This window comes from Triticum aestivum, chromosome 6A, assembly GCF_018294505.1.
Source record: "Triticum aestivum cultivar Chinese Spring chromosome 6A, IWGSC CS RefSeq v2.1, whole genome shotgun sequence".
Classification (NCBI taxonomy): Eukaryota; Viridiplantae; Streptophyta; class Magnoliopsida; order Poales; family Poaceae; genus Triticum; species Triticum aestivum.
Genome location: NC_057809.1, coordinates 505,910,372 through 505,982,460, shown reverse-complemented (window position 1 = coordinate 505,982,460; position 72,089 = coordinate 505,910,372).

Below are 72,089 nucleotides of genomic sequence, written 5' to 3'. Positions count from 1 at the left end.
TATGGTTAATGAAGGTATTGTCTTGGGGCATAAAGTTTCTGAAAGAGGTATTGAAGTTGATAAAGCCAAGGTTGATGCTATTGAAAAGATGCCATGTCCCAAGGACATCAAAGGTATAAGAAGTTTCCTTGGTCACGTTGGATTTTACAGGAGGTTCATTAAGGACTTCTCAAAAATTTCTCGGCCTCTGACTAATTTATTGCAAAAAGATATACCATTTGTCTTTGATGATGATTGTGTAGAAGCATTTGAAATACTTAAGGAAGCATTAGTCTCTGCACCAGTTGTTCAGCCACCTGATTGGAATTTACCCTTTGAAATTATGTGTGATGCTAGTGATTATGTTGTAGGTGTTGTTCTAGGGCAAAGAGTTGATAAGAAACTAAATGTTATTTATTATGCTAGTAAGACTCTAGACAATGCTCAAAGAAATTATGCTACTACTGAAAAAGAGCTTTTAGCAGTTGTATTTGCTTGTGATAAGTTCAGACCTTATATTGTTGATTCTAAAGTAACTATTCACACTGATCATGCTGCTATTAAATACCTTATGGAAAAGAAAGATGTTAAACCTAGACTTATTAGATGGGTTCTCTTGCTACAAGAATTTGATTTGCATATTGTTGATAGAAAGGGAGCTGAGAACCCCGTTGCAGACAACTTGTGTAGGTTAGAGAATGTTCTTGATGACCCACTACCTATTAATGATAGCTTTCCTGATGAACAATTAAATGTTATAAGTACTTCTCGTAGTACTCCATGGTATGATGATTATGCTAATTATATTGTTGCTAAGTTTATACCACCTAGCTTCATATACCAGCAAAAGAAAAAGTTTTTCTATGACTTGAGACATTACTTTTGGGATGACCCACATCTTTATAAAGAAGGAGTAGATGGTGTTATTAGATGTTGTGTACCTGAGCATGAACAGGAACAGATCCTACGCAAGTGTCATTCCGAGGCTTATGAAGGACACCACGCTGGAGATAGAACTGCACATAAGGTATTGCAATCTGGTTTTTATAGGCCTACTCTCTTCAAGGATGCCCGTAAGTTTGTCTTGTCTTGTGATGAATGTCAAAGAATTGGTAATATTAGTAGACGTCAAGAAATGCCTATGAATTATTCTCTTGTTATTGAACCGTTTGATGTTTGGGGCTTTGATTATATGGGACCTTTTCCTGCCTCTAATGGATACACACATATTTTAGTGGCTGTTGATTACGTTACTAAGTGGGTAGAAGCTATTCCAACTAGTAGTGCTGATCATAACACTTCTATTAAAATGCTTAAGGAAGTTATTTTTCCAAGGTTTGGAGTCCCTAGATATTTAATGACTGATGGTGGTTCACACTTTATTCATGGTGCTTTCCATAAAATGCTTGCTAAATATGATGTTAATCATAGAATTGCATCTCCTTATCACCCTCAGTCTAGTGGTCAAGTAGAGTTGAGCAATAGAGAGCTCAAATTAATTTTGCAAAAGACTGTTAATAGGTCTAGAAAGAATTGGTCCAAGAAACTTGATGATGCATTATGGGCTTATAGAACTGCATACAAAAATCCTATGGGTATGTCTCCGTATAAAATGGTTTATGGAAAAGCATGTCACTTACCTCTCGAACTAGAACATAAGGCATATTGGGCTATTAAAGAGCTCAACTATGATTTTAAACTTGCTGGTGAGAAGAGGTTATTTGATATTAGCTCACTTGATGAATGGAGAACCCAAGCTTATGAAAATGCCAAGTTGTTTAAAGAAAAAGTTAAAAGATGGCATGACAAAAGGATACAAAAGCGTGAGTTTAATGTAGGTGATTATGTATTTGTGACGCCCTTGATTCAATCATACACTAATCATACACGCAAATGTGTACGATCAAGATCAAGGACTCACGGGAAGATATCACAACACAACTCTAGACACAAATTAAAATAATACAAGCTTTATATTACAAGCCAGGGGCCTCGAGGGATCGAATACATAAGCTCGAAAAACACAAGAGTCAGTGGAAGCAACAATATCTGAGTATAGACATGAGTTAAACAAGTTTGCCTTAAGAAGGCTAGCACAAAAGCAACATCGATCAAAAAGGCAAGGCCTCCTGCCTGGGAGCCTCCTAACTACTTCAAGTCGTCAGCGGCCGTCACGTAGTAGTAGTCACCCTCGGGGTAGCAGTAGTCATAAGTGGCGTCGTATGGCTCCTGGGATCCGTCATCTGGTCGCAACAATCGGGTATGAGGAAAAATAGGTAGCAAAGCAACCGTGAGTACTCATCCAAAGTACTCGCAAGACTTACATCAGATCTAAACTAAGTATGCATCTGTATCAAAGGAAGAGGGTTGTATCTATGGACTAAACTGCAGAATGCCAGAAACAAGGGGAAAGGCTAGCCTATCGAAGACTAGGATCTTCAAGCATCTTCAAGCATCTTACAGCATATAGAAGAGTACACACCCAACACAATGTGGTGTAGTAGAGCTATCAACCTCGGCCAGAGATCCTTTCTCGACTCCCTGCGAGAAAGCAATCCCAGAGCCATACTATCCATTCAACATAAACATGTCTCATAACCATTTCTCATCTCAAGTTTCCAGTTCTAGTTGTATCGATCGGGATACAACTCCAAGTGTCCGTTACCGTAGGACAGGCTATCGATAGATGTTTTCTTCCCTGCAGGGGTGCACCAACTTACCCACCATGCTCGATTAACTCCGGTCGGACACAATTTCCTGGGTCATGCCCGGCCTCGACCAAACAATACGCCGCAACCCGACCTAGGCTTAATAGAGAGGCCAGCACGCCGGACTAAACCTATGCCCCTAGGGGTCATGGGCCATCTCCCCGGGAACTCCTGCACGTTGCGTGGGCGGCCGGTGAGCAGACCTAGCTACCTCCTTCAACAAGGCAGGAGCTTACGCAGTCCAACCAGGCGCGCGCCGCTCAGTCGCTGACGTCTATTAAGCTTCGGCTGATGTATACGACGCAGAACGCCCATACTATGCCCACGTGATGGTTAGTGCTATCAGGCCAGAGGCCCCTCGGATCAAATATCCAAATCGTAGTGGATTAGGAATGCACGGTAACGAGCAGAGACTCACGATCGATGTGAACCCGTCGCCCCGTCTCGAGTACTTGCGGCAAGGGCTAAGAATGCCCGGCCACGCCTCGTAAGTATCTCGCGGGCACCTTCTAGGTCAACCAGACCTACATCACTCGCAATTAAGCTCGCGCAGGTACCCCTCAGGGCCGACCCGTCTTTAGTAACATGGATCAGTGCAAAGTCATAGTAACCATAGTAACTGTGTGTCTAACACCAAGGGGAAAACCCAAGGAATCACCCTCGGTGAATTCCACTCGATGTCATGGTCAAGGTGAACGTAAGAGGATCCACCCTCGAGGTTCACACTTGAGGGGTTGCACGATAGAGCCGTATCGGAAGTAGTTAAGGAGGGAATCACCCTCGATGACCACGACCGGATAGCTACACTGCAGAGATCTCATCAGGAGTGATGTAAGAGGTTCCACCCTCGGCACTCGATGGTAACTCTGCAGAGTCGTACAACTAGGGGGGGTGACGTGCGGTGTCGGGGCCTGGACGTCGATCACGTTGATCGAGTCGTCAAACATAAAGCGAGGCAACTGGGACAAGGTGGGGGTCACTGATGGATCACTATCCAACCTATACTAAGCAGTTTAGGATAAGCAGGTAAGGTATGAAAGCAGGTAACAACAATAGGCTATGCATCAGAGTAGGGTCATACAGAAAGCAGTAGCAGTTCTAATGCAAGCATGAGAGGGAAAGAAATAGGCGATATCGGAATGCTCAAGGGGGGTTTGCTTGCCTGGTTGCTCTGGCAAGGAGGGGTCGTCGAGGATGTAGTCATACTCATTCGCATCAACGTCATTCGCAGGGTCTACTGGAGAAGAAGAGGGGGGAGAAACAGTAAATATGGGGCAAACAAAGCATCACAAAATATAACAAGGCAAAACGCGGTGCCAGGGTGACCTAACGCAGTACTACACGTAGAAGACGGAGAGGAAAAACATCCGGAGGGGTTTTCCTGGTGTTAGGCATTTTTCGGACAGATGAAAGAGAGGGGAAAGTTCCATGTTCAGCATGCTAGGGGCATGTGACAGATGAATGGACTGCGCATTCGGATTCGTTGGATTTTTCTGAGCAACTTTCATATATAAAGTTTTTTGATCCGAGCTACGGTTTATTTTCTATTAATTTTCAAAGTTTTGAACAATTTCTGAAATTAATAATAATTCGAGTTGACCAGGTCAGTTGGACTTGTCAAATGGAGAAGGTGTGGCCCACATGGCATAGGCTATACCTAAACTTATAATTAAAAACTACCCTAATCAAAAGAGGCCGACATATCATCTGCACATTAGGCAATTTAGTGGACTAGTCTAATCCCAGAACTATCCTCTCTCTAAGAAAATAAGCCGGCCAGAGACACAGCCGGATGTGCATGCTGTGCACACATGCATGGCCATGGCAAAGCAGCTTGGCGGCAGCAGCAAAAACGCAGCAGGAGGAAGTAGGGAAGAGCGGCATCAGCAAGCTGTAAAGCGGCAGCCGCGGCAAGGCAGATGTAGCATAGCAGCGATACTTAGGAGCAGCAGTAGCAAGCGAGCAGTAGTAGTAGGCAGCGGCGAGCGCATCAACAGGCAGTGGTGCTAGATGCAGCGGCAGCAGGCAGAGCAAGCAGTAGCAAGCAAGGCAGCGGCGGGCAGAGCAAGCAGTAGCAAGCAAGGCAGCAGCATTAGCAAGAAATAGCAGCAGGAAGCAGTCAAACACAGCAGAGCTTCAACGGCAGCAGCGACAAGAGTTTGACGAAGGCGAGGCTACGGCTCGAGTACGAGCACCGCGGAAGGGCGTCTGCCTAGCGGGGGGCCTAGTGAAGCTACCGATGGCGCACGGGAGCTAATGGTCACCGGGTTGTATGGCATCATCAAGTCCGCACCCATGGTGGCCGGCCGCTCGGGATCGAGCGGTGGGGAGGCTCTAGAGTACGAAACCGCATCGGGTAATAAGGGGGAAAGAGCAGAGGCTCACAGCGAATCGGAGGCGTGCTCGGGGAGGTCGGGGATTGCCGGAGCAGTGCGGATCGACACCGGGAAGCGGTGGTCGTCGTCGGGGAAGAAGGCCGCGGCCGACGTCTTGGCGGCTCCCTGATCCAAATCAACAGGCATAGACGATGTGGTGGCGGCCTCCCAGCTCTGATCTGGAGTTGTATTCGATGAGGTCGACCCCCGCAGAGCTTCTGGACATGGAGAGGCAGGGAGGGGTGTGCGGTGGCTGCGCATACGACGACGGCGCGGCCATGAGCGCCTCGGGCATGAAGAAAACAAAGGGGGCAAGCGTGGAAGGAGGAATGGGTGACCTAGGGTTTGGTCGAGGGGGCTCTAGGGATGCTCTTATCCACTCGGGGACTCGTGGGATGGCGAACACGGCGGCATCGGCGGGGTGGATGGCCGCCATGCCATGCCCTTCCGTACAGAGATTGAAGGAAGGGAGAGATGGGCTGGGCTGGTACTATTCATGATGGGCCAAAGTGCACGGGAGACATTCTTCTTTCTTTGTCTGTCAAACCTTTTGTGTCAGTTTTCCATTTACCTTAGGCACCTAAATGACATTAGATCTACAAGATACTGCACCTATAATTCAGATACAATATTTTGGGGGCTACACACAAGGTTCTATTTTAATTGGGAAAGTTTATACATTTGTTTACTTTGAAAAGGCCATTTTATTTACTTTTAGACCACTTATTAATTTCCTAGGAATTTATTTGTGAGTCCAATGAAGTTGGTTACCACATGAAGATGATCAAGGGAATTTATAGAATTATTCGAACATTTTAGTTTTACTGATCGGAGAAATAGTAATTTCACTTGCAATTTAAATTTGGATTTGACTTTGATTTTTGGACAAGTGGCAATTTGCATAGTAATCCTCTGACATGGCCACCATTAGGGGGAGATTATTGTAGCATGACATTGGTGGTGTTACAAATCTCCTCCACTACAAGAAATCTCGTCCCGAGATTTAAGAGGTGGAGTAAGGGGGAAAGACTCAGGAAGGACGGAGCTCAACACAAGATAGTTACCTGGGGGTTATCCCAGTGAACATGGCATAGAGGCATCCCTTGAGTTGAATTTCAAGAAAGTCATCGAGAGCAAGGTAAGAAGGTGTAGTAAGAAGCTTCAACCGGGTAGGCAATCGTTCGTTGCCTGAAACAGAGGGTGAAAGGGGTTCAGAGCAATGGGAATAGGTATTGCGTCTGATACCATAATAGATCGCTAGGAATGTGGCTCGTGATTTACATACGAAGCCAAGTGCGAGGAATAATTTTTGAAAACAGGGATTTACAGGAGAGTCAGGTTTCGATCATGTGGAACTATGGGTTATGGGCCCACCATGTGGGTTACAAAGTAGGAAGGGTGCTGACATCTTGCACGGTCATGATAGAAAGGCATGTTAGAGGATAGCATGTCAGTTATGTTGGAAACAACGTTGGTACCAAGGGCGAGGGACGAAGAGAACCATTTTCCTGCTCGTTGAAACGAGGCGGACCAAAAGGCAAAGTTCTCGTCCTTCGATGGTTACCGGAATGTTATCAACAATAGTAACAGGGTCTTACTGACAGAGTTGGGCACCGAGGTGCTTACTTAAGCAGGGATTTATTACTTCTTAGATCATAAAATTTATAAGAGAGGTTAATCAAACCAACGGAAAGGATAATGTGTCTATCAAACTTAACAGACCAATGGAAAGGAAAATGTGTTTCACACGAGAATTGAGAGTATATCCTTCCCAAAGAAAAGCGGAGCATGATATACATGATAGGACATTAAGTGCAAAAGCATTTAAATAAGGGGAGAGCGAAGAATTAGGATATTACCCATACAACGGCGTTTGGATAATAGATCAAGAAGCATTTAGCATTTCGCTTCAAATGTTTGTGTTGATATTCTGAATACCACAGTCATGCTTCGAGATAGCACTAATATGGTGTTTCAATTAAGGATTGGGTATGTAGTTCATAAGAGATTCAAAGGAACATTTCCAAGATTATCTCGGAACGTAAGGTATAACCAAACAAAATCAGGTCTGTGTTGGCAGGAAGTCAAGGACGTTGTCAATGAGAACACAATCATCGAGGGGGGAGGATGGTATTTCTCATCATGAATTCGATTGATAGCTTAAAACAAGTCAGTAGATGGGGATCACGACAGATTTTGTTGAGGTATTATGAAGAGGCCATTGAATAGCGACGACATCAAGCAAAAGGAATGATGAAGCGAAAGGTTATTGGAACCACGGTGCGACACAAGCTCAAAAACAAGCTTGTTGTTTGAGGTGAAATGATAAGATGAGGAAGATCGACATAAGCTTAGCTCGTCGTCAGAAGTTGCTCCAGGAAGAAGGATCGGTTAGCATAGTTAAAATTAACTCGATAATGATATAGCCGATCAGGCTAGGAATGAGGTGATGGAGTATCATTCCAATGAGAATTCACAAGAGGTAGTGCAATGACACAATATCCTCGAGATAACAAGGGGCAATACTCGAGGTAGATCAAAAATAGAGGTTGGACAGATGAAATGATCTGCAGAAGACAAGTATTTTAACTTGTCCGGGAAATGGAATCAAGGAGAAAATATGGTCGGAACCACGATTGCAAAGGATCAATTTACAGATGCAAGATGAGCTTATACCAAGGGAACATTTGGTTATAAGAGAAGCTTCCATGATAAGATCTACACCGTGTCTATGGGCATGGACACAAAGTTCAAGGTTGACTCCCACTTCAATGCATAACGTCTCATTTACTTCTCTCTTTTGACGAAGTTGTGGAGTTGAAAATTTATCCATGGAACACGAGTAGATATATTCCGCATAACTTTCGATTCACACAGATTATGGAAGGCGTATGTTCAACCCATCGGGGCATCTTAGGAACATATACCTCAAATTGCAGGAGTAATGAACTCAAGCTCGGAAGCAGAGCAAGGTTGACAAAGCAGAGGATACCATTTACCAAAGGTGTTATGTATCCGAGAAAAGGACTCGCAAGGTTATTGAATATGAAAGACTCTGTCGGATAATAATCCAACAAAAGATCAGTTGGTTGGCAAAGGATCTGATGTGAGTATCGGCACTCAAATAGAAGAGGAAGAATGCAAAGGCGTCGGATTGTAGAAGCAACTGAATAATTCAGTGTACAATTATAAGGGGTTTATGATTTCCAGAGCAAGGGATTAGAAGGAGACGCTCGGATCAAAAGATGGGCAAGTAGAATAGAACTAGATGGACAATCATTTGCAACTTGATTGCCCGAGAATTAACCCGCTCAGGTCCAAAATGATGTCTGAGCAGGAAGAACAAATTTTAGGGTTCGACTGATGATTGTGAGAATGCAACACAATGAACCAAGAGGCTCAAAATGATAGAGGCAAAGGAGGTAAATGAATGTTGCTAGACATATGGAATTAACAATGCAGGCAGACAAGACTTTCCAAAGCAATAGATTGCAGAGGGTTCTCGAAAGAACGGATAGCATTATGAAGTATTTTGAGAAACACATTAACAACTGGGGATGGACGCATCCCCGGTAAATGTGGGGAATTATCCGCAGTTCGAAAAGAAGCTGCAAATCAGAAGGCGCAAAGGATCCCCGGAACAACGGAGAGTACTAGGGGTATCTTGTAATAACAAGAGCAGCTGGGGATGAAGGCACAAGCGACAAGGATGTCATTCACGGGGATTATCGATGGTCAGGAACTGCAAGGCAGTTGGCACAGTGTCTTGAGAAACATCAAGGAGTATCTGCAGAATCTTTTGGCGAAGCAACCGATCCTCGATAATGTTGGGGCTCTCCGAGAGGAAGTGGGTACGAGAGCCTAATGTCAGAGTTAGTAAAATGTTTAACCCGAATAGACAAGAGATTAGAATCCCGGAGTAAGGAAGAGGAATAAAAGATCCTAATACCACCCAACGGCGACGTGGGCCCGTAAGCCACACAGCCAAGTTAGTAAAACAGTTTTGGACGACTAGACTCAACTTCGGCCAAGCAGTTGGAAAGGGGGCTACCTACAGGCAGTCGGCTCTGATACCAACTTGTGACGCCCTCGATTCAATCGTACACTAATCATACACGCAAATGTGTACGATCAAGATCAAGGACTCATGGGAAGATATCACAACACAACTCTAGACACAAATTAAAATAATACAAGCTTTATATTACAAGCCAGGGCCTCGAGGGCTCGAATACATAAGCTCGAAAAACACAAGAGTCAGCGGAAGCAACAATATCTGAGTATAGACATGAGTTAAACAAGTTTGCCTTAAGAAGGCTAGCACAAAAGCAACATCGATCAAAAAGGCAACGTCTCCTGCCTGGGAGCCTCCTAACACTTCAAGTCGTCAGCGGCCGTCACGTAGTAGTAGTCACCCTCGGGGTAGCAGTAGTCATCAATGGCGTCGTCTGGCTCCTGGGATCCGTCATCTGGTCGCAACAATCGGGTATGGGGAAAAAGAGGTACCAAAGCAACTGTGAGTACTCATCCAAAGTACTCGTAAGACTTACATCAGATCTAAACTAAGTATGCATTTGTATCAAAGGAAGAGGGCTGTATCTGTGGACTAAACTGCATAATGCCAGAAAGAAGGGGAAAGGCTAGCCTATCGAAGACTAGGATCTTCAAGCATCTTCAAGCATCTTGCAGCATATAGAAGAGTACAGACCCAACACAATGTAGAGTAGTAGAGCTATCAACCTCGGCCAGAGATCCTTTCTCGACTCCCTGCGAGAAAGCAATCCCAGAGCCATACTATCCATTCATCATAAACATGTCTCATAACCATTTCTCATCTCAAGTTTCCAGTTCTAGTTGTATCGATCGGGATACAACTCCAAGTGTCCGTTACCATAGGACAGGCTATCGATAGATGTTTTCTTCCCTGCAGGGGTGCACCAACTTACCCACCACGCTCGATTAACTCCGGTCGGACACACTTTCCTGGGTCATGCCCGGCCTCGGCCAAACAATACGCCGCAACCCGACCTAGGCTTAATAGAGAGGCCAGCACGCCGGACTAAACCTATGCCCCCAGGGGTCATGGGCCATCTCCCCGGGAACTCCTGCATGTTGCGTGGGTGGCCGGTGAGCAGACCTAGCTACCTCCTTCAACAAGGCAGGAGCTTACGCAGTCCAACCCGGCGCGCGCCGCTCAGTCGCTGACGTCTATTAAGCTTCGGCTGATGTATACGATGCAGAACGCCCATACTATGCCCACGTGATGGTTAGTGCTATCAGGCCAGAGGCCCCTCGGATCAAATATCCAAATCATAGTGGATTAGGAACACGCGGTAACGAGTAGAGACTCACAATCGATGTGATCACGTCGCCCCGTCTCGAGTACTTGCGGCAAGGGCTAAGAATGCCCGTCCACGCCTCGTAAGTATCTCGTGGGCACCTTCCAGGTCAACCCGACCTACATCACTCGCAATTAAGCTCGCGCGGGTACCCCTTAGGGCCGACCCGTCTTTAGTAACATGGTTCAGTGCAAAGTCATAGTAACCATAGTAACTGTGTGTCTAACACCAAGGGGAAAACCCAAGGAATCACCCCTAGTGAATTCCACTCAATGTTATCATCAAGGTGAATGTAAGAGGATCCACCCTCGAGGTTCACACTTGAGGGGTTGCACGACAGAGCCGTATCATAAGTAGTTAAGGAGGGAATCACCTTCGATGACCAGGACCGGATAGCTACACTGCAGGGATCTCATCAGGAGTGATGTAAGAGGTTCCACCCTCGGCACTCGACGGTAACTCTGCAGAGTCGTACAACTAGGGGGTGATGTGCGGTGTCGGGGCCTGGACGTCGATCACGTTGATCGAGTCATCAAACATAGAGCGAGGCAATTGGGACAAGGTGGGGGTCACTGATGGATCACTATCCAACCTATACTAAGCAGTTTAGGATAAGCAGGTAAGGTATGAAAGCAGGTAACAACAACAGGCTATGCATCAGAGTAGGATCATACAGAAAGCAGTAGCAGTTCTAATGCAAGCATGAGAGGGAAAGAAATAGGCGATATCGGAATGCTCAAGGGGGGTTTGCTTGCCTGGTTGCTCTGGCAAGGAGGGGTCGTCGAGGATGTAGTCATACTCATTCGCATCAACGCCATTCTCGGGGTCTACCGGAGAAGAAGAGGGGGGAAAAACAGTAAATATGGGGCAAACAAAGCATCACAAAATATAACAAGGCAAAACGCGGTGCCAGGGTGACCTAACGCAGTACTACACGTAGAAGACGGAGAGGAAAAACATCCGGAGGGGTTTTCCTGCTGTTAGGCATTTTTCGGACAGATGAAAGAGAGGGGAAAATTCCATATTCAGCATGCTAGGGGCATGTGACAGATGAATGGACCGCGCATTCAGATTCGTTGGATTTTTCTGAGCAACTTTCATATATAAAGTTTTTCGATCCGAGCTACAGTTTATTTTCTATTAATTTTCAAAGTTTTGAACAATTTCTGAAATTAATAATAATTCGAGTTGACCAGGTCAGTTGGACTTGTCAAATGGAGAAGTTGTGGCCCACATGGCATAGGATATACCTAAACTTATAATTAAAAACTATCCTAATCAAAAGAGGCCGACATATCATCTGCACATTAGGCAATTTAGTGGACTAGTCTAATCCTAGAACTATCCTCTCTCTAATAAAATAAGCCGGCCAGAGACACAGCCGGATGTGCATGCTGTGCACACATGCACGGCCATGGCAAAGCAGCAGCAAAAACGCGGCAGGAGGAAGTAGGGAAGAGCGGCATCAGCAAGCAGTAAAGCGGCAGCCGCGGCAAGGCAGATGTAGCACAACAGCGATACTTAGGAGCAACAGTAGCAAGCGAGCAGTAGTAGTAGGCAGCGGCGAGCGCATCAGTAGGCAGTGGCGCTAGATGCAGCGGCAGCGGGCAAAGCAAGCAGTAGCAAGCAAGGCAGCAGCAATAGTAGAAAGAAATAGCAGTAGGAAGCAGTCAAACGCAGCAGAGCTTCAACGGCAGCAGCGGCAAGAGTTTGACGAAGGCGAGGCTGCGGCTCGAGTACGAGCACCGCGGAAGGACGTCTGCCTAGCGGGGGGCCTAGTGAAGCTACCGGCGGCGCACGGGAGCTAATGGTCACCGGGTTGTATGGCATCATCAAGTCCGCACCCATGGTGGCCGGCCGCTCGGGATCGAGCGGTGGGGAGGCTCTAGAGGACGGAACCGCATTGGGTAATAAGGGGGAAAAGAGCAGAGGCTCACAGCGAATCGGAGGCGTGCTCGGGGAGGTCGGGGATTGCCGGAGCAGTGCGGATCGACGCTGGGAAGCGGTGGTCGTCGTCGGGGAAGAAGGCCGCGGCCGACGTCTTGGCGGCTCCCCGATCCAAATCAACAGGTGTAGACGACGTGGTGGCGGCTTCCCAGCTCTGATCCGGAGTTGTATTTGATGAGGTCGACCCCTGTAGAGCTTCTGGACATGGAGAGGCAGGGAGGGGTGTGCGGTGGCTGCGCGTACGACGACGGCGCGGCCATGAGCGCCTCGGGCATGAAGAAAACGAAGGGGGCAAGCGAGGGAGGAGGAATGGGTGACCTAGGGTTTGGTCGAGGGGGCTCTAGGGATGCTCTTATCCACTCGGGGACTCGTGGGATGGCGAACACGGCGGCATCGGCGGGGTGGATGGCCGCCACGCCATGCCCTTCTGTACAGAGATTGAAGGAAGGGAGAGATGGGCTGGGCTGGTACTATTCACGATGGGCCAAAGTGCACGGGAGACATTCTTCTTTCTTTTTCTGTCAAACCTTTTGTCTTAGTTTTCCATTTACTTTAGGCACCTAAATGACATTAGATCTACAAGATACTGCACCTATAATTCAAATATAATATTTTGGGGGCTACACACAAGGTTCTATTTTAATTGGGAAAGTTTATACATTTGTTTACTTTGAAAATGGCATTTTATTTATTGTTAGACCACTTATTAATTTCCTAGGAATTTATTTGTGAGTCCAATGAGGTTGGTTTCCACATGAAGATGAGCAGGGGAATTTATAGAATTATTCGAACATTTTAGTTTTACTGACCGGAGAAATAGTAATTTCACTTGCAATTTAAATTTGGATTTGACTTTGATTTTTGGACAAGTGGCAATTTGCATAGTAATCCTCTGACATGGCCACCATTAGGGGGAGATTATTGTAGCATGACATTGGGGGTGTTACAGTATTACTATACAACTCTCGTTTAAGATTTTTTTGCAGGAAAACTTCTCTCTAAATGGGAAGGCCCCTACGTTATCTAGGAGGTCTATCGTTCTGGTGCCATAAAAATCAACAACTTTGAAGGCACAAATCCGAAGGTGGTAAACGGTCAAAGAATCAAACATTATATCTCAGGTAATCCCATAAATATTGAAACCAATATTATTGAAACCGTAACCCCGGAGGAATACATAAGGGACACCTTCCAGACCATTTCAGACTCCGAAAAGGAATAGGTATTTGGTACGGTAAGTAAACCGACTCCAAAACAATTTTTAAGGCAATATTTCTCCATTTGGGAATATTTAGAAAAATAGAAAAATAAGTAGCAGTCCGGGAAGGACACGAGGGCCCCACGAGGGTGGTGGGCGCGCCCTACCCCTCTGGGCGCGCCCCTACCTCGTGAGCACCTCGTGTGCCTTCCGGACTCTGTTTTCTTGCACGATACGTATTTTGGTCGGTAAAAATTCATTATATAACCTCCTGAAGGTTTTGACTCCCGTATCACGCAAACCTCCTCTGTTCTTGTTTCGAGCTGTTTTTCTGACAGATCTAGGTTATCATGACGGCCCCAAGCGCCTCCAAGGACAAGTTCTTCGAGAAGGTCATCAACCCTTACCTCGCGGAGGTGCTGCGACACCCTCAAACCATTGAGTTGCGTGATGGGTTGCTGCACATCCGCGATGAAGAGGGACCAAAGGGGACCGGAAGCATGGAGACGAGGCTCGAAGAGTGGAGCAACAAGTTTTCAAGTGCCAAGGGATGGTGGAACGTGGACTCAACTCTAACCACATGATGATCGCGGAGTTCACTAGCAACCACAAGTTGGATGCTGACAACATCGGGGAGACTATCTTCAAGCTTCATGAGAAGATCGAGCACCTCCAAGCCCAAATCTATGACCTGCAAAACCAAAACTGTGAGTATGAATATATATTCAAAAGGATGAGTTTGGCTGCAGATTTGAGGATCCCGGAGACTCGATCATCTTTCTATGATGGAGAACCTATGCCTTGGAGGATGGACGCAAGGCCCGCATCATCTACAACACATCCACCTTCTTCACCGATAAAGGAGATATAATCACATGGGTATGGGCACTCCCCTTGGCAACTGCCAAGCTTGGGGGAGGTGCCCCGGTATCATATCACAATCACAACCCCTACCTTTACCGTTTTTCTTAGTTCGATCCTATTAGTAGTATCTTGATCTAGTAGAATAAAGTTTATGGCATGATCTAGTTTTGAGTTTGCTTTATGATCTCTCTTTGTAATCGAGTCCGTGAGCTATATATAATAAAGATTAGTGTTGAGTCAAGGGCTTGAATATTTTGCCATGATCTTGGGTGAATAAAAGAAAAGAGAAAAAGAATAAAAAGAAACAAAAAGTTCATATTGATCTTATTGAGAGTAATGACTTCACATAGAAAGAGTATGATGATTAAAAGTTGTTGGGAGTTGGCAGACATAGCTTTGGTCATTGTTGCAATTAATAGGAAGTAATAAGGAAAGAGAGGTTTTCACATATAGATATATTATCATTGACATCTTTTATGATTGGGAGCACTCATTAAAATATGACATGCTAAAGAGTTGATGTTGGACAAGGAAGACAACGTAATGAGTTATGTCTTTCTTATATCTGAGATAAAGTATGTTGTCATGGATCCTCTAACTTGTTGAGCTTGCCTTTCCCCCTCATGCTAGCAAAATTCTCAGCACCAAGTAGAAATACTACTTGTGCTTCCAAATACCCTTAAACCAGTTTTGCCATGAGAGTCCACCATATCTACCTATGGATTGAGTAAGATCCTTCAAGTAAGTTGTCATCGGTGCAAAGCAATAAAAATTGCTCTAAATATGTATGATTGATTGGTGTGGGAGAAATAAGCTTTATACGATCTTGTGATGTGGAAGTAATAAAAGCAACAAACTGCATAATAAAGGTTCATATCACAAGGGGCAATATAAAGTGACGTTCTTTCGCATTGAGATTTTGTGCATCCAACCATAAAAGCGCATGGCAACCTCTGCTTCCCTCTATGAAGGGCCTATCTTTTATTATTATCTTCTACCTTATGCAAGAGTCATGGTGATCTTCACCTTTTCTTTTTCATTTTATCCTTTGGCAAGCTCAGCATGTTGGAAAGAACATGATATATATATATATATATATATATATATATATATATATAATTGGATGTAGGGGAGCATGAACCATTATTGTTTACATTACCCTTGAGGTAAAAGGTTGTTGGGCAAAATTATAAGCCCCTATCTTTCTCTGTGTCCGATTAAAACTTCATAACCACAAGTATTGCGTGAGTGTTAGCAATTATGAAGGACTAAATGATAGTTGAGTATGTGGACTTGCTTTTTAGCTCTGACATAGACTCTTTCCGATGTTATGATAAATTGCAATTGCTTCAATGACTGAGATTATAGTTTGTCGGAGCCCAATAAGGTTTATGATTTATACTTTTGCATTGTGAATAGATCATCACTTGAACATAAGTAATCATATGACAAAATCTATATATGTTGCTGTTATGAGAATAATCATGATGCCTTCATGTCCGTATTTTATTTTTATCGATGCCTCTACCTCTAAACATGAGGACATATTTATTGTTATCGGCTTTTCGCTTGAGGACAAGCGAGGTCTAAGCTTGGGGGAGTTGATACGTCCATTTTGCATCATGCTTTTATATCGATATTTATTGCATTATGGGTTGTTATTTCACTTTATGTCACAATACTTATGGCTATTCTCTCTTATTTTACAAGGTTTACATGAAGAGGGAGAATGCCGGCAGCTGGAATTCTGGGCTGGAAAAGGAGCAAATATTAGAGACCTATTCTGTGCAACTCCAAAAATCCTGAAACTCCACGGAACATCTTAAAATAAATAAAGAAAAATCCTCGCCAAAGATGAAGGCCAGGGGGCCCACACCCTGCTCACAAGGGTGGGGGGCGCCCCCCCGCCTCCTAGGGCGCGCCCCCTACCTTGTGGGCCCCCTGGTGGGTCTCCGACGTCCATCTTCTCCTATATGAAGTCTTTCGATGAGAAAAAATAAGAAGGAACCTTTCGGGACGAAACTCCGCCGCCATGAGGCGGAACCTTGGCGGAACCAATCTAGAGCTCCGGCAGAGCTGTTCTGCCGGGGATACTTCCCTCCGAGAGGGGGAAATCATCACCATCGTCATCACCAGCGCTCCTCTCATTGGGAGAGGGCAATATCCATCAACATCTTCACCAGCACCATCTCATCTCCAAACCCTAGTTTATCTCTTGTATCCAATTCTTGTCTCAAAGTTCGGGATTGGTGCTAGTAGGTTGCTAGTAGTGTTGATTACTCCTTGTAGTTGATGCTAGTTGGTTTATTTGGTGGAAGATCATATGTTCAGATCCTATATGCATATTATTACCCCTCTGATTATGAACATGAATATGCTTTGTGAGTAATTACGTTTGTTCCTGAGGACAAGGGAGAAGTCCTGCTACTAGTAGTCATGTGAATTTGGTATTCGTTTGATATTTTGATAAGATGTATTTTGTCTAGCCTCTAGTGGTGTTATGTGAACGTCAACTACATAACACTTCACCATTATTTGGGCCTAGAGGAAGGCATTGGGAAGTAATAAGTAGATGATGGGTTGCTAGAGTGACAGAAGCTTAAACCCTAGTTTATGCGTTGCTTCGTAAGGGGCTGATTTGGATCCATATGTTTCATGCTATGGTTAGGTTTACCTTAATACTTTTGTTGTAGTTGCGGATGCTTGCAATAGAGGTTAATCATAAGTGGGATGCTTGTTCAAGTAAGAACAACACCCAAGCACCGGTCTACCCACATATCAAATTATCAAAGTACCGAACGTGAATCATATCAACGTGATGAAAACTAGCTTGACGATATTCCCATGTGTCCTCGGGAGCACTTTTCCTATTATAAAAGTTTGTTCCGGCTTGTCCTTTGCTACAAAAGGATTGGGCCATCTTGCTGCACTTTACTTTTGTTACTTGTTGCTCGTTACCATTTATCTTGTCACAAAACTATCTGTTACCACTTATTTCAGTACTTGCAGAGAATACCTTGCTGAAAACCGCTTATCATTTCCTTCTGCTCCTTGTTGGGTTCGACACTCTTACTTATCGAAAGGACTACGGTAGATCCCCTATACTTGTGGGTCATCAGGCGGCGCCCCAGGTCGGAGCCCGCCAATAATGCCAACTTGTTCTTATTCTGCTTTCCTGGTGACTCTGAGTTTTTCGCCTTCTTTACTTCCCTTGGAGAGACGTATGCTGGAGGGAGTGGCGGAACAGCCATTAGAGATGGATTATTCTGCGCCATGTTGTTTGTTTCCTCCCCCTGAGCCGCGCCAACCACATGATCAGATGGGTTTCCGGACAGGGCCAAATTCAAATTTCTACGCGCCGTTGGTGCTACTGATCCGTGGTCTTCCTCCATTGTAGCTACTGGCTTTAATGGGCTCGTAGCATCATCCCCAACTTCTACATCCTCATCCAGTCCTGCATCTTGCGATGACCGTTTTCTCAGTGATCCTGTCCGAGCCGTGGGAGCCCCCCTGCCTGTCCGTCCTCTACCTCTGCCACCTGAGCGGCCACCACGCGAGCCATGGCCAACATCTTGCTGCTCCGGTGGTATCTCCCTTCTCTTTGAGAGCATCCATCCACCCCATTGCTTATCTTTGGCCTCCCAGACTCCATCACCATACTCCTCATGGTTATGACCCATGAAACCACAAACCTGGCAGAAATAAGGAATCTTCTCATACTTCACCGGGAGGAACTTCCGCCCTTCCCCCGTCACATTCAGCGATGTCACCCTAGTTAGAGGCTTGTTCACCAGAACCCTTGTACGCACTCTGACATAATCTCCCTCATAAAAGAGCCTCAGAGAGAGCTGGGTTTCCTTGACCTGACCAATGCGTTGTGCTAATTGATCCACTACCTCAATCTTCCTGTAAAGCTCTGGTATGTTGTGAATCTGAGCCCAAACGTAAAGGCCATCAAACACATAGGAATCTGGTTCCTGTTTGCCATCGTAGTCTTAAATAAGCATCCCCATCCCTCTAAACAACCAAGGCCCTCCATGAACAACCTTCTTCCAATCCCCTAAGCAAAACATCTGGAAGATATAAAGGTTCTCGCCAGCCTCTCTGTACTTGGGTACATGCGCTAGCCCCCATACCGACTTCATAGTTTCGAACATCGACGATGAGCTAAATTGCATGGTCGTGTTTACCTTTCCAATTGCTAGCCACCTTGCATCTGCCTCATACTTCCTCAGATCCTCCTCCCCTACAACCACGTCATCCAACTCATCATCCTGAAGATCCAGATGTTGCAGCATCTCTTCCAAATCCTTCCCCTTCCATCCCGCAGAAGAGGAACTCGCGTCCGCCGCCATCTAGGGTTTAACTCCCGGAGTCGACGCGGCAACAACTGATAAAACACCGACCAATCCTCTCCCTCGAGTCCCTACCGCATGCCAGGGCGAGCAGATTAGGCGAGAGCGGACCAGCGGCCGGCAAGAGTCTATAGGCGGAGATAGATCGCCGCCAGAGCCGTAAACCCTAAACACGAGGGTGATTACTCGATTTTTACAGATAGTAGTACTACTCTAGCCCAAAGGGAAAGTAGTAGGCTTACGCGTAAATGGGCTATTGGCAACGCGACTTTCCAGCCCAAAATCCCAAATCAAAGAAAGCTTAGCTTAATCGCTAGTTGTACGTACGCATTAGGATCATGTGCAGCCGTTAGATCAAGTAGGAAAATTTCTTATCCTCCTCGTATTTATGTTCATGGCTTCTAGGTCTGGTGGCTCCGAATTTCCCGCACAGTCGCACCATCGCCTCTCGCTGCTGCCGGACGTCGTGGGGACGAGGAGCAGAGGGCATTTCAGTACTCCACTCCAGCCGTAATTAAATCCACGAGAGAGATTATATCCACTTCACCGGCGTCATACATCAACATGTTAACCTCAAGGAATCTAGGTACGACACTGTTAAATCTGAGTAAATTGCACAAGACCACCACTTTGAGGGCTAGGGTTTCAGAAAACACTAGGTTACAGTTTCTTGACAAATTGCACCATGTCTTGTGTAATCTTTTTGCAAAAACCACCGATTGGTGGATCTGACTCGGTTAAGTGCGTTTATGACAGATGGGGCCCCTATTTCGCTGATGTGGCATAGCGTTTTACCAAAGACAGCATTAGATGGGTAAAAAAAGCAAAAACACCCCCAACACTTTTGTCAAAAGGCGAAAACACCCTCCCCGATTCAGATCGGGATCTGTCTCTCAAGCACACCATCGTCGTCCTCCTTCCAGCTCCTTGATGCGTGCCGCTGCTCGCGCCCATGCACGGCTGGCGTGGCTTCTGCAGCTCGTGGGCAGTGCTGCTGCTCGCCACCATGAGTGGCCCGCGCGACTGCTGCTACTCGCCGCCGGTGCGGCTGCTCGTGCCCACGCGCGGCCTACGCGGCTGCTGCTGCTTGCATCCGGCGCCGCCGCCGCTACTCTCGTCCGACGTCGCTAGGGTTGCTCGCTCCGGCACCGCCGCTGTTGCTCGCGTCCGATGCGACAGCTGCTACTCTTGTCCGGCGTCACTACGGTTGCTTGCGTCCGGCACCGCCGCGACCACTGCTCACGTCCGGCGTCGTTGCTATGCACTCCTGTCACCGCCGCTGCATATGGTGCGTGGGTAGGAAGGCGCACGACAGATCTTCGTCGCCGCCCGGTGTCGTGCCCCACATGGCCAACCCGCCACGCGACCGCCGCTCTGCTCCGCTGATGCCATCGCCGCTTTGCTCGCTCGGCGCCGCCGTGCTCTGCGGAGGGAGGAGAGAGGAGGCTGCGGCATCTCAGGCGGGGGAGTGGCTACCCGACCTCCTATGCATCGGCGCCGAGCGGAGGATCTGGCGGTGAAGGAAGAGATGGGGATCGAAGGGAGAGAAGGGATCGAAGGGAGTGGGGGCTTTTTTTCTTTTTGATTCAGGGGTGTCTGTGTACATTGTAAGGACTAGTTTGTAAATTAAAATTAAAATTGATTTGGCACAAAATGTTACGCCACGTAGGCAAAAAAGGGCCCCATCTGTCATAAGCGTGCTCAATCGAGGCTTATCCACTGATCAGTGGTTTTTGCAAAGTGTTTACGAGAGATATGTTGCAATTTGTTTTTCTGAAACCCTAACCCTCAAAGTGGTGGTTTTGTGCAATTTACTCGTTAAATCTTTGTGCACTTCGTTTGAGCAATGTTTACTAATTAGACGAAGTAAGATTGTGATTTAGAAATCTAATTTGACTCATTGTTTAATGTCTCAATAATTGACGGATGAGGAGGAAGAATAAAAAAATAGATTCATTTTTTCAAGCGGCTCAAATATTACTGAACACACAATTCAACTTTAGGAGCAACCTACTGCATATGATATTTCTGACCCAAACCAATTACTATGCCAAACAGATGATCAGCATATTGTGGCATCACTAGAAATTTCAGGACAAACTAGAATTGGAAGCACAAAATATAAGACAAATCACAGTACTGTTTCGAAACTATATTTTGTATTGTGCCTCTAGAACGATAATTATCTTGCTCACCCCCTCATGCCCAATTTCTGGCTCCGCCCCTGACGGGGAGCACCCGCAAAATACTGAGAATCGCTGATTCACATACAAGGAGTTGGAGAAGTTTACAAATAAGTTTGAAAGGTTCATTCAACAAGGAGGTTTTGGGCTTGTATACTGATACATCTCCAACGTATCTATAATTTTTTTATTGTTCCATGCTATTATATTATCTGTTTTGGATGTTTATGAGCTTTATTATGCACTTTTATATTATTTTTGGACTAACCTATTAACCGAAATCCCAGTGCAAATTGCTGTTTTTTTGCCTATTTCAGTGTTTCGCAGAAAAGGAATATCAAACGGAATGAAACCTTCGCGAGGAACTTTTTTTTGGAACAAACGCAATCCAGGAGATTTGGAGTAGACGTCAAGGAAGCAGCAAGGCGTCCACGAGGTAGGGCGGCTAGGCGCGCCCCCACCCTCATGGGCCCCTCGAGCTCCACCGACCTATGATAACCCACAAGTATAGGGGATCGCAACAGTTTTCGAGGGTAGAGTATTCAACCCAAATTTATTGCTTCAACACAAGGGGAGCCAAAGAATATTCTCAAGTATTAGCAGCTGAGTTGTCAATTCAACCACACCTGGAAACTTAATATCTGCAGCAAAGTATTTAGTAGCAAAGTAATATGATAGTAGTGGTAACGGTGGCAAAAGTAATGGTGGCAAAAGTAATGCTTTTGGTATTTGTAGTGATGATAACAATAGCAACGGAAAAGTAAATAAGCGAAGAACAATATATGGAAAGCTCGTAGGCAATGGATCGATGATGGAGAATTATGCCGGATGCGGTTCATTATGTAACAGTCATAACCTAGGGTGACACAGAACTAGCTCTAGTTCATCAATGTAATGTAGGCATGTATTCCGAATATAGTCATATGTGCTTATGGAAAAGAACTTGCATGACATCTTTTGTCCTACCCTCCCGTGGCAGCGGGGTCCTAGTGGAAACTAAGGGATATTAAGGCCTCATTTTAATAGAGTACCGGAACAAAGCATTAACACATAGTGAATACATGAACTCCTCAAACTACGGTCATCACCAGTAAGTATCCCGATTATTGTCACTTCGGGGTTAAAGGATCATAACACATAATAGGTGACTATAGACTTGCAAGATAGGATCAAGAACTCTCATATATTGATGAAAACATAATAGGTTCAGATCTGAAATCATGGCACTCGGGCCCTAGTGACAAGCATTAAGTATAGCAAAGTCATAGCAACATCAATCTCAGAATATAGTGGATACTAGGGATCAAACCCTAACAAAACTAACTCGATTACATGACAAATCTCATCCAACCCATCACCGTCCAGCAAGCCTACGATGGAATTACTCATGCACGGCGGTGAGCATCATGAAATTGGTGATGGAGGATGGTTGATGATGACGATGGCGACGGATTCCCCTCTCCGGAGCCCTGAACGGACTCCAGATCAGCCCTCCCAAGAGAGTTTAGGGCTTGGTGGCGGCTTCGTATCGTAAAATGCGATGAATCCTTCTCCCATGTTTTTTGTCCCCGAAAGTGAATATATGGAGTCCAGGTTGAGGTCGGTGGAGCGTCAGGGGGCCCATGAGGAAGGGGGGCGCACCCAGGGGGGTAGGGCGCGCACCCACCCTCATGGACAGGTGGAGGCCCCCCTAACGTGGATCTTCCTTCCAGTATTTATTATATATTCCAAAATAATTCTCCATTGATTTTCAGGTCATTCGAGAACTTTTATTTCTGCACAAAAATAACATTATGGAAATTCTGCTGAAAACAACGTTTGTCCGGGTTAGTTCTATTCAAATCATGCAAGTTAGAGTCCAAAACAAGGGCAAAAGTGTTTGGAAAAGTAGATACGACGGAGACGTATCAACTCCCCCAAGCTTAAACCTTTGCTTGTCCTCAAGCAATTCAGTTGATAAACTGAAAGTGATAAAGAAAAACTTTTACAAACTCGGTTTGCTCTTGTTGTTGTAAATATGTAAAGCCAACATTTAAGTTTTCAGCAAAGATTATGAACTAACCATATTCACAATAACATTTAGGTCTCATGTTTAATCATATCAATGGCGTAATCAACTAGCGAGCAATAATAATAAATCTAGGATGACAACACTTTCTCAAAACAATCATGATATGATATAACACTAGTGAAACCTATGGCCCCCGGGTCTATCTTCATCATATTAATCTTCCAACACTTAGTTATTTTCATTACCTTTTATTTTAATTTGTATCTTTATCATAAAAATACCAAAAATATTATCTTATCATATCTATCAAATATCACTCTCGTAAGTGACCGTGTAGGGATTGACAACCCCTTATCGCGTTGGTTGCGAGGATTTATTTGTTTTGTGCAGGTGCGAGGGACTCGCGCGTAGCCTCCTACTGGATTGATACCTTGGTTCTAAAAAACTGAGGAAAATACTTACGCTACTTTGCTGCATCACCCTTTCCTCTTCAAGGGAAAACCAACGCAGTGCTCAAGAGGTAGCACGGACCTCACGCAATAAATTTTCTACCATGGAATTTGTTTTTTGAATTTTTTTGTGAATTCTTCTCTGATTGGAGCCTGGGCACCGAATCACTGTGTAATATGGTAGATATGAAAAGAAAATTTGAGTTCAGCACATGATGATGCGCGGAGCATATGGCCGATTGATATTCTAGCCACAGACGGCATGCATGGCCGCCGTGGCTGTGCTCGTCCAACACACATGTGTATGCGTTTTCTTTTTCTTGAGTGCGAGCAGATGCATACGTATTTTTTAGTTGGGGCTCATTTTTTTAAGCTTTAGTTGAGGCTAATTGCACGATACGGGACGTTTTGATGCATATGTTTCTCTTTTTTCTAACTGCGAGATAGATGCGTACATATTTCTGAGTGCGCGTTTATATAACAGCAGGTCTAGTTTAGTCCAGCGGCTAGCACTCTTATCCCCCTAGCGAGAGCACCTGGGTTCGAGTACTCGCGCTTCAGCATTTTTTATTTTTTTTGACGCGAACGAAAACGCTCAGACGGACGAAAAATCCTGTCGGTCCCATCATAAACCATAAAAAGTGGAGAAACCATCCATACTTTAATATTAGGTAAAGAAGATGGCATCTCGCTAGCCCTTTCTGAGACTGCAAAACATAAATGCAGAGCACTTTTAAAGATTAAGGACTGACTATACATTGTAATTCATGGTAAAAGAGATCCAGTCAAGCCATACTCAATGTAAACTAACAGTAATGGATGCAAATGACAGCGGTGCTCTCCAACTGGTGCTTTTTAATAAGAGGATGATGACTCAGCATAAAAGTAAATAGATAGGCCCTTCGCAGAGGGAAGCAGGGATTTATAGAGGTGCCAGAGCTCGGTTTTGAAATAGATATGAATAATATTTTGAGCGATATACTTTCATTGTCAACATAACAACCAAGAGATGGCGATATCTTCCATGCTACACACATTATAGGCGGTTCCCAAATAGAATGGTAAAGTTTATACTCCCCCTCCACCAACAAGCATCAATCCATGGCTTGCTCGAAACAACGAGTGCCTCAAACTAACAAGAGTCCCGGGGGAGTTTTGTTGCAGTTATTTTGATTTGATTTGCATAAAGCATGGGACTGGGCATCCCAGTGACCAACCATTTTCTCGTGAGTGAGGAGCAGAGTCCACTCCTCTTGAGAACAATCCGCCTAACATGGAAGATACGGACAGCCCTAGTTGATACATGAGTTATTTGAGCATACAAAACAAAATGTTTATTTGAAGGTTTAGAGTTTGGCACATACAAATTTACTTGGAATGACAGGTAGATACCGTATATAGGTAGGTATGGTGGACTCATATGTAATAACGTTCGGGTTTATGGAATTGGATGCATAAGCAGTATTCCCACTTAGTACATGTGAATGCTAGCAAAAGGCTGGGAAGCGACCAGCTAGAGAGCGACAACAGTCATGAACATGCATTAAAATTAATCAACACCGAATGCAAGCATGAGTAGGATATAATGCACCATGAACATAAATATCGTAGAGGCATGTTGATTTTGTTTCAACTACATGTGTGAACATGTGCCAAGTCAATCCACTCGAATCGTTCAAAAGAGGATACCACCCTATCATACCACATCACAACCATTTTAATAGCATGTTGGCACGCAAGGTAAACCATTATAAACTCCTAGTTGATAAAGCATGGTGAGGGAGTCCTGGATTAGGGGGTCTCCGGACAGCCGGACTATCTCTATTGGCCGGATTGTTAGACTATGAAGATACAAGATTGAAGACTTCGTCTCGTGTCCGGATGGGACTCTACTTGGCGTGGAAGGCAAGCTAGGCAATACAGATATGGGTATCTCCTCCTTTGTAACCGACCTTGTGTAACCCTAACCCTCTCCGGTGTCTATATAAACTGAAGGGTTTTAGTCCGTAGGACAACAACCATAACATACAATCATACCATAGGCTAGCTTCTAGGGTTTAGCCTCTCCGATCTCGTCGTAGATCTACTCTTGTATTACCCATATCATCAATATTAATCAAGCAGGACGTAGGGTTTTACCTCCATCAAGAGGGCCCGAACCTGGGTAAAACATTGTGTCCCCTGCCTCCTGTTACCATCCGGCCTAGACACACAGTTCGGGACCCCCTACCTGAGATCCGCCGGTTTTGACACCGACATTAGTGCTTTCATTGAGAGTTCCTCTACGTCGTCGCCGTTAGGTTTCATGGCTCCTACTACCATTGATAGTGATGCGGTCCAGGGTGAGACTTTTCTCCTCGGACAGATCTTCGTATTCGGCGGCTTTGCACTGCGGGCTAATTCGCTTGGCCATCTAGAGAAGATTGAAAGCTACGCCCCTGGCCATCAGGTCAGATTTGGAAGTTTGAACTACACGGCCGACATCCGCGGAGACTTGATCTTCGACGGATTCGAGCCACAGACGGGCGCGCTGCACTGTCAAGATGGGTATGACCTAGCTCTGCCGCCGAACAGTACCCCAGAGGCCGCGCCCGCATCAGCTCCGACCCTTAGCTCGGAGCCAACTGCGCCAATCGAGGACGGGTGGTTAGACACCGCCTCAGGGGCTGCAGTCTCAACAGCGATTGAGCCGAACACCAGCCTAATCCTCCGCGAAGCCCGTGACTCCAAGGTGCCGGACTCTTTTCCGGACTTCGAACCATCCGCACCCCTGCTAATCAAATCCGATTGGGCGCCGATCACGGAATTCACCGCCGCGGATATCTTTCAGCACTCGCCCTTCGGCGACATTCTGAATTCATTAAGGTCCCTCTCTTTGTCAGGTGAGCCCTGGACGGACTATGGCCAACATGATTGGGATGCGGACGACGAAGAAATTCGACGCCCACCCACCACCCACTTCATAGCCACTGTCGATGATTTAACCGACATGCTCGACTTCGATTCCGAAGACATCGACGGTATGGACGACGATGTAGGAGACGAACATGAACCAGCACCTATAGGGCACTGGAAAGCCACCTCATCATATGACATATACATGGTGGATACACCCAAAGAAGGCAATGGCGACGAGATAGCGGAGGATGACCCCTCCAAGAAGCAACCCAAGCGCCGACGTCAGCGGCGCTGCTCTAAGTCCCGCCAAAGCAAAAGTGGTGATACCGGCACAGGAGATAATAACACTCCAGATATTGTCGAAGATAACAACAATCCCCTCCAGCAAGATTTAGAGCAGGAGGATGGAGGAGCCAGCTCTCCTCAGAGAGCGGCAGACGGAGAGGAGGAGGATGACAATTACATGCCCCCCTCCGAAGACGAGGCAAGCCTCGGCGATGATGAATTCGCCGTACCAGAGGATCCTGTCGAACAAGAGCGCTTCAAGCGCCGGCTTATGGCCACAGCAAATAGCCTAAAGAAAAAGCAGCAGCAGCTTCAAGCTGATCAAGATCTGCTAGCTGATAGATGGACCGAAGTCCTCGCGGTCGAGGAATATAAACTCGAGCGCCCCTCCAAGAATTACCCAAAGTGCAGGTTACTACCCCGACTGGAGGAAGAAGCGTATGATACGGCTGATCGGCCACCTCGTGGCCGCGATAGAGAGGCATTCCAGCCAAAAGCTCAGCCTCCACCCCGACGCCATTCAAATAAAAAGGCATGGGGAGATACACCAGACCTGCGAGACATATTGGAGGACAAAGCAAAGCATGCAAGATCGATCTACAGATCACGATGGCGCACCACTCTGCGAGACGATAAACGTCACGCCAAAAGAAAATCCGGCCGGGCCAAACACAGCGGGCAAGACCCATTCGAGCTGTGCCGCGATATAGCCCAATACAGAGGCGCCGCACACCCCTTATGCTTCACAGACGAAGTAATGGAACATCAATTCCCAGAAGGTTTCAAACCTGTAAATATTGAATCATACGACGGCACAACAGATCCCGCAGTATGGATCGAGGATTTCCTCCTCCACATCCACATGGCCCGCGGTGATGACTTACACGCCATCAAATACCTCCCACTAAAGCTCAAATGACCAGCACGGCATTGGCTTAACAGCTTGCTAGCGGACTCCATTAGCTCTTGGGAAGATCTGGAAGCCGCATTCCGCGACAACTTTCAAGGCACTTATGTGCGACCACCAGACGCCGATGACTTGAGCCACATAATTCAGCAGCCAGAAGAGTCGGCCAGGCAATTCTAGACTCGGTTCCTTACAAAGAAAAATTAGATCATCGACTGTCCGGATGCAGAGGCCTTAGCGGCTTTCAAACACAACATCTGAGACGAGTGGCTAGCTCGGCACCTTGGTCAGGAAAAGCTAAAATCTATGGTAGCTCTCATGACGCTCATGACCCGCTTTTGCGCGGGAGAAGACAGCTGGCTGGCTCACAGTATTAACATATCAAAGAACCATGGTACCCCGGATACCAAGGACGACAATAGCAGGTCACGTCGCAACAAACATAAGTGCCATATTAACAGCGAAAACACCGAGGATACGACAGTCAATGCCGGATTCAAAGGCTCTAAACCCGGTCAGCGGAAAAAGCCATTCAAACAAAGTACACCGGGTCCGTCCAGCTTGGACCGTATACTCGATCGCTCGTGTGAAATACACGGAACCCCAGACAAGCCAGCCAATCACACCAACAGGGATTGTTGGGTGTTCAAGCAGGCCGGCAAGTTAATTGCCGAAAACAAGGATAAGGGGCCACATAGCGATGACGAGGAAGAGCCCCGGCAGCCGCACATCGGACGACAGAAGAGGTTTCCCCCGCAAGTGCGGACGGTGAACATGATATACGCAACCCACATCCCCAAGAGGGAGCGGAAGCGTGCACTCAGGGACGTATATGCGTTGGAGCCAGTCGCCCCAAAATTCAACCCTTGGTCCTCCTGTCTGATCACCTTCAATCGCAGGGACCACCCCACTAGTATCCGTCATGGCGGATTCGCCGCACTGGTCCTAGACCCAATCATTAACGGATTTCACCTCACTCGAGTCCTTATGGATGGCGGCAGCAGCCTGAACCTGCTTTATCAGGACACAATGCGCAAAATGGGTATAGACCCCTCAAGGATCAAACCCACAAAAACGACATTTAAAGGCGTCATTCCAGGTGTAGAGGCCCATTGAACAGGCTCAATTACACTGGAAGTGGTCTTCGGATCCCCGGATAACTTCCAAAGCGAAGAGTTAATCTTCGATATAGTCCCGTTCCGCAGTGGTTATCACGCGCTGCTCGAGCGAACCGCATTTGCTAGATTCAATGCGGTACCGCATTATGCATACCTCAAGCTCAAGATGCCAGGACCTCGCGGAGTTATTACAGCCAATGGAAACACAGGGCGCTCTCTCCGAACAGAGGAGCACACCGCAACCCTCGCAACAGAAGCCCAAAGCAGCCTCTCAAGGCAATCAACCAGTTCGGCGCTTCAAAGCCCAGACACCTTCAAGCGCGCTCAGAGCAATTGGCAAATAGACCGCCTGGCACGATCTGAGCTCGCGTAGCAATGCGGTGGCCACCCCAAGCCCAGCCCAACGGCGAAACTCGTGCCGCGCGTACATAATTATGCATTAAAAATACCATGGGCAAGGTGGGGAGGGGGGCACAACTGCGGCACGCCCCAAGACGCGGCTTAAACTACACTAGGGGCTTCCCGTTTGGTCATTTTTCCTTTTTTCAGGACCTTAATCTCTGGAAACACTGTTCGGCAGCACTATTGCCGAACACATGATGCAGCAACCAAGGAGGCAGACAACTACGTCATACCATGAAATTCCCAGGTGGATTACAGTAACGAGCCAAATATTCGATTTAATATCATTCCTCAGCTTGCCCTTGGAAGGGACATAGTCCTACTCTTTTCTTATCGCACTATCTGTATCACTCTGCCTTAACGCAAATTTTTTACACAATGCATGACATTACAACTATTATTGCATTCTTGTTATATATATATATATATATATATATATATATGTGTGTGTGTGTGTGTGTGTGTGTGTGTGTGTGTGTGTTCATTAATGACGCCTTGCAACCGTACACTCTGGTACGGCCAATACACCAGGGGCTTACGTACCCCACAATGCGGTGTGAAAAGTCTGAACACTTTCACAAGTGCGGCACCCTGAACTTATAGCATTATATGCATCAGCTCCGAATCATGTCTTTGGTCAAATGTTGGGTTTTGCCCGGCTCCTATGTTTTGGTACCGTATGTTCCGCTCTATCGGCTAAGGTAGCGCTAGGAGAACTACTGCGATTGTGCCCCGGTTCTGTTGGGTGCAACATCTCAGTAGAGAAAGCTAAAACTGGCTTTCATGATAAGGCGAGAGACTGGTCGCTGTTCGGCGAGGTTTTCAAGTCCCTAAAGACTTATGCCGCTTAGAGCGAGGGGCCGGCCCTGTGCGGCTTAAAGGCGTGTATCGCTCCCCAAATCCGGCCTTCCGAATACCGGGGGCTTCGCCGAAATTTAAAATTATAGAATTCTATGGCTAAGTGAGAGTGATAAAGCATTATTAGTCCGGTTGCCTTGTTCGCTGTGCTGAGCACCTCCCTCGAAGGACCCAAACATGAGAACAAGAGTGCTCAGGTTTATCCCGAACACCCCAGCACTCATGGCATGGGGGCAGAAGCCGAGGACTAGCCACCTCTCAGATTGGATAAACAGCCAAACAGAAGGTAATATTTTAAATTCAAACAAGCGTTGCATAGCGCATATGAAACAAGTTTTCACAAATACAGGATAAAACGAGCAAGTCTCACTCAAATATTACATCTTTTGAACACTCGTCCGCTATGAGACAGGCACCCGGCAGAACACCCTCGTAGTACATCTCGGGGTGGCGGTGCTCCTTGCCCTCTGGCGACCCCTCCTTGGTCAGCTTCATGGCGTCTAGCTTGACCCACTGTAATTTCACACGGGCGAAAGCCTGGCGTGCACCTTCAATGCAGACAGATCGCTTGACGACCTCCAGCCGTGGGCAGGCATCCACAAGCCGCCTCACCAGGCCGAAGAAGTTGTTCGGAAGGGCATCGCCAGGCCACAACCGGACTATAAAGCCCTTCATGGCCTGATCGGCCGCCTTATGTAGCTCGACCATCTGCTTCAGCTGGTCGCTCATTGGCACCAGATGTCCGGCCTCATCATACTGAGACCAGAACAGCTTCTCCGCCGAGCTTCCGTCCTCGGCCTGGTAAAATTGTGCGGCATCGGACACACTGCGGGGCAAATCTGCGAATGCTCCTGGAGAGCTTCGGATCCGGGTAAGTAATCGGTAATTTTCTTTTACATGCTTGCTTTGCATATAGAAAGCCTTACCCGCCGCTATCTTCTTCATTGCGTCGATCTCCTGGAGGGCCTTTTGGGCTTCGGCCTTGGCACTTCTTATGCTCTCGAGGGCCGCAACAAGCTCAGACTCCCGCGTCTTTGAGTCAAGCTCCAAGGCCTCGTGCTTCGCCATGAGAGCTTGGAGCTCTTGCTGCACCTCGCCCACCCGAGCCTCTTGTTTCTCTCGCTCGGTGCGCTCCTTGGCCGCTTTATCTTCGGCCTTGGTTAGCGCTTGCTTCAGGGTCGCCACCTCGGTCGTGGCCCCTGGCAAATATACGATGATCCTGTCATTTTGCAATCACATCTTCTTTTATATACACATATCTATAGACACGGTATTACTTACCCTTGTTCTCCTCGAGCTGCCTCTTGGCAAGGCCGAGCTCTTTCCTGGACCCCTCGAGGTCCTGCTTCACTACGGCGACCTCCACAGTTAGTGCGGCGGATGCCAGCAGCGAAGCCTGCATATGCATATTGACACACTTATATTAGACTCCTGCGATATTATTTGATCCTCTGTTCGGCTTTTCTTTGTGAACACCGAACAAAGCATCAGGGGCTACTGTCTATGCGGTAATATTTCTACTACATTTTAAAACACTTACCTCGAAGCCTGTTAGAAGGCTGGCACAGGCTTCAGTCAATCCGCTCTTGGCGTACTGAACCTTCTGGATCACCGCACTCATAATAGTACGGTGCTCCTCGTCGATGGAAGCGCTGCGAAGCGCTTCCAGCAGATTGTCCGGTGCCTCTGGATGGACAGAGGACACCGACACAGGCATCTTGCCCCTCTTAGAAGGAGGCCGCCTGCCCGAGCCTGGAACCGCTGAAGGTTCCGGCGCGGTGTTCGGCTGAAGGCCGAACTCGGAGCTCTCAGGGGCCCCATCCCCTCGGCTCCCGGAGTCCGGAAGGTCGCCTCGAGGCGCCTCCAGGACTATCTCCCCTCGACCCGGTGCCTCTTGAGACAGCACCTCAGCGTCGTCAGCAGGATGAGGGGAGGTGGCGGTCGGGACCGGATCGCTATCCATGTCCGACGAGCCCAGGGAGCCGTCCGATGATACATCGATGCTGGCTCGTGGTGGCCTGCATAATTATGTTCGGCGTTAGGGAAAACAGTGCGGCAAAGGAATTCTACGAGTTACTCTGGTATCCGAATACTTACGATCTCCCCGGGGGCTTGGCCCTGTGCAACCACTCGTCTTCGCCTTCGTCGGCGGCGGTGGAACTGTCCGGAAGGAGAGTCCTTCCCTTCTTGGACCCTTCGGCCTCCCCAGTTGGGGCGGCCTTCCTTTTCTTGTCTCCCCCGCCTGGAGGGGGAGCATCTTCTTCTTCCTCCTTGTCTTCGGGGGAAGAGTGTGCCGCAGAATTATCGGATGATGAATCCGATAACACCTGGTGCCGGGAACTCTTTCGGGTTCCCTTGGCCTTCTTAGTCTTCTCCGGCACCTTGTAAGGAGCTGGTGTCAGCATCTCCGTTAGGAGAGCGCCCGCAGTGTCTTCGGGCAAAGGGGCCGAACAGTTAATCTGCCCCGACATCTCCACCCAGTCCTATCAAAGGCATGGAGATTAGACCCCGCACATAATTAAGCTAGGGAAAATAAATGTCCTACGGGACATATTGAACTCACCGAACGCGCTAGGCGCTTTGTGCTTAGTCCGCGGTCCTTGGCGAGAGAAGGGGGGACCTCGGCGCCCTTGAACAACACCTTCCAGACGTCCTTGTGCGTCGTATCGAAGAGCTCGCTCAGAGTCTGGTGCTGGGCCGGGTCGAACTCCCACAAGGTAAAATCCCGTTGTTGACACGGGAGGATCTAGCGGATGAGCATAACTTGGACTATGTTGACAAGCTTGAGCTTCTTGCTCGCCATACTCCGGATACATTTCTGGAGTCCATCCAGCTCCACCGATGAACCCCACAACAAGCCCTTCTCTTTCCAGGAAGTGAGCCGTGTTGGGAATCCAGATCAAAACTCAGGGGCTGCCGCCCATTTGGCGTCGCGCGGCTTGGTGATGTAGAACCACGCCGATTGCCATCCCTTTATTATCTCCACGAAGGAACCTTTGAGCCATATGACGTTGGGCATCTTGCCCACCATGGCTCCGCCGCATTCTGCTTGTTGGCCTCGTACTACCTTCGGCTTGATATTGAAGGTCTTTAACCACAGGCCGAAGTGGGGCCGGATGCGGAGGAAAGCCTCACACACGACAATGAACGCCGAAATGTTGAGGATGAAGTTCGGGGCCAGATCATGAAAGTCCAGCCCGTAGTAGAACATGAGACCACGGACGAACGGATGGAGGGGAAACCCTAGTCCGCGGAGGAAGTGGTGAAGGAAAACTACCCTCTCGTGAGGTTCCGGGGTAGGGACGGTCTGCCCTGCAGCGGGCAGCCGATGCCCGATGTTCGCGGCTAAGTATCCGGCTCCGCGCAGCTTCTTGATGTCTCCCTCCGTAATGGAGGAGACCATCCACCTGCCTCCCGCTCCGGACATGGTTGGAGAAGGTTGAGGTGGGAAGTATGGACTTGGGTGCTAGAGCTCAAGTGTGCGAAAACGGATGAGCAAAGGAGGAAGAAGGCGTGGATAGAAAGGTGAATCCTTATCCCTTTATATGGGCAGACAAAACTAAGCGTCCCCACTTGCCTGGTAAAACTCGCTTATCCCCCAAGCGCCGTAATTGATGGCACGGTTGGGTTACCCACGCCCGTATTGATGAGAATCCCGTATTAAGGGGACACGATCTCTGCTTTGACAAGACGTGTCAAAAAACTGCCTCGCACTATGTGCGGGGCTGGTTGAAGGAAACGGTTCGAATAATCACCTGGCCATGACATAACGTCATGCTGCCAAAACAAGCCAGCAAACTAGATCTGCAAAAATATTATTCTCTCTACGGTGGAATGTGGAACTTATTTTGCAGGGTCGGACACTATCCTCGTATTCAAATTCTTCCGTGATGTATTAGGAGAAGGAACCCGCCTTGCAATGCCGAAGACAATACTGCGCGCCGGACTCATCGTCATTGAAGCCTGGTTCAGGGGCTACTGAGGGAGTCCTGGATTAGGGGGCTCCGGACAGCCGGACTATCTCTATTGGCCGGATTGTTAGACTAGGAAGATACAAGATTGAAGACTTCGTCTCGTGTCCGGATGGGACTCTACTTGGCGTGGAAGGCAAGCTAGGCAATACGGATATGGGCATCTCCTCCTTTGTAACCGACCTTGTGTAACCCTAACTTTCTCCGGTGTCTATATAAACCGAAGGGTTTTAGTCCGTAGGACAGCAACCATAACATACAATCATACCATAGGCTAGCTTCTAGGGTTTAGCCTCTCCGATCTCGTGGTAGATCTACTCTTGTACTACCCATATCATCAATATTAATCAAGCAGGACGTAGGGTTTTACCTCCATCAAGAGGGCCCGAACCTGGGTAAAACATTGTGTCCCCTGGCTCCTGTTACCATCCGGCCTAGACGCACAGTTCGGGACCCCCTACCCGAGATCCGCCGGTTTTGACACCGACACATGGCATAAGCAACTACAATCTCTAGTTGTCATTGCAAATATGTTTATTCATAATAGGCTGAATCAGGAACGATGTACTAATCATATTTACAAAAACAAGAGAGGTCGAGTTCATACCATCTTTTCTCATCTCAATAAGTTCATCATATAATCATCATTATTGCCTTTCACTTGCACGACCAAATAGTGTGGATAATAATAATAGTGCACGTGCATTGGACTAAGCTAAAATCTGCAAGAATTCAATTCAAGAGAGAAGACAAGGTAATATGGGCTCTTTGTTAGATCAACAATAATGCATATAAGAGCCACTTAACATTTTCATTGTGGTCTTCTCCTATCGACCCCCAAAGGAAAGAAAAGAAATAAAACTATTTACACGGGAAAGCTCCCAACAAGCAAAAGAAGAACGAGAAATCTTTTTGGGTTTTCTTTTTAATTACTACTACAAGCATGGAAAGTAAATTAATTAAAAACTACAACTAATTTTTTTTGTTTTTCTTAAGGTTTATTAAACACACAAGAAGAAAGCATAAAAAAGGAAAATAAACTAGCATGGATGATACAATGAAAAAGTATGAGCACCAACAACTAGCAATGAGTGTGTGAACATGAATGTAATGTCGGTGAGAAATACATACTCCCCCAAGATTAGGCTTTTGGCCTAAGTTGGTCTATGGCCACGGCTGGCCTGACGGATATCCAAAGTTGTAGCTGGGGTCATACTGAGATGCAGTAACTATTGCCTCATGAGCTGCCGCTTGGAGACGGGCCGTCTCCGTCCTCCTCTTATACTCGTCCACCTCCTCCCTAGTTATAACATATCTCCCTTTTGCCTGAGAGTCAAAGAAAGCAGGAGCAGGGAGAGCGACGTGATAGGTGCGTCGTCTGTCAAAGATTAGTCGGTACTGGAGGGACCGATCGTTCCTCTCAACAAACTGATGACGAACCATGGCCTCATAATCTAAATAAACAGGAGGCAACTCAATATCATACCCACGTATGGGTATATCAAGAAAGTTAGCTAGACGGGTTGCATAAATTTCACCGAAGAAATCTCCACTAAATCTATTATTATGCAACCTACGTGCAACAATGGCTCCCAAATTATAATGTCTATCTCCTAATATAACACTCCTGAGAACACTGAGGCCAGGGACACACATGTGACATGCTTCATCCTTACCATTTATGCACCTAGCTAGGAAGAGAGCAAAATAATGTATAGTAGGAAAATGGATGCTCCCTATGGTAGCTTGTGTTATGTCTCTAGATTCCCCCACGGTAATACTAGCAAGAAAATCTCTAAATTCAGATTTGCGAGGTTCATTAGGACTACCCCATTGTGGAAGTTTGCAAGCAGTGTTAAAATCCTCTAAGTCCATAGTATAAGAATTTTCATAGAAATCAAACAAGACAATTTGAGAATTGCGTGATGATGAAAATTCAAACCTCCTCACAAAGGAATCAGTGAGATAGTGGTACTGGCGGCATTTATCTACCTTGAAGCTCTCAAGATCAGCATTACGCACATATGCGTTAAATTCTTCCTTGATTCCTGCTCGATCCATAAAGTCCTCTGAAGGCCATTCACAAGCCTGCACTTGAGCTTCCCTCGGTGGTTCTTCGTCGGCATCGCGCATTGCGAGCTTGGGTCCTTGCTTCCTTGAAGGACCACCTTGGTACATTTTCCTAAACATATTTCTTCCTCTGAAAGATTTCTGAAATTTTAGTAACTTCAAAATAAAAGTGAACCAAACTCAACAATATTGATAGCAACTACTCCTACAATTGCCTAGAGGCAATATCATGCACCAAAACTACTTTTGACCATATAAATTTGACATGCAAGCTCAAGAACAGGGTCGCCTAAGCAGCAAAAATATGCAATGAATAAAGCACTAGAACAAAAACTAATTGGACCATTGGAGGAGTCACATACCAAGGAACAATCCCCCAAAGCAGTTTTGTGAGAGGTGCTTTGAGCAAGGAGATCAAAAATGGCAGCAAAATGAGCTTCGACTCGGGTTTGAGCTGGTTAGTGGTGTTTGTGGGAGGAAGAAGGAGTGTGTGGTAGCTGGAATAAGTGGAGGGGAGCCACCATGGGCCCACGAGGCAGGGGGCGCGCCCAGGGGGGTAGGGCGCGCCCTCCACCCTCGTGGCCAGGTGCTTGCTCCCCCTGCTGTGTTTTCGGTGCAAGATATTCTCAAATATTCTAGAAAAAATCATGTTTAAATTTCAGCGCATTTGGAGAACTTTTATTTTCGGAGTATTTTTTATTGCATGGATAATTCAGAAAACAGATAGAAATTACTATTTTTGCTTTATTTCAACTAAATAACAGAAAGTAAAAAGAGGGTACAGAGAGTTGTGTTTTCTAAATTCATCCATCTCATGCTCATCAAAAGGAATCCACCAACAAGGTTGATCAAGTCTTGTTAACAAACTCATTTTGAATAACATGGAAATGGAGAATTTATGAATAACACTAGGTTACCTCAACGGGGATATGCACATCCCCAATAATAAGAATACCATATTTATTCTTGACAGTAGGAAGAGGAAATTCAAAACCTCCAAAAATAATCGATGGAATTTTTCCAATAGAGTTTATACTATGAACTTGAGGTTGTTTCCTCGGAAAGTGTACCGTATTCTCATTGCCATTAACATGAAAAGTGACATTGCCTTTGGTGCAATCAATAATAGCCCCTGCAGTATTCAAAAAGGGTCTTCCAAGAATAATAGACATACTATCATCCTCGGGAATATCAAGAATAACAAAGTCCGTTAAAATAGTAACGTTTGCAACCACAACAGGCACATCCTCACAAATACCGACAGGTATAGCAGTTGATTTATCAGCCATTTGAAAAGATATTCCAGTAGGTGTCAACTTATTCAAATCAAGTCTATGATATAAAGAGAGAGGCATAATGAAGGAAATATGCCCTAGAGGCAATAATAAAGTTATTGTTTATTTCCTTATATCATGATAAATGTTTATTATTCATGCTAGAATTGTATTAACCGGAAACATAATACTTGTGTGAATACATAAACAAATAGAGTGTCACTAGTATGCCTCTACTTGACTAGCTGGTTGATCAAAGACGGTTATGTTTCCTAACCATTGACATGAGTTGTCATTTGATTAACGGGATCACATCATTAGGAGAATGATGTGATTGACTTGACCCATTCCGTTAGCTTAGCACATGATCGTTTAGTATTCCGCTATTGCTTTCTTCATGACTTATACATGTTCCTATGACTATGAGATTATGCAACTCCCTTTTACCGGAGGAACACTTTGTGTGCTACCAAACGTCGCAACATAACTGGGTGATTATAAAGGTGCTCTACAGGTGTCTCCGAAGGTACTTGTTGGGTTGGTGTATTTCGAGATTAGGATTTGTCACTCCGATTGTCAGAGAGGTATCTCTGGGCCCACTCGGTAATGCACATCACTATAAGCCTTGCAAGCATTGCAACTAATGAGTTAGTTGCGGGATGATGTATTACAGAACAAGTAAAGAGACTTGCCGGTAACGAGATTGAACTAGGTGTTAAGATACCGACGATCGAATCTCGGGCAAGTAACATACCGAAGACAAAGGGAACATCGTATGTTGTTATGCGATTTGACCGATAAAAGATCTTCGTAGAATATGTAGGAGACAATATGAGCATCCAGGTTCTGCTATTGGTTATTGACTGGAGACGTGTCTCGGTCATGTCTACATAGTTCTCGAACCCGTAGGGTCCGCACACTTAAAGTTCGATGACGGTTATATTACGAGTTTATGTATTTTGATGCACCGAAGGGAGTTCGGAGTCTCGGATGTGATCACGGACATGACGAGGAGTCTCGAAATGGTCGAGACATAAAGATTGATATATTGGAAGCCAATATTTGGATATCGGAAGTGTTCCGGGTGAAATCGGGATTTTACCGGAGTACCGGGGGTTACCGGAACCCCCCCGGGGGTTTAATGGGCCAAGATGGGCCTTAGTGGAGAAGGTGAGGGGCGGCCAGGGCAGGCCGCGCGCCCCCTCTCCCTCTAGTCCGAATTGGAAAAGGAGGGGGGCGCCCCCTTTCCTTCCTCTCTCCCTCCTCCTCCCCCTTGTCCTACTCCAACTAGGAAAGGAGGGAGTCCTACTCCCTGTGGGAGTAGGACTCCTCCCTAGCGCGCCTCCTCCTAACCGGCCGCCTCTCCTCCCTTGCTCCTTTATATATAGGGGCAGGGGGGCACCTCTAGACACAACAATTGATCTCTTGGATCTCTTTGCCATGTGCGTTGCCCCCCTGCACCATAGTCCACCTCGATAATATTGTAGCGGTGCTTAGGCGAAGCCCTGCGTCAGTAGAACATCATCATCGTCACCACACCGTTGTGCTGACGAAACTCTCCCTCAAAGCTCGACTGGATCGGAGTTCGAGGGACATCATCGAGCTGAACGTGTGCTAAACTCGGAGGTGCCGTACGTTCGGTACTTGATCGGTCGGATCGTGAAGACGTACGACTACATCAATCGCGTTGTGCAAACGCTTCCGCTTTTGGTCTACGAGGGTACGTGGACAACACTCTCCCCTCTCGTTGCTATGCATCACCATGATCCTGTGTGTGCGTAGGATTTTTTTGAAATTACTACGTTCCCCAACAGTGGTATCCGAGCCAGGTTTTATGCGTAGATGTTATATGCACGAGTAGAACACAAGCGAATTGTGGGCGATATAAGTCATACTGCTTACCAGCATGTCATACTTTGGTTCAGCGGTATTGTTGGATGAAGCGGCCCGGACCGACATTACGCGTATGCTTACACGAGACTGGTTCTATCGACGTGCTTTGCACATAGGTGGCTGGCGGGTGTCAGTTTCTCCAACTTTAGTTGAACCAAGTGTGGCTACACCCGGTCCTTGAGAAGGTTAAAACAACACTAACTTGACAAACTATCGTTGTGGTTTTGATGCGTAGGTAAGAACGGTTCTTGCTCAGCCCATAGCAGCCACGTAAAACTTGCAACAACAAAGTAGAAGACATCTAACTTGTTTTTGCAGGGCATGTTGTGATGTGATATGGTCAAAGCATGATGCTATATTTTATTGTATGAGATGATCATCTTTTGTAACCGAGTTATCGGCAACTGGCAGGAGCCATATGGTTGTCGCTTTATTGTATGCAATGCAATCGCCCTGTAATGCTTTACTTTATCACTAAACGGTAGCGATAGTCGTAGAAGCATAAGTTGGCGAGACGACAACGATGCTACGATGGAGATCAAAGTGTCACGCTGGTGACAATGGTGATCATGACGGTGCTTCGGAGATGAAGATCACAAGCACAAGATGATGATGGCCATATCATATCACTTATATTGATTGCATGTGATGTTTATATTTTATGCATCTTATCTTGCTTTGATTGATGGTAGCATTATAAGATGATCTCTCACTAAATTATCAAGGTATAAGTGTTCTCCCTGAGTATGCACCATTGCGAAAGTTCTTCGTGCTGAGACACCACGTGATGATCGGGTGTGATAGGCTCTACGTTCAAATACAATGGGTGCAAAATAGTTGCACACGTGGAATACTCAGGTTAAACTTGACAAGCCTAGCATATGCAGATATGGCCTCGAAACACTGAGACCGAAAGGTCGAGCGTGAATCATATAGTAGATATGATCACCATAGTGATGTTCACCATTGAAACTACTCCATCTCACGTGATGATCGGACATGGTTTGGTTGATTTGGATCGCGTGATCACTTAGAGGATTAGAGAGATGTCTATCTAAGTGGGAGTTCTTAAGTAATATGATTAATTGAACTTAAATTTATCATGAACTTAGTACCTGATAGTATTTTGCTTGTCTATGTTGATTGTAGATAGATGGCTTGTGCTGTTGTTCCGTTAAATTTTAATGCGTTCCTTGAGAAAGCAAAGTTGAAAGATGATGGTAGCAATTACATAGACTAGGTCCATAACTTGAGGATTATCCTCATTGCTGCACAGAAGAATTACGTCCTGGAAGCACCGCTGGGTGCCAGGCCTACTGCAGATGCTGCTGATGACGTTAAGAACGTCTGGCAGAGTAAAGTTGATGACTACTCGATAGTTCAGTGTGCCATGCTTTATGGCTTAGAACCAGGACTTCAACAACATTCTGAACGTCATGGAGCATATGAGATGTTCCAAGAGTTGAAGTTAATATTTCAAGCAAATGCCGGATTGAGAGATATGAAGTCTCCAATAAGTTCTATAGCTGCAAGATGGAGGAGAATAGTTCTGTCAGTGAACATTACTCAAAATGTCTGGGTATCATAACCACTTGACTCAACTGGGAGTTAACCTTCCTGTTGATAGTGTCATTGACAGAGTTCTTCAATCACTACCACCAAGTTACAAAAGCTTCGTGATGAACTATAATATGCAAGGGATTAATAAGACAATTCCCGAGCTCTTCACGATGCTAAAGGTTGCGGAGGTAGAAATCAAAAAGGAGCATCAAGTGTTGATGGTCAACAAGACCACTAGTTTCAAGAAAAAGGGTAAAGGGAAGAGGAAGGGGAACTTCAAGAAGAACGGCAAACAAGTTGCTGCTCAAGAGAAGAAACCCAAGTCTAGAACTAAGCTTGAAACTGAGTGCTTCTACTGCAAACAGACTGGTCACTGGAAGCGGAACTGCCCCAAGTATTTGGCGGATAAGAAGGATGGCAAGGTGAACAAAGGTATATGTGATATACATATTATTGATGTGTACCTTACTAATGCTCACAGTAGCACCTGGGTATTTGATACTGGTTCTGTTGCTAATATTTGCAACTTGAAACAGGAACTACGGATTAAGTGAAGATTGGCTAAGGATGAGGTGACGATGCACGTGGGAAATGGTTCCAAAGTCGATGTGATCGCGGTCGACACGCTACCTCTACATCTACCTTTGGGATTAGTTTTAGACCTGAATAATTGTTATTTGGTGCCAGCGTTGAGCATGAACATTATATCTGGATCTTGTTTGATGCGAGACGGTTATTCATTTAAATCGGAGAATAATGGTTGTTCTATTTATATGAGTAATATCTTTTATGGTCATGCACCCTTGAAGAGTGGTCTATTCTTATTGAATCTCGATAGTAGTGATACACATATTCATAATATTGAAGCCAAAAGACACAGAGTTGATAATGATACTGCAACTTATTTGTGGCACTGCCGTTTAGGTCATATTGGTGTAAAGCACATGAAGAAACTCCATACCGATGGACTTTTGGAACCACTTGATTATCAATCACTTGGTACTTGCGAACCGTGCCTCATGGGCAAGATGACTAAAACGCCGTTCTCCGGAACTATGGAGCGAGCAACAGATTTGTTGGAAATCATACATATAGATGTATGTGGTCCGATGAATGTTGAGGCTCGCAGCGTGTATCGTTATTTTCTCACCTTCACAGATGATTTAAGCAAATATGGGTATATCTACTTAATGAAACGTAAGTCTGAAGCATTTGAAAAGTTCAAAGAATTTCAGAGTGAAGTTGAAAATCATCGTAACAAGAAAATAAAGTTTCTACGATCTTATCATGGAGGAGAATATTTGAGTTACAAGTTTGGTGTACATTTGAAACAATGCGGAATAGTTTCACAACTCACGCCACCCGGAACAGCACATCGTAATGGTGTGTCCAAACGTCGTAATCGTACTTTACTAGATATGGTGCGATTTATGATGTCTCTTACTGATTTACCGCTATCATTTTGGGGTTATGCTTTATAGACGGCTGCATTCACGTTAAATAGGGCACCATTGAAATCCATTGAGACGACGCCTTATGAAATGTGGTTTGGCAAGAAACCAAAGTTGTCGTTTCTTAAAGTTTGGGGCTGCGATGCTTATGTGAAAAAGCTTCAACCTGATAAGCTTGAACCCAAATCGGAGAAATGTGCCTTCATAGGATACCCAAAGGAAACTGATTGGTACACCTTCTATCACAGATCTGAAGGCAAAACTTTTGTTGCTAAATTTGGATCCTTTCTAGAGAAGGAGTTTCTCTCGAAAGAAGTGAGTGGGAGGAAAGTCGAACTTGATGAGGTAACTGTGCCTGCTCCCTTATTGGAAAGTAGTTCATCACAAAAACCGGTTCCTGTGACACCTACACCAATTAGTGAGGAAGTTAATGATGATGATCATGAAACTTCTGATCAAGTTGTTACTGAACCTCGTAGATCAACCAGAGTGAGATCCGCACCAGAGTGGTACGGTAATCCTGTTCTGGAGGTTATGTTGCTAGACCATGACAAACCTATGAACTATGAAGAAGCAATGGTGAGCCCAGATTCCGCAAAATGGCTTGAGGCCATGAAATCTGAGATGGGATCCATGCATGAGAACAAAGTGTGGACTTTGGTTGACTTGCCCGATGATCGGCAAGCCATTGAAAATAAATGGATCTTCAAGAAGAAGACTGACACTGACGGTAATGTTACTGTCTATAAAGCTCGACTTGTTCCAAAAGGTTTTCGACTAAGTTCAAGGGATTGACTACGATGAGACTTTCTCACCCATAGCGATGCTTAAGTCTGTCCGAATCATGTTAGCAATTGCTACATTTTATGATTATGAAATTTGGCATATGGATGTCAAAACTGCATTCCTGAATGGATTTCTGGAAGAAGAATTGTATATGATGCAACCGGAAGGTTTTGTCGATCCAAAGGGAGCTAACAAAGTGTGCAAGCTCCAGCGATCCATTTATGGACTGGTGCAAGCCTCTCGGAGTTGGAATAAACATTTTGATAGTGTGATCAAAGCATATGGTTTTATACATACTTTTGGACAAGCCAGTATTTACAAGAAAGTGAGTGGGAGCTGTGTAGCATTTCTGATATTATATGTGGATGACATATTGCTGATTGGAAATGATATAGAATTTCTGGATAGCATAAAGGGATACTTGAATAAGAGTTTTTCAATGAAGGACCTCAGTGAGCTGCTTATATATTGGGCATCAAGATCTATAGAGATAGATCAAGACGCTTAATTGGACTTTCACAAAGCACATACCTTGACAAAGTTTTGAAGAAGTTCAAAATGGATCAAGCAAAGAAAGGGTTCTTGCCTGTGTTACAAGGTGTGAAGTTGAGTAAGACTCAATGCCCGACCACTACGGAAGATAGAGAGAATATGAAAGATGTTCCCTATGCTTCAGCCATAGGCTCTATCATGTATGCAATGCTGTGTACCAGACCTGATGTGTGCCTTGCTATAAGTTTAGCAGGGAGGTACCAAAGTAATCCAGGAGTGGATCACTGGACAGTGGTCAAGAACATCCTGAAATACCTGAAAAGGACTAAGGATAAGTTTCTCGTTTATGGAGGTGACAAAGAGCTAGTCGTAAATGGTTACGTCGAGGCAAGCTTTGACACTGACCTGGACGATTCTAAATCGCAAACCAGATACGTGTTTACATTGAATGGTGGAGCTGTCAGTTGGTGCACTTCTAAACAAAGCGTTGTGGCGGGATCTACGTGTGAAGCAGAGTACATAGTTGCTCCGGAAGCAGCAAATGAAGGAGTTTGGATGAAGGAGTTCATATCTGATCTAGGTGTCATACCTAGTGCATCGGGTCCAATGAAAATCTTTTGTGACAATACTGGTGCAATTGCCTTGGCAAAGGAATCCAGATTTCACAAGAGAACCAAGCACATCAAGAGACGCTTCAACTCCATCTGGGATCAAGTCCAGGTGGGAGACATAGAAATTTGCAAGATACATACGGATCTGAATGTTGCAGACCCGTTGACTAAGCCTCTTCCACGAGCAAAACATGATCAACACCAAGACTCCATGGGTGTTAGAATCATTACTGTGTAATCTAGATTATTGACTCTAGTGCAAGTGGGAGACTGAAGGAAATATGCCCTAGAGGCAATAATAAAGTTATTATTTATTTCCTTATATCATGATAAATGTTTATTATTCATGCTAGAATTGTATTAACCGGAAACATAATACTTGTGTGAATACATAAACAAACAGAGTGTCACTAGTATGCCTCTACTTGACTAGCTCGTTGATCAAAGATGGTTATGTTTCCTAACCATTGACATGAGTTGTCATTTGATTAATGAGATCACATCATTAGGATAATTATGTGATTGACTTGACCCATTCCGTTAGCTTAGCACATGATCGTTTAGTATTCTGCTATTGCGTTCTTCATGACTTATACATGTTCCTATGACTATGAGATTATGCAACTCCCGTTTATCAGAGGAACACTTTATGTGCTACCAAACTTCGCAACATAACTGGGTGATTATAAAGGTGCTCTACAGGTGTCTCCGAAGGTACTTGTTGGGTTGGTGTATTTCGAGATTAGGATTTGTCACTCCGATTGTCAGAGAGGTATCTCTGGGCCCACTCGGTAATGCACATCACTATAAGCCTTGCAAGCATTCGAGATGATGTATTACAGAATGAGTAAAGAGACTTGCCGGTAACGAGATCGAACTAGGTATTAAGATACCGACGATCGAATCTCAGGCAAGTAACATACTGAAGACAAAGGGAACAACGTATGTTGTTATGCGGTTTGACCGATAAAAGATCTTCGTAGAATATGTAGGAGCCAATATGAGTATCCAGGTTTCGCAATTGGTTATTGACCGGAGACGTGTCTTGGTCATGTCTACATTGTTCTCGAACCCATAGGGTCCACACGCTTAAAGTTCGATGACGGTTATATTATGAGTTTATGTATTTTGATGTACCTAAGGGAGTTCGGAGTCCCGGATGTGATCACGGACATGATGAGGAGTCTCGAAATGGTCGAGACATAAAGATTGATATATCGGAAGCCTACATTTGGATATCGGAAGTGTTCCAGGTGAAATCGGAATTTTATCGGAGTACCGGGGGTTACCGGAACCCCCCCCCCCAAGGGGGGGGGGGTTAATGGGCCAAGATGGGCCTTATTGGAGAAGAGGAGGGGCGGCCAGGGCAGGCCGCGTGCCCCCTCTCCCTCTAGTCCGAATTGGACAAGGAGGGGGGGTGCCCCCCTTTCCTTCCTCTCTCCCTCCTCCCCCCTTCTCCTACTCCAACTAGGAAAGGAGGGTGTCCTACTCCCGGTGGGAGTAGGACTCCTCCCTGGCACGCCTCCTCCTGGCTGGCCGCCTCTCCCCCCTTGCTCCTTTATATACAGGGGCAGGGGGCACCTCTAGACACAACAATTGATCTCTTGGATCTCTTAGCCATGTGCAGTGCCCCCCTGCACCATAGTCCACCTCGATAACATCATAGCGGTACTTAGGCGAAGCCCTGCGTCGGTAGAACATCATCACCGTCACCACGTCATCGTGCTGACGGAACTCTCCCTCAAAGCTCGGCTAGATCGGAGTTCGAGGGACATCATCAAGCTGAACGTGTGCTGAACTCGGAGGTGCCGTACGTTCGGTACTTGATCGGTCGGATCGTGAAGACGTACGACTACATCAACCGCGTTGTGCAAACGCTTCCGCTTTTGGTCTACGAGGGTACGTGGACAACACTCTCCCCTCTCGTTGCTATGCCTCACCATGATCCTATGTATGCATAGATTTTTTTTTTGAAATTACTACATTCCCCAACACATAACACCAACACCGGCTCCAAGATCACATAAAGCAGTTTTAACATAGTTTCTTTTAATGGAGCATGGTATAGTTGGTACTCGGGGATATCCTAGTTTCTTAGGTATTCCACCTTTAAAAGTATAATTAGCAAGCATGGTGGAAATTTCAGCTTCCAGTATCTTCCTTTTATTTGTAACAATTTCTTTCATATACTTAGCATAAGGATTCATTTTGAGCATATCACTCAAACGCATATGCAAGAAGATAGGGCTAATCATTTCAGCAAAGCACTCAAAATCCTCATCATCATTTTTCTTGGATGGTTTAGGAGGAAAAGGCATGGGTTTCTGAACCCATGGTTCTCTTTCCTTACCGTGCTTCCTAGCAACAAAGTCTCTCTTATCATAACATTGATTCTTTGATTGTAGGTTATCAAGATCAACAGCAGGTTCAATCCATACATCATTATCATTGCTAGGTTGAGCATCAACATGAACATCATCATTAACATTATTACTAGGTTCATGTTCATTACTAGATTGTGTTTCAGTATTAGAAATAGAAATATCATTAGGATTCTCAGGTGTGTCAATAACAGGTTCACTAGAAGCATGCAAAGTCCTATCATTTTTCTTTTTCTTCCTCTTAGAATGACTAGGTGCATCAATATTAATTCTCTGAGAATCTTGCTCAATTCTCTTAGGATGGCCCTCAGGATACAAAGGTTCCTGAGTCATTTTACCACCTCTAGTCATAACTCTAACAACATTATCGTTTTTTCTTACTATTTGATTCATTGAGCAAATCATTCTGAGCTTTAAGTACTTGTTCTACTTGAGTGGTAACCATAGAAGAATGTTTACTAATAAGTTTAAGTTCACCTTTAACATTAGCCATATAATCACCCAAGTGTTCAAGCATATCAGCATTGCGTTTTAATTCTCTACCAAAATAAGCATTGAAGTTTTCTTGTTTAACCATAAAGTCATCAAACTCATCCAAGCATGGGTTAGCAAACTCAGTAAATGGGATTTCAGCTTTATTATATCTATAGAGAGAATTTACCTTTACTACCTGTGTCGGGTTATCAAGACCATGTGTTTCTTCAATAGGTAATGAATTAAGACCATGTATTTCTTCAACAAACGGTAAATTAAGACCATATATTTCTTCAATAGGAGGTAAATTCTTAACATCTTCAGCTTTTATACCTTTTTCCTTCATAGATTTCTTTTCCTCTTGCATATCTTCAGGACCGAGAAATAGAATACCCCTTTTCTTCGGAGTTGGCTTAGGAGTTGGTTCATGAATTGGATCAGGAAGTGTCCAATTATTTGTCATTAGTCAACATATTATTCAATAGAATTTCAGCTTCATCTGGTGTTCTTTCCCTGAAAACACAACCATCACAACTATCCAGGTGGTCTCAGGAAGCATCGGTTAGTCCATTATAAAAGATATCAAGTATTTCATTTTTCTTAAGAGGATGATCAAGCAAAGCATTAAGTAATTGGAGAAGCCTCCCCCAAGCTTGTGGGAGACTCTCTTCTTCGATTTGCACACAATTATATATTTCCCTTAAAGCAGCTTGTTTCTTATGAGCAGGGAAATATTTAGCAGAGAAGTAATAAATCATATCCCGGGGACTACGCACAAAACCAGGGTCAAGAGAATTAAACCATATCTTAGCATCACCCTTTAATGAGAACAGAAATATCTTAAGGATATAATAATAGCGAGTTTTCTCATCATTAGTGAACAGGGTGGCTATATCATTTAATTTAGTAAGATGTGCCACAACAGTTTCAGATTCATAACCATAGAAAGGATCATATTCTACTAAAGTAATTATCTTAGGATCAACAGAAAATCACGATCCTTATTAGTAACAAAGATAGGTGAAGTAGCATAAGCAGGATCATATTTCATTCTAGCATTCAAAGTTTTTTGTTTCAGCTTAGCTAATAGTTTCTTAAGATCACTCCTATCATTGCCAGCAAGAAAATCTCTAGCACTTTCTTCATCCATAACATAGCCCTCAGGCACAACAGGTAATTCATATCTAGGGGGAGAGTCTTCATCATCACTTTCATCAATATTATCAGTTTCAATAATTTCATTCTCTCTAGCCCTAGCAAGTTGTTCATCAAGAAATTCACCAAGTGGCACAGTAGTATCAAGCATAGAAGTAGTTTCATCATAGGTATCATGCATAGCAGAAGTGGCTGAAGGAAATATGCCCTAGAGGCAATAATAAAGTTATTATTTATTTCCTTATATCATGATAAAAGTTTATTATTCATGCTAGAACTGTATTAACCGGAAACATAATACATGTGTGAATACATAGACATACAGAGTGTCACTAGTATGCCTCTACTTGACTAGCTCATTAATCAAAGATGGTTATGTTTCCTAACCATGGACAAAGAGTTGTCATTTGATTAACGGGATCACATCATTAGTTGAATGATCTGATTGACATGACCCATTCCATTAGCTTAGCACCCGATCGTTTAGTATGTTGCTATTGCTTTCTCCATGACTTATACATGTTCCTATCACTATGAGATTATGTAACTCCCGTGTGCCGGAGGAACACTTTGTGTGCTACCAAACGTCACAACGTAACTGGGTGATTATAAAGGTGCTCTACAGGTGTCTCCAAAGGTACATGTTGGGTTGACGTATTTCGAGATTAGGATTTGTCACTCCGATCGTCGGAGAGGTATCTCTGGGCCCTCTCGGTAATGCACATCACTTAAGCCTTGGAAGCATTGCAACTAATGAGTTAGTTGCAGGATGATGTATTACAGAACGAGTAAAGAGACTTGCCGGTAACGAGATTGAACTAGGTATTGGATACCGACGATCGAATCTCAGGCAAGTAACATACCGATGACAAAGGGAACAACGTATGTTGTTATGCGGTCTGACCGATAAAGATCTTCGTAGAATATGTAGGAGCCAATATGGGCATCCAGGTCCCGCTATTGGTTATTGACCGGAGACGTGTCTCGGTCATGTCTACATTGTTCTCGAACCGTAGGGTCCGCACGCTTAAAGTTACGATGACAGTTTCATTATGAGTTTATGTATTTTGATGTACCGAAGGTTGTTCGGAGTCCCGGATGTGATCACGGACATGACAAGGAGTCTCGAAATAGTCGAGACATAAAGATCGATATATTGGAAGCCTATATTTGGACATCGGAATTGTTCCGGGTGAAATCGGCATTTTACCGGAGTACCGGGGGGTTACCGGAACCCCCCCGGGGGTTGATGGGCCTACATGGGCCATAAGGGAGAAGAGAGGGGCCGGCCAAGGCAGGCCGCGCGCCCCCTCCCCCCTTAGTCCGAATAGGACAAGGAAGGGGGGGGGCGGCGCCCCCCTTTCCTCTTCTCCCTCCCCCTTTCCTTCTCCAACAAGGCAAGAGAGGGGGGAGTCCTACTCCCGGTGGGAATAGGACTCCTCCAGGCGCACCCCTTGGGGCCGGCCGCACCTCCCCCTCCTTCCTTTATATACGGGGGCAGGGGGGCACCCTAGAACACACAAGTTGATCTTCGTGATCGTTCCTTAGCCATGTGCGGTGCCCCCTTCCACCATATTCCACCTCGGTCATATCGTTGCAGTGCTTAGGCAAAGCCCTGCGCCGGTAGAACATCATCATCGTCACCACGCCGTCGTGCTGACGGAATTCCTCCCCGAAGCTTTGCTGGATCGGAGCTCGGGGTGTGTCATCGAGCTGAACGTGTGCCAAGAACTCAGAGGTGCCGGAGTAACGGTGCTTGGATTGGTTGGACCGGGAAGACGTACGACTACTTCCTCTACGTTGCGTCAACGCTTCCGCTTCGGTCTACGAGGGTACGTAGACAACACTCTCCCCTCCCGTTGCTATGCATCCCCATGATCTTGCATGTGCGTAGGAATATTTTTGAAATTACTACGTTCCCCATCAGTGGCATCATCAATAACATGCGACATATCAGAATGAATAGCAGGTGTAGGTGTCACAGGCTTACTCAAAAAAGAAGGTGAATCAAGTGCACAACTAGATGGCAGTTCCTTACCTCCCCTCGTAGTTGAAGGATAAATTTTTGTTTTAGCGTCTTTCAAGTTCTTCATAGTGATAAGAAGATATAAATCCCAAGTGACTCAAAGAATAGAGCTATGCTCCCCGGCAACGGCGCCAGAAAATAGTCTTGATAACCCACAAGTATATGGGATCGCAACAGTTTTCGAGGGTAGAGTATTCAACCCAAATTTATTGATTCGACACAAGGGGAGCCAAAGAATATTCTCAAGTATTAGCAGTTGAGTTGTCAATTCAACCACACCTGGAAACTTAATATCTGCAGCAAAGTGTTTAGTAGCAAAGTAATATGATAGTAGTGGTAACAGTGGCAAAAGTAGTGGTAGCAAAAGTAATGTTTTGGTATTTTGTAGTGATGATAACAATAGCGACGGAAAAGTAAATAAGCGAAGACCAATATATGGAAAGCTCGTAGGCAATGGATCGGTGATGTAGAATTATGCCGGATGCGGTTCATCAGAACTAGCTCCAGTTCATCAATGTAATGTAGGCATGTATTCCGAATATAGTCATGCGTGCTTATGGAAAAGAACTTGCATGACATCTTTTGTCCTACCCTCCCGTGGCAGCGGGGTCCTAGCAGAAACTAAGGGATATTAAGGCCTCCTTTTAATAGAGTATCGGAACAAAGCATTAACACATAGTGAATACATGAACTCCTCAAACTACGGTCATCACCGGTAAGTATCCCGATTATTGTCACTTCGGGGTTAACGGATCATAACACATAATAGGTAACTATAGACTTGCAAGATAGGATCAAGAACTCTCGTATATTGATAAAAACATAATAGGTTCAGATCTGAAATCATGGCACTCGGGCCCTAGTGACAAGCATTAAGCATAGCAAAGTCATAGCAACATCAATCTCAAAACATAGTGGATACTAGGGATCAAACCGCAACAAAACTAACTCGATTACATGATAAATCTCATCCAACCCATCATCGTCCAGCAAGCCTATGATGGAATTACTCACGCACGGCGGTGAGCATCATGAAATTGGTGATGGAGGATGGTTGATGATGACGATGGGGACGGATTCCCCTCTCCGGAGCCCCAAACGGACTCTAGATCAGCCCTCCCGAGAGAGTTTAGGGCTTGGCGGCGGCTCCTTATCGTAAAATGCAATGAATCCTTCTCCCTTGTTTTTTTCTCCTTGAAAGTGAATATATGGAGTCCAGGTTGAGGTCGATGGAGCGTCAGGGGGGCCACGAGGCAGGGGGCGTGCCCCCCACCCTCGTGGACAGGTCGAGGCCCTCCCGACGTGGATCTTCCTTCCAATATTTATTATATATTCCAAAATAATTCTCCGTTGATTTTCAGGTCATTCCGAGAACTTTTATTTCTGCACAAAAATAACACCATGGCAATTCTGCTGAAAACAACGTCAGTCCGGGTTAGTTCTATTCAAATCATGCAAGTTAGAGTCCAAAACAAGGGCAAATGTTGGAAAAGTAGATACGGCGGAGACGTATCAACCTACTTCTTTTGCCTATATATACTCTTATACCCTGGAAACATCAAGGGGAGCCATGAAACCACTTTTCCACCGCCGCAACCTTCTGTACCCGTGAGATCCCACCTGGGGACCTTTTCTGGTGATCTGCCGGAGGGGGATTCAATTACGGAGGGCTTCTACATCAACACCATAGCCTCTTTGATGATGTGTGAGTAGTTTACCACAGACCTTCGGGTCCATAGTTATTAGCTAGATGACTTCTTCTCTCTCTTTGGATCTCAATACAAAGTTCTCCTCGATGTTCTTGGAGATCTATTCGATGTAATTCTTTTTACGGTGTGTTTGCCAAGATCCGATGAATTGTGGGTTTATGATTAAGATTATCTATGAACAATATTTAATTCTTCTCTGAATTCTTATTTGCATGATTTGATATCTTTGCAAGTCTCTTCGAATTATCAGTTTGGTTTGGCCTACTAGATTGATCTTTCTTGCAATGGGAGAAGTGCTTAGCTTTGGGTTCAATCTTGCGGTGTTCTTTCCCAGTGACAGCAGGGGCAGCAAGGCACGTATTGTATTGTTGCCATTGAGGATAAGAAGATGGGGTTTATATCATATTGCTTGAGTTTATCCCTCTACATCATGTCATCTTGCCTAATGCGTTACTCTGTTCTTTTGAACTTAATATTCTAGATGCATGCTGGATAGCGGTCGATGTGTGGAGTAATACTAGTAGATGCAGAATCGTTTCGGTCTACTTGACACGGACATGATGCCTATGTTCATGATCATGCCTAGATATCATCATAACTATGCGCTTTTCTATCAATTGCTCGGCAGTAATTTGTTCACCCACCGTAATATATTCTATCTTGAGAGAAGCCACTAGTGAAAACTATGGTCCCTGAGTCTATTTTACATCATATAAGTTTTCGATCTACAATTCTAGTTTACTATTTATTTTGCAATCTTTACTTTTCAATCTATACAACAAAAATATTTATCTTATTATCTCCATCAGATCTCACTTCCGTAAGTGATCGTGAAGGGATTGACAACCCCATTATCGCGTTGGTTGCGAGGTTCTTGTTTGTTTGTGTAGGTACTAGGTGACTTGCGTGTAGTCTCCTATTGTATTGATACCTTGGTTCTCAAAAACTGAGGGGAAATACTTACGCTACTTTGCTGCATCACCATTTCCTCTTCAAGGGAAAACCAACGCATGCTCAAGAGGTAGCAAGAAGGATTTCTGGCGCTGTTGCAGGGGCATCTACGCCAAGTCAAGACATGCCAAGTACCCATCACAAACTCTTATCCCTCGCATTACATTATTTTCCATTTGCCTCTCGTTTTCCTCTCCCCCACTTCACCTTTGCCATTTTATTCGCCTCTTTTCCGTTTGTCCTTTTTCCGTTCGTCTCTCTCCGCTTGCCTTTTGTGTGTTCGTTCTAGTTCGTTTTGTTGCCATCATGTCTGAAAATGGGGAGGTTATCATTGGAAAGGATAGTAGTAACGATGGGGGAAATGTTGATGCTTTTGATTATCCACATGAAGAACCTACTATTTTACACAATAAAAAGTTTCGGATTGGTAGTGGTAATATTATTGGAAAAGGAGTTATTCAAGATTTCTTTACTTGTGTCGGTGCTTTGCCCACTGATACGTCTCCATCGTATCGACTTTTCCAAGCACTTTTGACCTTGTTTTGGACTCTAACTTGCATGATTTGAATGGAACTAACCCGGACTGGTGCTGTTTTCAGCAGAATTGTCATGGTGTTATTTTTGTGCAGAAATAAAAGTTCTCGGAATGTCCTGAAACTTCACGGAGAATAGTTTTGGAATATACAAAAAATACTAGTGAAAGAATCAATGCAAGGGGGGCCACACCCCGTCCACGAGGGTGGGGGGCACGCCCACCCCCTGGGGCGCCCCCCTATCTCGTGGGCCCCCTGATGCTCCACCGACCTCAACTCCAACTCTATATATTCACGTTCGGGGAGAAAAAAAATCAGAGAGAAGGATTCATCGCGTTTTACGATACGGAGCCGCCGCCAAGCCCTAATCTCTCTCAGGAGGGCTGATCTGGAGTCCGTTCGGGGCTCCGGAGAAGGGAATCCGTCGCCGTTGCCATCGTCATCATCAACCTTCCTCCATCACCAATTTCATGATGCTCACCGCCGTGCGTGAGTAATTCCATCGTAGGCCTGCGGGACGGTGATGGGTTGGATGAGATTTATCATGTAATCGAGTTAGCCCTGTTAGGGTTTGATCCCTAGTATCCATTATGTTCTGAGATTGATGTTGCTATGACTTTGCTATGCTTAATGCTTGTCACTAGGGCCCGAGTGCCATGATTTCAAATCTGAACCTATTATGTTTTCATGAATATATGCGAGTTCTTGATCCTATCTTGCGAATAAATAGTCACCTATTATGTGTTATGATCCGTTAACCCCGAAGTGACAAGAATCGGGATACTTAACGGTGATGACCGTAGTTTGAGGAGTTCATGTATTCACTAAGTGTTAATGCTTTGTTCCGGTACTCTATTAAAAGGAGGCCTTAATATCCCTTAGTTTCCAATAGGACCCCACTGCCATGGGAGGGTAGGACAAAAGATGTCATGCAAGTTCTTTTCCATAAGCACACATGACTATATTCAGAATACATGCCTACATTACATTGATGAACTGGAGCTAGTTCCGTGTCACCCTATGTTATAACTGTTGCATGAGGAATCACATCCGACATAATTATCCATCACCGATCCAATGCCTACGAGCTTTTCACATATTGATCTTTGCTTAGTTACTTTTCCGTTTCCACCGTTACAATCACTACAAAACTGCTACTTTTGCTACCGTTACCGCTACTATCATATTACTTTGCTACTAAATACTTTGCTGCAGATATTAAGTCTTTCAGGTGCGGTTGAATTGACAACTCAACTGTTAATACTTGAGAATATTCTTTGGCTCCCCTTGTGTCGAATCAATAAATTTGGGTTGAATACTCTACCCTCGAAAACTGTTGCGATCCCCTATACTTGTGGCTTATCAAGACTATTTTCTGGCGCTGTTGCTGGGGGATCATAGCTCTATTCTTTGAGTCACTTGGGATTTATATCTGTTGATCACTATGAAGAACTTGAAAGATGAAAGAACCAAGATTTATCCCTCAACTACGAGGGGAGGTAAGAAACTGCCATCTAGCTCTGCACTTGATTCACCTTCTGTTATGAGTAAGCTTGCGACACCTACTCATGCTATTCATTCTGATATGTCACATGTTATTGATGATGTCACTTCTGCTTTGCATGATGCTTATGATGAAACTACTTCTATGCTTGATAATACTGTACCACTAGGTGAATTTCTTGATGAACAACTTGAAGGAAATATGCCCTAGAGGCAATAATAAAGTTATTGTTTATTTCCTCATATCATGATAAATGTTTATTATTCATGCTAGAATTGTATTAACCAGAAACGTAATACTTGTGTGAATACATAGACAAACAAAGTGTCACTTGTATGCCTCTACTTGACTAGCTAGTTAATCGAAGATGGTTATGTTTCCTAACCATAGACATGAGTTGTCATTTGATTAACGGGATCACATCATTAGGAGAATGATGTGATTGACATGACCCATTCCATTAGCTTAGCACCCGATCGTTTAGTATGTTGCTATTGCTTTCTTCATGACTTATACATGTTCCTATGACTATGAGATTATGCAACTCCCGTTTACCGGAGGAACACTTTGTGTGCTACCAAGCGTCACAACGTAACTGGGTGATTATAAAGGTGCTCTACAGGTGTCTCCAAAGGTACATGTTGGGTTGGCGTATTTCGAGATTAGGATTTGTCGCTCCGATTGTCGGAGAGGTATCTCTGGGCCCTCTCGGTAATGCACATCACTTAAGCCTTGCAAGCAATGCAACTAATAAGTTATTTGCAAGATGATGTATTACGGAACGAGTAAAGAGACTTGCCGGTAACGAGATTGAACTAGGTATTGAGATACCGACGATCGAATCTCGGGCAAGTAACATACCGATGACAAAGGGAACAACGTATGTTGTTATGCGGTCTGACCGATAAAGATCTTCGTAGAATATGTAGGAGCCAATATGAGCATCCAGGTTCGGCTACTGGTTATTGACCGGAGACGTGTCTCGGTCATGTCTACATTGTTCTCGAACCCGTAGGGTCCGCACGCTTAACGTTACGATGACAGTTTCATTATGAATTTATATATTTTGATGTACCGAAGGTTGTTTGGAGTCCCGGATGTATCACGGACTTGACAAGGAGTCCCGAAATGGTCGAGACATAAAGATTGATATATTGGATGACTATATTTGGACACCGAAAAGGTTCCAGTTTAGATTGGGACAATACCGGATCACCGGGAGGTTATCGGAACCCCCCGGGAGGTATATGGCCCTTATTGGGCTTTAGTGGAAAGGAGGGGAAAGGAGCAAGGGAGGGGTCGCCCCCCCCAAGCCCAATCCGAATTGGGAGGGGGCCCGCCCTCCCCTTTCCTTCCTCCCTCCTTCCTCTTCCTTCCCTCTCCTACTCCTAATAGGAAAAGGGGGAGTCCTACTCCCCGTGGGAGTTGGACTCCCCCCCTTGGGCGCGCCACCCTCCTTGGTCGGCCCCCTCCTCCACTCCTTTATATACGGGGGCAGGGGGGCACCCCAGAGACACAACAATTGATCATTGATCTCTTAGCCGTGTGCGGTGCCCCCCTCCACCATAATCCTCGATAATATTGTAGCGGTGCTTAGGCGAAGCCCTGCGACGGTAGACATCAAGATCGTCACCACGCCGTCATGCTGACGGAACTCATCCCCGACACTTTGCTGGATCAGAGTCTAGGGATCGTCATCGAGCTGAACGTGTGCAAAAACTCGGAGGTGCCGTAGTTTCGGTGCTTGATCGGTCGGGCCGTGAAGACGTACGACTACATCAACCGCGTTGTTATAACACTTCCGCTTCCGGTCTACGAGGGTACATAGACAACAGTCTCCCCTCTTGTTGCTGTGCATCACCATGATCCTGCGTGTGCGTAGGAAAATTTTGAAATTACTACGTTCCCCAACAGTGGCATCCGAGCCTAGGTTTTATGCGTTGATGTTGTGCACGAGTAGAACACAAGTGAGTTGTGGGTGATATAAGTCATACTGCTTACTAGCATGTCATACTTTGTTTCGGCGCTATTGTTGGATGAAGCGGCCCGGACCGACATTACGTGTACGCTTACGCGAGACTGGTTCTAACGACGTGCTTTGCACACAGGTGGCTGGTGGGTGTCAGTTTCTCCAACTTTAGTTGAACCAAGTGTGGCTACGCCCGGTCCTTGCGAAGGTTAAAACAGCACCAACTTGACAAACTATCGTTGTGGTTTTGATGCATAGGTAAGAACGGTTCTTGCTTAAGCCCGTAGCAGCCACGTAAAACTTGCAACAACAAAGTAGAGGACATCTAACTTGTTTTTGCAGGGCATGTTATGATGTGATATGGTCAAGACATGATGCTAAATTTTATTGTATGAGATGATCATGTTTTGTAACCGAGTTATCGGCAACTGGCAGGAGCCATATGGTTGTCGCTTTATTGTATGCAATGCAATTGCGCTGTAATGCTTTACTTTATCACTAAGTGGTAGCGATAGTCATGGAAGCATAAGATTGGCAAGACGACAACGATGCTACGATAGTGATCAAGGTGTCGCGCCGGTGATGATGGTGATCATGATGGTGCTTCGCAGATGGAGATCACAAGCACAAGATGACGATGGCCATATCATATCACTTATATTAATTGCATGTGATGTTTATCTTTTATGCATCTTATCTTGCTTTGATTGACGGTAGCATTATAAGATGATCTCTCACTAAATTTCAAGATAAAAGTGTTCTCCCTGAGTATGCATCATTGCCAAAGTTCGTCGTGCCCAGACACCACGTGATGATCGGGTGTGATAAGCTCTACGTCCGTCTACAACGGGTGCAAGCCAGTTTTGCACACGCAGAATACTCAGGTTAAACTTGACGAGCCTAGCATATGCAGATATGGCCTTGGAACACTGAGACCGAAAGGTCGAGCATGAATCATATAGTAGATATGATCAACATATTGATGTTCACCATTGAAAGCTACTCCATTTCACGTGATGATCGGTTATGGTTTAGTTGATTTGGATCACGTAATCACTTAGAAGACTAGAGGGATGTCTTTCTAAGTGGGAGTTCTTAAGTAATATGATTAATTGAACTTAAATTTATCATGAACTTAGTCCTGGTAGTATTAGCATATCTTTGTAGATCAATAGCTCGCGTTTAGCTCCCCTGTTTTATTTTTGATATGTTCCTAGAGAAAACTAAGTTGAAAGATGTTAGTAGCAATGATGCGGATTGGATCCGTGATCTGAGGTTTATCCTCATTGCTGCACAGAAGAATTATGTCCTTAATGCACCGCTAGGTGACAGACCTATTGCAGGAGCAGATGCAGACATCATGAACGTTTGGCTAGCTCAATATGATGACTACTTGATAGTTTAGTGCACCATGCTTAACAGCTTAGAATCGGGACTTCAAAGACGTTTTGAACGTCATGGATCATATGGATGTTCCAGGAGTTGAAGTTAATATTTCAAGCAAATACCAGAGTTGAGAGATATGAAGTCTCCAACAAGTTCTATAGCTAAAAGATGGAGGAGAATAGCTCAAGCAGTGAGCATGTGTTCAGATTGTCTGGGTACTACAATCACTTGAATCAAGTGGGAGTTAATCTTCCAGATAAAATAGTGATTGACAGAATTCTCTAGTCACCATCACCAAGTTAGTAGAACTTCGTGATGAACTATAGTATGCAAGGGATGATGAAAACGATTCCCGAGCTTTTCATGATGATGAAATCGATGAAGGTAGAAATCAAGAAAGAGCATCAAGTGTTGATGATTAACAAGACCACTAGTTTCAAGAAAACGGCAAAGGGAAAGAAAGGGAACTTCAAGAAGAACGGCAAGCAAGTTGCTGCTCAAGTGAAGAAGCCCAAAGTCTTGTCCTAAGCCTGAGACTAAGTGCTACTACTGCAAAGGGATTGGTCACTAGAAGCGGAACTGCCCCAAGTATTTGGCGGATAAGAAGTATGGCAAAGTGAACAAAGGTATATTTGATATACAGATTATTGATGTGTATTTTACTAGTGTTCGTAGAAACCCCTCGGTATTTGATACTGGTTCAGTTGCTAAGAGTAGTAACTTGAATGGGAGTTGCAGAATGAACATAGACTTGTTAAGGATGAAGTGACGATGTGTGTTGGAAGTGGTTCCAAGATTGATATGATCATCATCGCACACTCCCTATACTTCCGGGATTAGTGTTGAACCTAAGTAAGTGTTATTTGGTGTTTTGCGTTGAGCATGAATATGATTGGATCATGTTTATTGCAATACGGTTATTCATTTAAGTAAGAGAATAAATTGTTTTTCTGTTTACATGAATAAAACCTTCTATGGTCATACACCCAATGAAAATGGTTTGTTGGATCTCAATTGTGGTGATACATATTCTCATAATATTGAAGCCAAAAGATGCAAAGTTAATAATGATAGTGCAACTTATTTGTGGCACTGCCATTTAGGTCATATTGGTGTAAAGCGCATGAAGAAAATCCATGCTAATGGGCTTTTGGAATCACTTGATTATGAATCAGTTGATGCTTGCGAACCGTGCCTCATGGGCAAGATGACTAAGAATCCGTTCTCCGAAACAATGGAGCAAGCAACTGACTTATTGGAAATAATACATACTGATGTATGCAGTCCGATGAATATTGAAGCTCGCGGCAGGTATCATTATTTTCTGATCTTCACAGATGATTTGAGCAGATATGAGTATATCTACTTGATGAAACACAAGTCTAAAACATTTGAAAAGTTCAAAGAATTTCAGAGTGAAGTGGAGAATCATCGTGACAAAATAAAACTTTCTATGATATGATCGCAGAAGTAAAATATTTGAGTTACGAGTTTGGCCTTCAGTTAAAACAATGTGAAATAGTTTCACTACTCACGCCACCTGGAACACCACGTTGTAATGGTGTGTCCGAACGTCGTAACCGTACTTTATTAGATATGGTGCGATCTATGATGTCTCTTACCGATTAACCACTATCGTTTTGGGGTTATGCATTAGAGACAGCTACATTCACATTAAATAGGGCACCATCTAAATCCGTTGAGACGACACTGTCTGAACTATGGTTTGGCAAGAAACCTAAGCTGTCGTTTCTTAAAGTTTGAGGTTGCAATGCTTATGTGAAAAAGTTTCAACCTGATAAGCTCTAACCCAAATCGGAGAAGTGCGTCTTCATAGGATACCCAAAAGAAAATGTTGGGTACACCTTCTATCACAGACCCGAAGGCAATATATTCGTTACTTTGAATGGATCCTTTCTTCAAAAGGAGTTTCTCTCGAAAGAAGTGAGTGGGAGGAAAGTAGAACTTGATGAGGTAACTGTACCTGCTCCCTTATTGGAAAGTAGTTCATCACAGAAATATGTTCCTATGACTACTATACTAATTAGTGAGGAAACTAATGATGATGATCATGTAACTTCAGTTCAAGTTGCTACCGAACCTGTAGGTAAACCAGAGTGAGATCTGCACCAGAGTGGTACGGTAATCCTGTTCTGGAAGTCATGTTACTTGACCATGACGAGCCTACGAACTATGAGGAAGCGATGATGAGCCCAGATTCCGCGAAATGGATTGAGGCCATGAAATCTGAGATGAGATCCATGTATGAGAACAAAGTATGGACTTTGATTGACTTGCCCAATGATCGGCGAGCCATTGAGATTAAATGGATCTTCAAGAGGAAGACGGACGCTGATAGTAGTGTTACTATCTACAAAGCTAGAATTGTCACAAAAAGGTTTTCGACAAGTTCAAGGTGTTGACTACGATGAGAGTTTCTCACTTGTATCTATGCTTAAGTCTGTCCGAATCATGTTAGCAATTGCCACATTTTATGAAATCTGGCAAATGGATAAACAAAACAGCATTCCTTAATGGATTTATTAAAGAAGAGTTGTATATGATGCAACCAGAAGGTTTTGTCAATCCTAAAGGTACTAACAAAATATACAAGCTCCGGCGATCCATCTATGGACTGGTGCAAGCATCTCAGAGTTGGAATATACGCTTTGATAAGTTGATCAAAGCATATAGTTTTATACAGACTTGCGGTGAAGCCTGTATTTACAAGAAAGTGAGTGGGAGCACTACAACATTTCTGATAAGTATATGTGAAAGACATATTGTTGATCGGAGATAATGTAGAATTATTCTGCAAAGCATAAATGAATGTTTGAAAGGAGTTTTTCAAAGAAAGACCTCGGTGAAGCTGCTTACATATTGAGCATCAAGATCTATAGAGATAGATCAAGACGCTTGATAAGTTTTTCAATGAGTACATACCTTGACAAGATTTTGAAGTAGTTCAAAATGGAACAATCAAAGAAGGAGTTCTTGCCTGTGTTACAAAGGTGTGAAGTTGAGTAAGACTCAAAACCCGACCACAGCAGAAGATTGAGAGAGAATGAAAGTCATTCCCTATGCCTCAGCCATAGGTTCTATAAAGTATGCCATGCTGTGTACCAGACCTATTGTATACCCTACCCTGAGTTTGGCAAGGGAGTACAGTAGTGATCTAGGAGTAGATCACTGGACATTGGTCAAAATTATCCTTAGTGGAATAAGGATATGTTTCTCGATTATGGAGGTGACAAAAGGTTTGTCGTAAAGGGTTACATCGATGCAAGTTTTGACACTGATCCAGATGACTAAAAGTCTCAATCTGGAAGTGGGAGCAATTAGCTAGAGTAGCTCCGTACAGAGCATTGTTGACATAGAAATTTGCAAAATACTTACGGATCTAAATTTGACAGGCCCGTTGACTAAACTTCTCTCACAAGCAAAACATGATCACACCTTAGTACTCTTTGGGTGTTAATCACATAACGACGTGAACTAGATTATTGACTCTAGTAAATCCTTTGGGTGTTGGTCACATGTCGATGTGAACTAGATTATTGACTCTAGTGCAAGTGGGAGACTGAAGGAAATATGCCCTAAAGGCAATAATAAAGTTATTATTTATTTCCTTATATCATGATAAATGTTTATTATTCATGCTAGAATTGTATTAACCGGAAACGTAATACTTGTGTGAATACATAGACAAACAAAGTGTCACTAGTATGCCTCTACTTTACTAGCTCGTTAATCGAAGCTGGTTATGTTTCCTAACCATAGACATGAGTTGTCATTTGATTAACGGGATCGCATCATTAGGAGAATGATGTGATTGACACGACCCATTCCATTAGCTTAGCACCCGATCGTTTAGTATGTTGCTATTGCTTTCTTCATGACTTATACATGTTCCTATGACTATGAGATTATGCAACTCCCGTTTACCAGAGAAAAACTTTGTGTGCTACCAAACGTCACAACGTAACTGGGTGATCATAAAGGTGCTCTACAGGTGTCTCCAAAGGTACATGTTGGGTTGGCGTATTTCGAGATTAGGATTTGTCGCTCCGATTGTCGGAGCGGTATCTCTGGGCCCTCTCGGTAATGCACATCACTTAAGCCTTGCAAGCAATGCAACTAATAAGTTAGTTGCAAGATGATGTATTACGGAACGAGTAAAGAGACTTGCCGGTAACGAGATTGAACTAGGTATTGAGATACCGACGATCGAATCTCGGGCAAGTAACATACTGATGACAAAGGGAACAACGTATGTTGTTATGCGGTCTGACCGATAAAGATCTTCGTAGAATATGTAGGAGCCAATATGAGCATCCAGGTTCTGCTATTGGTTATTGACCAGAGACGTGTCTCGGTCATGTCTACATTGTTCTCGAACCCGTAGGATCCGCACGCTTAACGTTACGATGACAGTTTCATTATGAATTTATATATTTTGATGTACCGAAGGTTGTTAGGAGTCCCGGATGTGATGACGGATTTGACGAGGAGTCTCAAAATGGTCGAGACATAAAGATCGATATATTGGATGACTATATTTGGACACCGGAAAGGTTCCGAGTGAGATTGGGATAAATACCGGATCACCGGGAGGTTATCGGAACCCCCCGGGAGGTATATGGGCCTTATTGGGCCTTAGTGGAAAGGAGGGGAAAGGAGAAAGGGAGGGGGCGCCCCCCCCAACCCCAATCCGAATTGGGAGGGGGGCCGGCCCCCCTTTCCTTCCTCCCTCCTTCCTCTTCCTTCCCTCTCATACTCCTAATAGGAAAAGGGGGAGTCCTACTCCCGGTGGGAGTTGCACTCCCCCCTTGGGCGCGCCACCCTCCTTGGCCGGACCCCTCCTCCACTCCTTTATATACAGGGGTAGGAGGGCACCCCAGATACACAACAATTGATCATTGATCTCTTAGCCGTGTGCGGTGCCCCCCTCCACCATAATCCTCGATAATATTGTAGCAGTGCTTAGGCGAAGCCCTGCGACGGTAGAACATCAAGATCGTCACCACGCCGTCGTGCTGACGGAACTCATCCCCGACACTTTGCTGGATCGGAGTCCGGGGATCATCATCGAGCTGAACGTGTGCAAAAAATCGGAGGTGTCGTAGTTTCGGTGCTTGATCGGTCGGGCCGTGAAGACGTACGACTACATCAACCGCGTTGTTATAACGCTTCCGCTTCCGGTCTACGAGGGTACGCAGACAACACTCTCCCCTCTCGTTGCTGTGCATCACCATGATCTTGCGTGTGCGTAGGAAAATTTTGAAATTACTATGTTCCCCAACACAACTTGCTAGGGTTAGAGAGAATGAAATTATTGAAACTGGTAATATTGATGAAAGTGATGATGAAGATTCCCCCCCTAGATATGAATTGTCTGTTGTGCTTGAGGGTTAGGTTATGGATGAAGAAACTTCTAGAGACTTTTTAGCTTGCAATGATAGATATGCTCTTAAGAAATTGTTAGCTAAGCTGAAAGAAAAATCCTTGAATGCTAGAATGAAACATGACCCTGCTTTTGCTACTTCACCTATCTGTATCTCTGATAAGGATTATGATTTCTCTGTCGATCCTGAGTTAATTACTTTGGTTGAATCTGATCCTTATTATGGCTATGAATCTGAAACTGTTGTGGCACATCTTACTAAATTAAATGATATAGCCACCCTGTTCACTAATGATGAGAAAACTTGCTATTACTTTATCCTTAAGTTATTTCCGTTCTCATTAAAGGGTGATGCTAAAATATGGTTTAATTCTCTTGATCCTGGTTGTGTGCGTAGTCCCCAGGATATGATTTATTACTTCTCTGCTAAATATTTCCCCGCTCATAAGAAACAAGCTGCTTTAAGGGAAATATATAATTTTTTGCAAATTGAAGAAGAGAGTCTCCCACAAGCTTGGGGGAGGCTTCTCCGATTACTTAATGCTTTGCCTGATCATCCTCTCAAGAAAAATGAAATACTTGATATATTTTATAATGGACTAACCGATGCTTCCAGAGACCATCTGGATAGTTGTGGTGGTTGTGTTTTCAGGGAAAGAACTGTTGATCAAGCTGAATTGCTATTGAATAATATGTTGAGTAATAAAAATGATTGGACACTTCCCGAACCAACTCCTAAGCCAACTCCGAAGAAAAGGGGTATTCTATTTCTCAGTCCTGAAGTTATGCAAGAGGCAAAGAAATCTATGAAAGAAAAATGTATTAATGCTGAAGATGTTAAGAATTTACCACCTATTGAAGAAATACATGGTATTGATAACCCGACACAGGTAGTAAAGGTAAATCTCTCTATAGATTTGATGAAGGTGATATTCCTTGTAATAAGTCTGCTAGCCAATGCTTGGATGAGTTTGACAATTTTATTGTTAAACAAGAAAACTTCAATGCTAATGTTGGTAGACAATTGAAACGTAATGCTTATATGATTGAACACTTGAGTGATTATATGTATTGAGTTAAAGGTGAACTTAAACTTATTAGTAAACATGCTTCTATGGTTACCACTCAAGTAGAACAAGTGCTTAAGGCTCAGAATGATTTTCTCAATGAATTAAACGATAAGAAAAATGATAATGTTGTTAGAGTTATGACTAGAGGGGGTAAAATGACTTAGGAACCTTTGTATCCTGAGGGCCACGCTAAGAGAATTGAGCAAGATTCTCAGAGAACTAATGTTGATGCACCTAGTTCTTCTAAGAAGAAGAAAAAGAAAAATGATAGGACTTTGCATGCTTCTAGTGAACCTGTTGTTGACACACCTGAGAATCCTAATGATATTTCTATTTCTGATGCTGAAACACAATTTGGTAATGAACATGAACCTAGTGATAATGTTAATGATGATGTTCATGTTGATGCTCAACCTAGCAATAACAATGATGTATAGATTGAACCTGCTGTTGATCTTGATAACCCACAATCAAAGAATCAACATTATGATAAAAGAGACTTATTGCTAGGAAGCATGGTAAAGAAAGAGAACCATGGGTTCAGAAACCCACGCCTTTTCCTCCTAAACCATCCAAGAAAAAGGATGATGAGGATTTTGAGCGCTTTGCTGAAATGATTAGACCTATCTTTTTGCGTATGCGTTTGACTGATATGCTTAAAATGAATCCTTATGCTAAGTATGTGAAAGATATTGTTACAAATAAAAGAAAGATACCGGAAGCTGAAATTTCCACCATGCTTGCTAATTATACTTTTAAAGGTGGAATACCAAAGAAACTTGGGGATCCTGGAGTACCAACTATACCATGCTCCATTAAAAAAACTATGTTAAAACTGCTTTATGTGATCTTGGAGCCGGTACTATCGTTATGACTCTTTCTTTATATCGTAGACTTGATTTGAATAAGTTGACACCTATTGAAATATCTTTGCAAATGGTTGATAAATCAACTGCTATACTCGTCGGTATTTGTGAGGATGTGCCTGTTGTGGTTGCAAACGTTACTATTTTAACGGACTTTGTTATTCGTGATATTCCCGAGGACTATAGTATGTCTATTATTCTTGGTAGACCCTTTTTGAATACTACAGGGGCTGTTATTGATTGCAACAAAGGCAATGTCACTTTTCATGTTAATGGTAATGAGCATACGGCACACTTTCCGAGGAAACAACCTCAAGTCCACAGTATCAATTCTATTGGAAAAATCCCAACGATTACTATTGGAGGTTTTGAATTCCCTCTTCCTACTGTCAAGAAGAAATATGATATTCTTATTGTTGGGCATGTGCATATCCCCGTTGAGGTAACCTAGTGTTATTCGAAAATTCTCTGGTTTCATGCGATTCGGAAAGAGTTAGTTAACAAGACTTGATCAACCTTGTTAGTTGATTCCTTTTGATGAGCATGAGATGGATGAAGTTAGAAAGCACAAATCTTTGTACCCTCTTTTTACTTTCTGTTATTTAGATTAAATAAAGCAAAAATAATACTTTATATCTGTTTTCTGAATTATCCTAGCAATACAAGAATACCCTGAAAATAAAACTTCTCCAAATACCTTGAAAATTTAGTATGATTTTTTCAAGAATATTTAAGAATTATTGGCACTGAGAACACACCAGGGGGATCCACCATGTGCCCACGAGGATGGAGGGCGCGCCCCTGCCTCGTGGACACCACGTGGCCCCCCTGATGGGGAACGTAGTAATTTCAAAAAATTTCCTACGCACACGCAAGATCATGGTGATGCATAGCAACGAGAGGGGAGAGTGTTGTCTACGTACCCTCGTAGACTGGCAACGGAAGTATTGACACAACATAGAGGAAGTAGTCGTACGTCTTCCCGATCTGACCGATCCAAGTACCGAACGTACGACACCTCCGAGTTCTGCACATGTTCAACTCGGTGACGTCCCTCGAGTTCCGATCCAGCAAAACGTTGAGGGAGAGTTTCGTCAGCACGACGGCGTGATGACGGTGATGATGTTCTACCGACGCAGGGCTTCGCCTAAGCACCGCTACGATATGACCGAGGTAGAATATGGTGGAAGGGGGCACCGCACACGGCTAAGGAACGATCACGACGATCAACTTGTGTGTCATGGGGTGCCCCCTTGCCTTAGTATATAAAGGAGGGAGAGGGGGATGTGCGGCCGACCCTATGGGTGCGCCTGGAGGAGTCCTACTCCAACCGGGAGTAGGACTCCCCCCTCTTGCCTTGTTGGAAAAGGAAGGAGGAAGGGAGAAAGAGGAAAGGGGGCGCCGCCCCCCCTTCCTTGTCCTATTCGGACTAGGGGAGAGGGGCGCGCGGCCTGCCCTGGCCGGCCCTCCTCTTCTCCCTTATGGCCCATGTAGGCCCAATAACCCCCCCCCCCCGGGGGGGGGGGGTTCCGGTAACCCCCCGGTACTCCGGTAAAATCCTGATTTCACCCAGAACGTTTCCGATATCCAAATATAGGCTTCCAATATATCAATGTTTATGTCTCGACCATTTCGAGACTCCTCGTCATGTCCGTGATCACATCCGGGACTTCGAACAACCTTCGGTACATCAAAACACAAAAACCCTAATTACGGTCGTCACCGAACTTTAAGCATGCGGACCCTACGAGTTTGAGAACTATGTAGACATGACCGAGACACATCTCCCATCAATAACCAATAGCGGAACCTGGATGCTCATATTGGCTCCTACATATTCTACGAAGATCTTTATCGGTCATACCGCATAACAACATATGTTGTTCCCTTTGTCATCGGTATGTTACTTGCCCGAGATTCGATCGTCGGTATCTCAATACCTAGTTCAATCTCGTTACCGGGAAGTCTCTTTACTTGTTCCGTAATACATCATCCTGCAACTAACTTATTAGTTGCAATGCTTGCAAGGCTTGAGTGATGTGCATTACCGAGAGGGCCCAGAGATACCTCTCCGACAATCGGAGTGACAAATCCTAATCTCGAAATACGCCAACCCAACAAGTACCTTCGAAGACACCTGTAGAGCACCTTTATAATCACCCAGTTACGTTGTGACGTTTGGTAGCACACAAAGTGTTTCTCCTGTAAACGGGAGTTGCATAATCTCATAGTCATAGGAACATGTATAAGTTATGAAGAAAGCAATAGCAACAAAGTAAACGATCAAGTGCTAAGCTAACGGAATGGGTCAAGTCAATCACATCATTCTCCTAATGATGTGATCCCGTTAATCAAATGACAACTCATGTCTATGGTTAGGAAACATAACCATCTTTGATCAACGAGCTAGTCAAGTAGAGGCATACTAGTGACTCTCTGTTTTTGTCTATGTATTCACACATGTATTATGTTTCCGGTTAATACAATTCTAGCATGAATAATAAACATTTATCATGATATAAGGAAATAAATAATAACTTTATTATTGCCTCTAGGTCATATTTACTTCAGTCTCCCACTTGCACTAGAGTCAATAATCTAGATTACACAGTAATGATTCTAACACCCATGGAGCGTTGGTGCTAATCATGTTTTGCTCATGGAAGAGGCTTAGTCAGCGGGTCTGCAACATTCAGATCCGTATGTATCATGCAAATTTCTATGTCTCCCACTTGGACTAAATCCCGAATGGAATTGAAGCGTCTCTTGATGTGTTTGGTTCTTTTGTGAAATCTGGATTCCTTCGCCAAGGCAATTGCACCAGTATTGTCACAAAAGATTTTCATTGGACCCGATGCACTAGGTATGACACCTAGATCGGATATGAACTCCTTCATCCAGACTCCTTCATTTGCTGCTTCCGAAGCAGCTATGTACTCCGCTTCACATGCAGATCCCGCCACGACGCTTTGTTTAGAACTGCACCAACTGACAGCTCCACCGTTCAGTAAAAACACGTACCCCGTTTGCGATTTAGAATCGTCCGGATCAGTGTCAAAGCTTGCATCAACATATCCATTTACGATGAGCTCTTTGTCACCTCCATATACAAGAAACATATCCTTAGTCCTTTTCAGGTATTTCAGGATGTTCTTGACCGCTGTCCAGTGATCCACTCCTGGATTACTTTGGTACCTCCCTGTTAGACTTATAGCAAGGCACACATCAGGTCTGGTACATAGCATTGCATACATGATAGAGCCTATGGCTGAAGCATAGGGAACATCTTTCATTTTCTCTCTATCTTCTGCGGTGGTCGGACATTGAGTCTTACTCAACTTCACACCTTGTAACACAGGCAAGAACCCTTTCTTTGCTTGATCCATTTTGAACTTCTTCAAAACCTTGTCAAGGTATGTGCTTTGTGAAAGTCCAATTAAGCGTCTTGATCTATCTCTATAGATCTTAATGCCCAATATGTAAGCAGCTTCACCGAGGTCTTTCATTGAAAAACTCTTATTCAAGTATCCCTTTATGCTATCCAGAAATTCTATATCATTTCCAATCAATAATATGTCATCCACATATAATATCAGAAATGCTACAGAGCTCCCACTCACTTTCTTGTAAATACAGGCTTCTCCAAAAGTCTGTATAAAACCAAATGCTTTGATCACACTATCAAAGTGTTTATTCCAACTCCGAGAGGCTTGCACCAGTCCATAAATGGATCGCTGGAGCTTGCACACTTTGTTAGCTCCTTTGGATCGACAAAACCTTCTGGTTGCATCATATACAACTCTTCTTCCAGAAATCCATTCAGGAATGCAGTTTTGACATCCATTTGCCAAATTTCATAATCATAAAATGCGGCAATTGCTAACATGATTCGGACAGACTTAAGCATCGCTACGGGTGAGAAGGTCTCATCGTAGTCAATCCCTTGAACTTGTCAAAAACCTTTTGCAACAAGTCGAGCTTTGTAGACAGTAACATTACCGTCAGCGTCAGTCTTCTTCTTGAAGATCCATTTATTCTCAATTGCTTGCCGATCAACGGGCAAGTCAACCAAAGTCCACACTTTGTTCTCATACATGGATCCCATCTCAGATTTCATGGCTTCTAGCCATTTTGCGGAATCTGGGCTCACCATCGCTTCTTCATAGTTCGCAGGTTCATCATGATCTAGTAGCATGACTTCCAGAACAGGATTACCGTACCACTCTGGTGCGGATCTTACTCTGGTTGACCTACGAGGTTCGGTAGTAACTTGATCTGAAGTTTCATGATCATTATCATTAGCTTCCTCACTAATTGGTGTAGGTGTCACAGAAACCGGTTTCTGTGATGTACTACTTTCCAATAAGGGAGCAGGTACAGTTACCTCATCAAGTTCTACTTTTCTCCCACTCACTTCTTTCGAGAGAAACTCCTTCTCTAGAAAAACTCCGAATTTAGCAACAAAGTCTTGCCTTCGGATCTGTGATAGAAGGTGTACCCAATAGTCTCCTTTGGGTATCCTATGAAGACACATTTCTCCGATTTGGGTTCGAGCTTATCAGGTTGAAGCTTTTTCACATAAGCATCGCAGCCCCAAACTTTCAGAAACGACAACTTTGGTTTCTTGCCAAACCACAGTTCATAAGGCGTCGTCTCAACGGATTTTGATGGTGTCCTATTTAACGTGAATGCAGCCGTCTCTAAAGCATAACCCCAAAACGATAGCGGTAAATCAGTAAGAGACATCATAGATCGCACCATATCTAATAAAGTATGATTACAACGTTTCGACACACCATTACGCTGTGGTGTTCCGGGTGGCGTGAGTTGCGAAACTATTCCACATTGTTTCAAATGTAGACCAAACTCGTAACTCAAATATTCTCCTCCACGATCAGATCGTAGAAACTTTATTTTCTTGTTACGATGATTTTCAACTTCACTCTGAAATTCTTTGAACTTTTCAAATGTTTCAGACTTATGTTTCATTAAGTAGATATACCCATATCTGCTTAAATCATCTGTGAAGGTGAGAAAATAACGATATCCGCCACGAGCCTCAACATTCATTGGACCACATACATCTGTATGTATGATTTCCAACAAATCCGTTGCTCTCTCCATAGTCCGGAGAACGGCGTTTTAGTCATCTTACCCATGAGGCACGTTCGCAAGTACCAAGTGATTCATAATCAAGTAGTTCCAAAAGTCCATCAGTATGGAGTTTCTTCATGCGCTTTACACCGATATGACCTAAACGGCAGTGCCACAAATAAGTTGCACTATCATTATCAACTCTGCATCTTTTGATTTCAACATTATGAATATGTGTATCACTACTATCGAGATTCATCAAAAATAGACCACTCTTCAAGGGTGCATGACCATAAAAGATATTACTCATATAAATAGAACAACCATTATTCTCTGATTTAAATGAATAACCGTCTCGCATCAAACAAGATCCAGATATAATGTTCATGCTCAATGCTGGCACCAAATAACAATTATTTAGGTCTAATACTAATCCCGAAGTTAGATGTAGAGGTAGCGTGCCGACCGCGATCACATCGACTTTGGAACCATTTCCCACGCGCATCGTCACCTCGTCCTTAGCCAATCTTCGCTTAATCCGTAGACCCTGTTTCGAGTTGCAAATGTTAGCAACAGAACCAGTATCAAATACCCAGGTGCTACTGCGAGCTTAGTAGGTACACATCAATAACATGTATATCACATATACCTTTGTTCACTTTGCCATCCTTCTTATCCGCCAAATACTTGGGGCAGTTCCGCTTCCAGTGACCAGTCTGCTTGCAGTAGAAGCACTCAGTCTCAGGCTTAGGTCCAGACTTGGGTTTCTTCTCCTGAGCAGCAACTTGTTTTCTATTCTTCTTGAAGTTCCCTTTCTTCTTCCCTTTGCCCTTTTTCTTGAAACTGGTGGTCTTATTGACCATCAACACTTGATGCTCCTTCTTGATTTCTACCTCCGCGGCTTTTAGCATTGCGAAGAGCTCAGGAATAGTCTTATTCATCCCTTGCATATTATAGTTCATCACGAAGCTTTTGTAGCTTGGTGGCAGTGATTGAAGAACTCTGTCAATGACACTATCAACAGGAAGATTAACTCCCAGTTGAGTCAAGTGATTATGATACCCAGACATTTTGAGTATATGTTCACTGACAGAACTATTCTCCTCCATCTTGCAGCTATAGAACTTATTGGAGACTTCATATCTCTCAATCCGGGCATTTGCTTGAAATATTAACTTCAACTCCTGGAACATCTAATATGCTCCATGACGTTCAAAACGTCGTTGAAGACCCGGTTCTAAGCCGTAAAGCATGGCACACTGAACTATCGAGTAGTCATCAGCTTTGCTCTGCCAGACATTCATAACATCTGGTTTCACTCCTGCAGCAGGCTTGGCACTTAGCAGTGCTTCCAGGACATAATTCTTCTGTGCAGCAATGAGGATAATCCTCAAGTTACGGACCCTGTCCATGTAATTGCTACCATCATCTTTCAACTTTGCTTTCTCAAGGAACGCACTAAAATTCAACGGAACAACAGCACGAGCCATCTATCTACAATCAAACATAGACAAGCAAGATACTATCAGGTACTAAGTTCATGACAAATTTAAGTTCAATTAATCATATTACTTAAGAACTCC